The following is a 72,089-nucleotide window of genomic DNA, read 5'->3' as shown; positions in this document are numbered from 1 at the left end:
TCAAAGTCGACAAGGCCGATCCTACACTCTTTACTAAAACTCTTGAAACTGACTTGTTTGTATGCCAAATTTATGTTGATGATATTATATTTGGGTCTACTAACGAGTCTACATGTGAGGAGTTTAGTAGGATCATGACACAGAAATTCGAGATGTCGATGATGGGGGAGTTGAAGTATTTTCTAGGATTCCAAGTCAAGCAACTCCAAGAGGGCACCTTCATTAGCCAAACAAAGTATACTCAAGATATTCTAAGCAAGTTTGGAATGAAGGATGCCAAGCCCATCAAGACTCCCATGGGAACTAATGGGCATCTCGACCTCGACACGGAAGGTAAGTCCGTGGATCAAAAGGTATACCGGTCGATGATTGGTTCATTGCTTTATTTATGTGCATCTCGACCGGACATTATGCTTTCCGTTTGCATGTGTGCAAGATTCCAATCCGACCCTAAGGAATCCCACCTTACGGCCGTAAAACGAATCTTGAGATATTTGGCTTACACACCTAAGTTTGGGCTTTGGTACCCTCGGGGATCCACATTTGATTTAATTGGTTATTCGGATGCCGATTGGGCGGGGTGCAAAATTAATAGGAAGAGCACATCGGGGACTTGTCAGTTCTTGGGAAGATCCTTGGTGTCTTGGGCTTCAAAGAAGCAAAATTCGGTCGCTCTTTCCACCGCCGAAGCCGAGTACATTGCCGCAGGTCATTGTTGCGCGCAATTGCTTTGGATGAGGCAAACCCTGCGGGACTATGGTTACAAATTAACCAAAGTCCCTTTGCTATGTGATAATGAGAGTGCAATTAAAATGGCCGACAATCCCGTCGAGCATAGCCGCACTAAGCACATAGCCATTCGGTATCATTTTCTTAGGGATCACCAACAAAAGGGGGATATCGAGATTTCTTACATTAATACTAAAGATCAATTAGCCGATATCTTTACCAAGCCACTTGATGAACAATCTTTTACCAGACTTAGGCATGAGCTCAATATTCTTGATTCTAGAAATTTCTTTTGCTAGCTTGCACACATAGCTCACTTAAATACCTTTGATCATATTTCTTTTATATGCTATGACTAATGTGTTTTCAAGTCTATTTCAAACCAAGTCATAGGTATATTGAAAGGGAATTGGAGTCTTCGGCGAAGAAAAAGGCTTCCACTCCGTAACTCATGCTTCGCCATCACTCCGAGCAACTCTCTATTCCTTGGGGAGAAATGAGCATCAAAGAAAAGGACTTCATCCTTGGGGGAGAGAGTAAAAGCTCAAAAGCAAAAGGACCGGACTTCATCTTTGGTATAATCTTAACTCATTTACTTATGACCAAAGAAGAAGAAATTACTTCGAGGGCTCTAATGATTCCGTTTTTGGCGATTAATGCCAAAAAGGGGGAGAAATGAGCCCAAAGCAAAAGGACCGCACCACCACCACCAAATTCAAAAACTTAATGCTTTCCAAAAGTATTTATCATTTGGTATCCTATTGTGTTCAAAAGGGGGAGAAAGTTGTATTTCAAAAATGGTATATCAAAACCCTCTTGAACACTAAGAGGTGGATCTCTTTCAGGGGGAGTTTCGTTTAGTCAAAGGAAAAGCATTTGAAACAGGGGGAGAAAATTTCAAATCTTGAAAATGCTTTACAAACTCTTATTCATTTACCTTTGACTATTTGCAAAAGAACTGTGAAAAGGATTTACAAAAGAATTTGCAAAAACAAACTCGTGGTGCAATCGTGGTCCAAAATGTTATATAAGAAAGAAACATTCCATGCATATCTTGTAAGTAGTTACATTGGCTTAATTCCAAGCAACCTTTACACTTACATTATGCAAACTAGTTCAATTATGCACTTCTCTATTTGCTTTGGTTTGTGTTGGCATCAATCACCAAAAAGGGGGAGATTGAAAGGGAATTAGGCTTACACCTAGTTCCTAAATAATTTTGGTGGTTGAATTGCCCAACACAAATCTTTGGACTAACTAGTTTGCCCAAGTATATAGATTATACAGGTGTAAAAGGTTCACACTCAGCCGATAAAAAGACCAAGTTTTGGATTCAATAAAGGAGCAAAGGGGCAACCGAGGGCACCCCTGGTCTGGCGCACCGGACTGTCCGGTGTGCCACCGGACAGTGAACAGTACCTGTCCGGTGCACCAGGGGACTCAGACTCAAACTCTTCACTCTCGGGATTTCTCGGAAGCCGGCGCGCTATAATTCACCGGACTGTCCGGTGTGCACCGGACATGTCCGGTGCTCCAAGGAAGCGCGGTCTCCGGAACTCGTCAGCCTCGGGTTCGCGCGGCAGCCGCTCCGCTAAAATTCACCGGACTGTCCGGTGTGCACCGGACTGTCCGGTGTACCAGCGGAGCAACGGCTCTCTTCGGCGCCAACGGCTCCCTGCGGTGCATTTAATGCGCGCGCAGCGCGCGCAGACGTCAGACTTGCCCATGCCGGTGCACCGGACATCAAACAGTACATGTCCGGTGTGCACCGGACACCCAGGCGGGCCCACAAGTCAGAAGCTCCAACGGTCAGAATCCAACGGCAGTGATGACGTGGCAGGGGCACCGGACTGTCCGGTGTGCACCGGACTGTCCGGTGCGCCATCGAGCAGAAGCCTCCAGCCAACGGTCAAGTTTGGTGGTTGGGGCTATAAATACCCCAACCACCCCACCATTCATTGCATCCAAGTTTTCCACTTCTCAACTACTACAAGAGCTCTAGCATTCAATTCTAGACACACTAAAGAGATCAAATCCTCTCCAATTCCACACAAAGCCCTAGTGACTAGTGAGAGTGATTTGCCGTGTTCATTTGAGCTCTTGCGCTTGGATTGCTTCTTTTCTTTCTCACTTGTTCTTGAGATCACAACTCCATTGTAATCAAGGCAAGAGGCACCAATTGTGTGGTGGCCCTTGCGGGGAAGCTTTGTTCCCGGCTTTGATTTGAGAAGAGAAGCTCACTCGGTCCGAGGGACCGTTTGAGAGAGGGAAGGGTTGAAAGAGACCCGGCCTTTGTGGCCTCCTCAACGGGGAGTAGGTTTGCAAGAACCGAACCTCGGTAAAACAAATCTCCGTGTCTCACTTGCTTATTCGCTTGGGATTTGTTTTGCGCCCTCTCTCGCGGACTCGTTTATATTTCTAACGCTAACCCGGCTTGTAGTTGTGTTTATATTTGTAAATTTCAGTTTCGCCCTATTCACCCCCCCCTCTAGGCGACTATCAGAGATGCTTGATTGGAAGATGACGGTTGATCTTGTGCTTGTATAGGCTCTTCAGATTCCTTAGGACACACATCCCCAATGGACATGTTCCTTAGTGCAACGCATGGAGCCTCTTCATCATCTAGTTCATCAAGATCAACTTGCTCCACTTGGGAGCCATTAGTCTCATCAAACACAATGTCACAAGAAACCTCAACTAATCCAGTGGATTTGTTGAAGACTCTATATGCCCTTGTGTTTGAGTCATATCCTAGTAAAAAGCCTTCTACTGCCTTAGGAGCAAATTTAGATTTTCTACCTCTTTTAACAAGAATAAAACATTTGCTACCAAAGACTCTAAAATATGAAACATTGGGCTTTTTACCAGTGAGAAGTTCATAAGATGTCTTCTTGAGGATTCGATGAAGGTAGAGTCGGTTGATGGAGTAGCAGGCGGTGTTAATCGCCTCAGCCCAAAATCGGTCCGGAGTCTTGTACTCATCAAGCATGGTCCTTGCCATGTCTAGTAGAGTTCTATTCTTCCTCTCCACTACACCATTTTGTTGAGGTGTGTAGGGAGAAGAGAACTCATGCTTGATGCCCTCCTCCTCAAGAAAGCCTTCTATTTGTGAGTTCTTGAACTCCGTCCCATTATCGCTTCTTATTTTCTTGATCCTTAATCCAAACTCATTTTGAGTTCATCTCAAGAATCCCTTTAAAGTCTCTTGGGTTTGTGATTTTCCTGCAAAAAGAACACCCAAGTGAAGCGAGAATAATCATCCATAATAACTAGACAGTACTTACTCCCGCCGATGCTTATGTAAGCGATCGGGCCGAATAAATCCATGTGGAGTAACTCTAGTGGCATGTTCGTTGTCATGATGTTTTTGTGTGGATGATGGGTACCAACTTGCTTTCCTGCTTGACATGCGCTACAAACCCTGTATTTCTCAAAATGGACATTGGTTAGTCCCAAAATGTGTTCTCCCTTTAGAAGCTTGTGAAGATTCTTCATCCCAACGTGGGCTAGTCGGCGATGCTAGAGCCAACCCATATTAGTCTTAGCAATTAAGCAAGTATCGAGTTCAGCTCTATTGAAATCAACTAAGTATAGCTGACCCTCTAATACTCCCTTAAATGCTACTGAATCATCATTTCTTCTAAAGACAGTAACACCTGTATCCGTAAAAAGGAAGTTGTAACCCATTTTGCATAATTGAGAAACTGAAAGCAAGTTATAATCTAAAGAATCTACAAGAAAAACATTAGAAATGGAATGGTCAGGTGATATAGCAATTTTACCAAGTCCTTTGACCAAACCTTGATTTCCATCCCCGAATGTGATAGCTTTTTGGGGATCTTCGTTTTTCTCGTAGGAGGAGAACATCCTTTTCTCCCCTGTCATGTGGTTTGTGCATCCGCTATCAATAATCCAACTTGAGCCCCCGGATGCATAAACCTGCAAAACAATTTAGGCCTTGTTCTTAGGTACCCAAACGGTCTTGGGTCCTTTCACATTAGAAACAAGCACCTTGGGTACCCAAACACAAGTCTTGGAGCTCTTGTGTTTGCCCCCAACATATTTGGCAACTACTTTGCCTAATTTGTTAGTGAGCACATAAGAAGCATCATATGTTTTAAATGAAACATTAGGCTCATTTGATGCAGTAGGAGTTTTCTTTTTAGGCATTTTAACATGGGTAGAATGCCTAGAGCTAGATGCCTCATTCTTGTACATAAAAGCATGATGGGAAACAAAATAAGACTTCCTAGCTTGAATTCTCCTAATCTTGTGCTCAGGATAACCAGCAGGATATAAAATGTAACCCTCGTTATCCTAAGTCATGGGATCCTTGCCCTTTACAAAGCTAGACAATTTCTTAGGGGTATTAAGCTTGACATTGCTTCTTTGTTGGAAGTCAATGTCATCCTTGATGTCAGGGTGTCTCCCACTATAGAGCATGCTTCTAGCAAATTTAAATTTTTCTTTTTCAATTTCATGCTCATTAATTTTACTAGTTAGTTGTGCTATATGATCGTTTTGTTGTTTAATTAAAGCTAGGTGACTATGAATAGCATCAACATTAATGTCTCTACATCTAGTACAAATGGTGACATGATCAACACTAGATGTAGATGGTTTGCAAGCATTTAATTCCTCAATCTTAGCATGTAACATGGCATTCTCATCTCTAAGATTGGAAATAGAAATATTGCAAACATTCAATTCTTTAGCCTTTGAAATTAAACTAGCATTTTAAATTTTAAGGCTAGAAATTGATTCATTCAATTTATCAATCTTAGCAATCAAACTAGCATTTTCATTTCTAAGATTGACAATTGAATCATGAGAAGCATTTGATTTTTCAACCTTAGCAGTTAAATTAACATTCTCAGTTCTAAGGTTGAAAATGGTGTCATGGCAAATGCTAAGCTCTCTAGTCAAGTTTTCACATTTTTCTGTCTCCTGAGCAAAAGCATTCTTTACCTTAACATGCTTCTTATTTTCCTTAATAAGGAATTCCTCTTGGCTATTCAAGAGTTCATCCTTCTCATGAATAGCTCCTATCAATTCATTTAATTTTTCTTTTTGTTGCATGTTAAGGTTGGCAAAAAGACTAAGCAAGTTTTTGTCATCATCACTAGAACTACCCTCATCACTAGATGTAGTATACTTGGGGGTGGTTCTAGTTTGTACCTTCTTTTTCTTGTCGTCCTTTGCCATGAAGCATTTGTGGCCGACGTTGGGGAAGAGAAGTCTCTTATTGACGACGATGTTGGCGGCGTCCTCGTCGGAGGAGGAGTCGGTGGAGCTCTCATTGGAGTCCCATTCCCAACATACGTGGGCATCACCGCCCTTCTTCTTGTAGTACTTCTTTTTCTCCTTCTTCCTCCTCTTCTTGTCGTTGTCCCTGTCACTATCACTAGGCATAGGGCATTTAGCAATAAAATGACTAGGCTTATCACACTTGTAGCACACCCTTTTGGAGCGGGGTTTGTAGTCCTTCCCCCTCCTTTGCTTGAGGATTTGGCAAAAGCTCTTGATGATGAGCGTCATTTCCTCGTTGTCGAGCTTAGAGGCGTCGATGAGGAGCCTACTTGATGTAGACTCTTCTTTCTTTTCCTCCGTCGCTTTGAATGCGACGGGTTGCACCTCAGGTGTGGAGGTGCCGCCTTGCTCGACGATTTGTTTGGAGCCTTTGATCATCAACTCAAAGCTCACAAACTTTCCTATCACTTCCTCGAGAGACATTAGCTTATATCTAGGATCACCACGTATTAATTGAACTTGAGTAGGATTATGAAATACGAGTGATCTAAGAATAACCTTGACCATTTCATGGTCATCCCATTTTGTGCTCCCGAGGTTGCGCACTTGATTAACCAAGGTCTTGAGTCGGTTGTACATAGCTTGTGGCTCCTCTCCTTGGTTGAGGACGAATCGACCGAGCTCCCCCTTAATCGTCTCCTGCTTGGTGATCTTGGTCACCTCATCTCCCTCATGTGTGGTCTTGAGCACGTCCCAAATCTCCTTGGCACTCTTCAACCCTTGCACCTTATTATACTCCTCTCGACATAGAGAGGCGAGGAGTATAGTAGTGGCTTGGGAGTTGAAGTGCCAGATTTGAGCGACCTCGTCCGAATCATATCCTTCATCCCCCACGGATGGTACCTGCGCTCTAAACTCAACATATCCCATATGCTTGCGTGGAGTGAGGTTAGGTGATGCCTCATTTTATCACTCCACATACAATAATCTTCACCATCAAAAACCGGTGGTTTGCCTAATGGGACGGAAAGTAAAGGAGTGCGTTTGGAAATACGGGGATAGCGTAGGGGATCTCACTAAACTTCTTGCGCTCATGGCGCTTTGAAGTGACGGACGACGCATCAGAGCCGGAGGTGGAGGGCGACGAAGAATCGGTCTCGTAGTAGACCACTTTCTTCATCTTCTTCTTCTTGCCACCACTCCGATGCGACTCGATGCGGGGAGGTGATTCCTCCCTTCCTTTGGTGCCGGACTCCCTTGATGGAGCTTTCCCGTGGCTTGTGGCCGTTTCCATCTCCCTCTTGGCGGATCCTCCCAACATCACTTCAAGTGGTTAGACTCTAATGAAGTACCGGGCTCTGATACCAATTGAAAGTCGCCTAGAGGGGGGGTGGATAGGCGGAAACTGAAATTTACAACTTTAAACACACTACAAGCCAGGGTTAGCGTTAGAACAAAAACCAAGTCTAGGAGAGAGGGGGAAAACAAATCAACCAAGAAAGTAAAGCGGATGTCACGACGATTTGTTTTACCGAGGTTCGGTTCCAAAGAATCTAGTCCCCGTTGAGGTGGTCACAAAGACCGGGTCTCTTTCAACCATTTCCCTCTCTCAAACGGTCACTTAGACCGAGTGAGCTTTCTCCTTAATCAAACGGGTCACTTACACCCCACAAGGACCACCACACACTTGGTGTCTCTTGCTTTGATTACAAGTCACTTAGAGAGCAAGAATGAGGAAGAAGAAAGCCAACCAAGCAAACAAGAGCAGCAAAGAACACAAGACGATCTTCTCACAAGTCCTAAAATACTAGAGTTGAATTGTGGACTTTGATTCGATCAGAGGCTTTGATTTGTGTCTTGGAGTGTTGTATTTTGCTCTTGTATTGAATGAGGAGTAGTGAATGCTTAGATGGTTGGAGTGGAGGTGGTTGGGGGTATTTATAGTCCCCAACCACCAATTCAGCCGTTGGGGCAGGCTGCTGTCGATGGGCGCACCGGACAGTCCGGTGCGCCAGCCACGTCACCCAACCGTTAGGTGTTGGGGGCCTTCGTCTTCCGAAGGTCCTCAAAAACATGATTTAACAATGTCTTCCAAGTGTGACATATGAACAGGTACCTTCGGACTCGGGTTAAAAGCATATACAATGTGAAGAGCATGGTCGTGACGAAGGTTGGTGTTGCTCCGAAGCTACGCGCAAGGGAGCTTCGGCTCAATGGCGGAAAAAGGAACCGACTTAAAGGGGAAAAGGCTATCTAGTCCCCATTGGGTTGTCTATAAGTCAATAGTAAATATGAAGGGCATGAATGTAATTTCACACAGGTTGCGTCCTGTGCCTATAAATAGATGAACAGTACCCCCGTACTGTTCACGCTGATTTGTACTTGCTTGTGCGTCACACTTGTACTCTCACCTTCTGTCAAGCCAAAGGTACAAATGTAATTCAATATTGTTTTTGTCTTTCTATGATAATATAATGAAGATGAGTTAATAATGTTATGTGATAGTTCATGTTGTTTCTTATATGCTTCTTCTTTTATTAACATATACTGCGATGATGAATGTATGTCCTTCATGACCTTCATCTAAAGATCATTATATCCTAAGGGAAATAATGCTTCGAAGGACGAAGGATATTAACCTTTAACATTTTGTGTTGCCTTGTTCTTAACTCATAGCATTTGAGAACAAGTCCCCAACATTGGCGCCCACCTCCGGTGAACTCATTCGACCACCTTCAGCAAGCCCTGACCTTCGTCATGCCACCGAAGAAAGCTTCAGTGCCAAGGGCTGCTGCACTGCAGCCACTGGACACAAATTAGGAGACTCTCTCTCTCCGCAAGGCTCAAAGCCAGAAGAGAAAGGCCACCAGTCCAACACTCTAGGAGGAGGAGCTGGACCAAGAGATCAGGGACATGGAAATCATCCATCAATAGGTGCAAAGGAAGAAGGAGAAGATGGCTCGGCTGGCTGATCTTCAAAGGAAGATCGATGAAGCTACTGAAGAAGTGTGTCATCTTGCTCAAGATGAGCAAGACCGAAGGCCCCAACACAGGGAGCTTTGTCAGGAAGGTTTATTCAACGAAGATGGATGGTATGATGATTTTAATCATGATACCTTTACTTTTGATGATGCTTCTCCCTTGGCAGCAGAACTACAGGCTATCCCATGGCCGCAATCTTACAAGCCACCTCAGCTACCAATGTACGATGGGCACTCAGACCCAAAACAATTTCTGATGAGCTATGAGGCAACAATATCCTCATACAGAGGCAATGCAGCTGTCATGGCTAAGTCCTTCGTCATGGCAGTCCGAAACGTGGCATAGACATGGTATTCTTCCCTTCGGCCGGGGACAATCACGTCGTGGCAGAAGCTCAAGGACATGCTGGTGACCAGTTTCCAAGGCTTTCAGACGAAGCCAGTCACAGCTCAGGCCTTGTTCCAGTGCACGCAAGACCATGAGGAATACCTCCAGGCGTATGTCCGAAGATTCTTGCGACTGAGGGCACAAGCACCCACCGTGCCTAATGAAATTGTCATCGAGGCCATGATTAAGGGTCTTCGGCCAGGACCCATGGCTCAGTACTTCGCCAGAAAGCCCCCACAAACTCTGGAGAAGCTGCTTCAGAAGATGGATGAATACATTCGGGCTGACAACGACTTCCGCCAAAGAAGGGAGGAAGCTTACAGATTCTCGGAGATGACCAGGGGCTTCGGCGAAAGAATTCACCTGAGGCATGTCAGGTCAATCCACAATTCCAGCTAGAATGACGATAAAGGAAGCTAGCTTCAGAGGCCACAGTACACCTCACAATCTTCGGGGCAACAACAAAGCTCTTTCAGACCGCCAGCTCTAAGGGGCAGAGGCGCCAGGGGCTTCGGAGGAAGATATGGGGATCAACCCAGGAAGATTTATTACTTATTCTGTGGTGAGGACAAGGGTCATACTACAAGAATGTGCCAAATCACCATTCAGAAGCAGAAGGAGATCGCGGAAGCCGAAGCTCGGCAGAATCAGCCGAAGCAGGTCTTGCACACTGCTTCGTGCCACTCTCCCTACATACCAGAATATGTGGGCAATCATCCTGCAGCTTCTGCTGCTTCGGCTAGCCATTCACAGGCTTCCTGGCCACAACTCCCACCCCCACCACCACTACAACCAACCTATTCCCGAAGCCAGCAGCCAGAAGGGCGCCAGCACACCCAACAACAACGAGAGTTCAGGGAGGAGTCCGAAGCTCGCACAGTCAACAGTACTGTGCCAGAATCAAAGCACATTTACTGAGCGATATCCTACCCCCAAAATACTTTTATGTTCTATGTCATTTTGTTTTTCAATAAGGAACAATCAATGTAAATCTAGTTTTAATTCCTTGTAATAGTTTCGCTTCTATCAGAATGAAATATATCTTCTTCATAGACTTACGAAGCTCAAAAACTGCCGAAGCTCAAAAGTCGTTCCTAAGGGAATGTAGAGCTAAAAATCGCTGAAACTACAAAAAGTCGTTCCTAAAGGAGCGCAGTGTAAGTTTTGTCGAAGCTACAAAAAGTTGTTCCTTAGGGAGCGCAATGTAAGTTTTCTGCTCAAAAGTCGTTCCAAAGGGAATGCAGAGCCAACTACCGCCGAAATGTAAGGCGAAGAAGTTCAAAAGATGTTCCTAAGGGGATGCAGAACTTATACCGCCGAAATAGAAGGCGAAGAAGTTCAAAAGACGTTCCTAAGGGGATGTAGAACTTACACCAAAAAATAAGCGGTGATGCCAAAAAATAAACGACAAAGAGATTCCGATCGTTTCTAAGGGGACACAGAGATTGTGTGTTTCAGCGTGGGCGTGTGGGTGTGTGTCTTCGGCATTAGCATCATTCTTTGCATCATATCATCACATCATCCCGCATAGCATCACATCATACATCATATCGCACCAATGACACGAATTGAATACAAAGTTGATCTTCGGAGAATGCTTTATAAAAATGAAAATGTGCTAAGGCACAAAGTAAGCTGAGAAATACAGTCTCATCAGCTCTGTTGCAAAAGAAGTGATCCCTTGTTCACGAATCATGGATGTTTTTTGCGAAGCATGGACGTTTTTACGAAGCATGGACGTTTTTACGAAGCTTGGATGTTCTTACGAAGCATGGATCTTTTTCTTTACGAAGCATAAAAAGAAGGGAAGGTGATTTTTCACCGAAGGCTCAAAAACGGTATGTATATAAAAGTTTCATGCATCGCAAAGAAGTGAATTACAAATAATTTACATATTAGATTCAAAGATATACACATCGAATGTTACAGTACTGTTACAACAAAGCTACACTGACCATCTAAAAATGTTTTTACAATAAGTACTAGTCCTCTTTCAGGATCTTCTCCGCAACTTCATTTAGCAATTTGTTAACGAGTTCGTCAACAATAGATTTGGCCATATTAATGATCTCTAGTGCTTCCCTCATTTCTGGATCGGCCAGGGGATCGAACGGCTCCGGTGGTGGAGATAATTCAGCTACAGTGGAAAAAATTAATTAGTCTGAAGCCACAAAACAAATGCCGAAGCTAGATGTCGTGAAACAATACATATGCGTCTCTCGCGCTCTGCAGCTTCTTCAGCTTGTTTTGCTTGTACTCGGGCGTCATGGATGTCTTTCTCACTTTTCTTCATAATTTCGTGAGCCATCTCTCGGCCACCATTTACCCAGATGTCATTGTAAAATTTCCCGCACATTAAACTCGCTTCAGCTGAGGGATCCTTTGTATCATCCACGGAGAAGGCAGCTTCGACCTGGGCTAGGGTCTTGACATGGTCGCATCCCGCCTTCTCCAGGATGGCTGAAATTCCCCTTGCACCAGAGAACGCGCAGACATCCCCGCGATCACTTAATATTTCTTCGAAAGCTTCGGCCTCTCCACTTATCCATTCGATGACACCTTCAGGGTCACCTCGTATGAAATTATCTTCGTTAGAATATGCGCCCACGTTGACGAAGCTAGCCTTTATTTTCTCCACGCAGCCCAAGGATTTTTCAAAGCATCTTTCCTTGGATGCGCGAAGTTCTTCAACTGTTTTCTCTAAATGGTTTTTCCAATATTCACTGATCTCCCGGTTAGCTTCTGCGAGAGCGCATTTTTCTTTGGCTTCTGTCAACTGCTTCCGAAGGTCTTCAATTTCATTCTTTTGGATTTCGGCTTGAGCATTGAAACTAGCTTCATCTTCTTTCACTTTGTTTACCAATGAAATCAATATTTTGTCTTTTTCAAGACCTTCGTTTCTTAATTCAATTACCTATGAATGAAGGTTGTTCAGAGCCATCGTTATCCTTCATCTTCAATGTTTTTCTGAGCCCTAAGCGCATTGCTAAGAATTAAGCCCTGCAAGAGGAGGACATAATTAAGTATAAGCAAATAAAATATTTCATTTTCAAAATACAAAATTAGCTTTTATACCTTTATGCTATTATACGCCAAGCTATCAACAAGCTCATCCTTTGATAATATTGAAAGGCCATCTTCCAGCTTCAAGAATCCGATGCTTCTACCTATCTCCTGACAGACGGATATCTCTTTATTATCCGGGAGACAGTACAAAAAATCTTCTTCCCCACTGCCATTAAACACTAATGCCCCCTTCGGGTATTTTAATTTTTGGGCATAGTGCAGTGCTTCTAGCTTTTCCTCTTGAGAAAGTCTCTTCCCCGAAGCATGACGAATGATGTAATCAGTGCTTTCTTTTGAAGCTTCTGTAGCAGCAGCTTCAACCTTTTTAGACACAATTTGCTCTACCGCTTTTTCTTCAACTTCAGCAGGCTCTGTCTCAGTGGGCTCTGAAGGCCCAGCTTCGGTTTCAGCTTGAATTTTTGTAGCTCCGACTTCTGCCTGCTTCGTTTTAACTTCGGGTTGCGCTTTTGAAACTTCGGCAATTTTTTTTGAAGGAGCAGGATTCAAGGATTTTGCTGTCTCTAACACAACATCTAGCACATTTGCCATCTTTCTCCTCTTAGGAGTTGCGACAGAACCCTTTTGTGCCTTCGGCACTGTTACCTCTGTTGAAGGGCTCAAAATCTCTGGCATTTTCGTCATTTCTTTAATTTTTGGTCCTTCAACCTTATCAGCCTTTGTTTCAATTAGCTTAACTGTAAGCACCTTCGACATTACAACCGGCTCTTCAGTGCTCTGCGTAGTCGGAGCAGTTACTCTTGTTTCAACAGCTGAAGAGGCCCCCTCGCCAAACTCAGGCACCACGGCCGGTTCAATATAACGCGACCGATGGGTAAGAACCTTCATCTTTTTGCCCTTTGGCACAAGCTTAATTGGGGCGGTCGAAGCAACAATTTTTCTCTTTCTCCCCTGTCCCCGCAGCGAATAGCGGTAATCAGGGTAGACGAAGCCGATGGCGTCAAAAACTTTGTTCAGTCTCTTTTTCCCCGACCTCTGAAGGCTGCAGACAGCGCATTATCTTCCACCTTGGAGTATGCTCCAAGCAGCTCATCACTTGTAGCTTCGATACACTTCAACCAGTCGTCGTTCGGCTCATCAAACTTCTCCCTGAATCTGAAGGTATGCTTCAGCCGAACTAGACCACCTTCGCTAGAGTCGGTGGTGGTCTCCTTCGGCATTTCCCAGCTGTCTATAAGCGGCCATACCCTGAAGGCTATATGTTCTTGCATTAAACCCCTTGTCCCAATAAAGGAGCAAACAATGTTAAAGGCACTCTGACACGCTTCGACTGTCTCATCAATTTCTATTTTCGGCCGTCGAAGGCCGAAGCGGGACCAAATGGGACGCATAATGACTTCCTTAATGTCTTCCCTCACTGTCAAATCATTCTTTACATAAAACCATTCTTCCATCCAAGCCCCGGGCCACCTTTTCCGAAATGTTGGCACTGGGTGGCTTGCGTTAGGGCGGGCGATAAATTCATAACAACCGAAGTTGTTGTGGCACTGTTCTTTACCCATGGCCTTTGTCTCATATAGTAATTCGTGCATATTGCAGAAGCACTTCGCGCTTGGCTCTAACCCTTGGCTCCTTACTGCCCAGACAAAAATCCCCATCCTTATTATGGCTTCAGGGGTGATTTGATGGAGGAAGATTTGGTAGGTCTTCAGCACTTCAACTACAAATTTACTCAAAGGGAACCGAAGCCCAGCCTTGAAGAAGCTTCGGAAAATCACAACTTCGTTCTCCTTAGGGGCAGGGACGTTGTTGTCACCACCAGCCCTCATAATTGACAAATCCCGAAAGTGCCTTCCTCTCATATTTTCAAGATGACTCTGTTTGATGGTCGATTTTCCGAAGATTGAATGACTTGGCCTCCAGGGCCGATCCTCAGAATCTTCGTCCCCACTTTCCACATCATAGCTATCACTGTCACTAGTATCTTCAGACAAGCCCTCCAGTATTTCTTTAGTAATCTTCTCTGTATTTGTTTTTGCCATCGACTCGACAAATCTAGCAATATAAGAATCCACAGTCTTCTTCTCCTCAAAAAGCTTCTCCTCTTCAGTCAGCTTCGTCTCAGCAGCAATCTTCTTGTCTTGAGACATTTTTTCTTCAGAAATGGTGAAAACACGTCTTTTAAGCCGAAGCTCAGAAAGCTTGAAAAACTAGCAAGCACTAGTGAGCAAGAGCTATAAAATTGATAAAATAAAGCAAATGGCACAAGTAGTGTATCAAGTGCAGTCGGTGTAAGTTCCTATTTATACGCCCAGAGCGCTCCAAACTAGAGGGGCCCGTCTGTCATTGACTGTTGCTATTCTAGCAAAGGGAAGGTATTTTTTCGGACCTTCGGCTTAAGGCCTTCATCCATGTCACAGTCTGAATTCGTTATCTTAACAAATTAGTACTGCGAGGGGCTACTGTTGGGGGCCTTCGTCTTCCGAATGTCCTCAAAAACATGATTTAACAATGTCTTCCAAGTGTGACATATGAACAGGTACCTTCGGACTCAGGTTAAAAGCATATACAATGTAAAGAGCATGGTCGTGACGAAGGCTGGTGTTCCTCCGAAGCTACGCGCAAGGGAGCTTCGGCTCAATGGCGGAAAAAGGAACCATCTTAAAGGGGAAAAGACTATCTAGTCCCCATTAGGTTGTCTATAAGTCAATAGTAAATATGAAGGGCATGAATGTAATTTCACACAGGCTGCGTCCTATGCCTATAAATAGATGAATAGTACCCCCGTACTGTTCACGCTGATTTGTACTTGCTTGTGCGTCACACTTGTACTCTCACCTTCTGTCAAGCCGAAGGTACAAATGTAATTCAATATTGTTTCTGTCTTTCTTTGATAATATAATGAAGATGAGTTAATAATGTTATGTGATAGTTCATGTTGTTTCTTATATGCTTCTTCTTTTATTAACATATACTACAATGATGAAGGTATGTCCTTCATGACCTTCGTCTAAAGATCATTATATCCTAAGGGAAATAATGTTTCGAAGGACGAAGGATATTAACCTTTAACATTTTGTGTTGCCTTGTTCTTAACTCATAGCATTTGAGAATAAATCCCCAACATTAGGGTTCTGACGGTTTTGACCGGTGGAGCTTTGTCGTCTGGTAGCACCAGACAGTCCGGTGCCGCACCGGACATGTACTGTGCACTGTTCGGTGCGCCTCTGGCGGCTGCTCTGACTTCTGCGCACACTGTTCTTCACTGTTCACAATGCAGGCGACCATTGGAGTCGACCGTTGCGCTGCCTAGCCATTGCTCCGCTGGTGCACCGGACAGTCCGGTGAATTATAGCGGAGTGGCTCTTCTGAAACCCGAAGGTGGCAAGTTTGAAGTCGTACGGCCTTGGGCACCGGACACTGTCCGGTGGTGCACCGGACAATCCGGTGCGCCAGACCAGGGTTCTCTTCGGTTTCTTTTGCTCCTTTCCTTTGAACCCTAACTTTGATCTTTTTATTGGTTTGTGTTGAACCTTTAGCACCTGTAGAATATATAATCTAGAGCAAACTAGTTAGTTCAATTATTTGTGTTGGGCATTCAACCACCAAAAACATTTATAGGAAAAGGTTAAACCCTATTTCCCTTTCAAAACCCACCGACAAGATGCTGCTTGAACCTTTTGATTTCGGAGGAACAATCTTCGAACAGAAAATACACTGAACAAAATCCTTCTTTGTTGTGTCTGGCCACCACCCAAACTTCCATCCTGGGTCCTGTGACCTTGCCTTTCTTTTTGGGTCAGTTGCTTGTGCACTAAGCTCAGGAGGGAGTGCTGCAATAGCCTTTTCAGCAAGGCTTTTTGAGTCTGCACCAGCTGATAATGCCGAAGCAGGGCCTGTGCTATCAACATTTGAGGTCACGGGAGGAACAAAATCACTTGCAGTTGCACTGCCAATGCCAACCACATTGGACCCGGGGAATAAGACCTCAACGTCATCACCTCTTCGTCCACCGGCAGCATGAAACTCTGAACATGTCAACAGATAGAGGTCAAGTCAATACTAGGCACTAGATATGCTACTGCTGGGCTGATGGAAACTGGTTGGCGGAGATGAAGCTAAGAACTATTGAAGTAAGGCAGTAGAACATAGAAGTATAGAACACTAGATGAGCAGGGCCAGGGCAGACTGCGCAGAATGCAGATTCTTGGCAAAACTGCCATGCTGTCGTGCTGTGCAGGATGCAAAACTGCAGAGTGCAGACAAGGGGAAGGAGGGGAGCAGGGATGACCTTCGGATGACGAGCTCATCTTGTGCATTGTAGATGAGAAGGGGGCAGGGACGACCTTCTTCAAGGATGAGCTGCACGCCGACGATGGTGGACGGTGGAGAGACCTGGAGGCTAGAGCAGCAGCCGCCGGCAGAGGACAGAAACTTGAGAGGGGCGCAAGCACAAGAAGGATTTAGGGTTTAGGGGTGCCAACAGATGTATGCGGCTACTGGGCCCAAAAAACGGTGAAGCCCAATAGCACAACCACATTTAGCCCACGCGCACTAGTCGACCAGAACCTAGCTAATCGGACGACTAATCAGTCGCTTTGGATGCTTAATCGACGATTAGGACGACCAGGAAACCAGATCGCGTCGTCCCCCTAGTCGGCTGCTTACAGGCGACTAGCCCGACTAATCGCGATTAGTCAGACGATTTGTAAACAGAGGTTTGAATGCATTAGAGTTAATATTTAGTGGCTAAACATTCTATCTAATAGTTTAGATATTAGTTATTTTTAGTAAACTAGTTAAGAGCATCTTCAAGGAAATCTTCATTTTTTCTCTCTATTTGACTCTATATTTACTTTTCTATAAACATTACACTTTATACGTAACATCTCATTCCAATAGACTATCTAAAGAGTTTGGCTAGTTAGAGTGTCTAGACAAGTTTGGCTAGTGAGAGAGCTAATTTGGAAAGTCGGATAGCTTGGCGAGTTAGATGGCTAGTCTGTTGAAATGGCTAGTTTCTTGGAGATGCTCTTAGTTAGCTATTTGTTAGCTAGCTAATTCTACTAATAATTTTTTAAGCGACTAACTGTCGGGGACCATAATTAGGGGTACCCTCAAGGCTCCTAAATCTCAGCTGGTAACCCCCATCAGCACAAAGCTGCAAAGGCCTGATGGGTGCGACTAAGTCAAGGATCGGTCCATTCGAGGGACGCGATCACGCCTCGCCCGAGCCCAGCCTCGGGCAAGGGCAGCCGACCCCGGAGGATCTACATCTCGCCCGAGGCCCCCCATCCAGCAACGGACACACCTTCGGCTCGCCCAAGGCCCAGTCTTCACCAAGAAGCAACCTTGGCCAAATCGCCACGCCAACCGACCAAATCGCAGGGGCATTTAATGCAAAGGTGGCCTGACACCTTTATCCTGACGCGCGCCCTCCAGTCGACAGAGCCGAAGTGACCGCAGTCACTTCGCCGCTCCACTGACCGGTCTGACAAGAGGACAACGTCGCCTGCGCCGCTCCGACTGTTGTGCCACTCGACAGAGTGAGGCTGACAAGCAGCCAGGCCCGGCCTCAGGCGCCATAGGAAACTCCGCTCCGCCCGACCCAGGGCTCGGACTCGGACTCAGCCCCGGAAGACGATGAACTCCGCTCCGCCCGACCCAGCGCTCAGACTCGGGCTCAGCCTCGGACGACGACGAACTCCGCTCCGCTCGACCCCAGGGCTCGGACTCGGGCTCAGCCCCGGAAGACGACGAACTCCGCTTCGCCCGACCCCAGGGCTCGGACTCAGCCCTGGCCTCAGCCGACGGTCTCCGCCTCGCCTGACCTGGGGGCTCGGACTCGACCTCGGCCTCGGAAGACAGACTCGACCTCGACCTCGGAGGAGCCTCCACGTCGCCCAACCCAGGGCACAGACCGACCACGTCAACAGGAGGCGCCATCATTACCCTACCCCAAGCTGACTCAGGCTACGGGGAACAAGACCGGCGTCCCATCTGGCTCGCTCCGCCAGACAAGTAATGATGGCGCCCCGCACGCTCTATGACGACGACGGCTCTTAGCCCCCTTACGGAAGCAAGAGGACGTCAGCAAGGACTCGACAACCCCGACAGCTGTCCTTCCGTCAAGCTCCAGCGCTCCTCCGACGGCCACGACACCACACGAACCGGGTGCCAAAACCTCTCCGGCTGCCACGATGGCATGTACTTAGGACGCTAGCTCTCCTCCGCTAGACACGTTAGCACACTGCTACACCCCCATTGTACACCTGGATCCTCTCCTTGCGCCTATAAAAGGAATGACTAGGGCCCTCTTACAGAGGGTTGGCCGCGCGAGGAAGGACGGGACGGCGCTCGCGTGAGCCCGCTCGCTCCCTCCCGCGTGGACGCTTGTAACCCCCTACTGCAAGCGCACCCGACCTGGGCGCGGGACAAACACGAAGGCCGCGGGGTTTCCACCTCTCACGCCTGTCTCCCTCCGGCTGCCTTTCCCCCCTTCGCGCTTCGTCTCGCGCCGACCCATCTGGGCTGGGGCACGCGGCGACAATTTACTCGTCGGTCCAGAGACCCCCGGGTTTCGAAACGCCGACACTAACTATTAGCTCTAGTACATTCAAACATTCCCTAATTCACACTGAAAAAATATTATTTTCAAAACTTTCCATATAAGTTGTGCACTTTTTTTACTCTGCAATGTAGGTCCATAAATACACCGAGGCCATATTTGTTTAGCCTATAGATTATATAATCCACCTTAAATCTAGATTATGATAATCTATAAGTAGGTTATTAGATGCTTATATAATTTATAAATTAGATTATATAATCTTTGATGAAAACAAACAGTGTCTCATTCAAACATTAATTTGCATCAAACAATTCGACACAAAAACACTTTGCTTTGTTGTCTAATACACAACACACATGGTCTCACGTGACAACCCCTCCGTTGCCTAACACAAACTCATCAACTATCCATCCTCTCTCCCCCACCCCATCCTTTGGATTTTACTAGTGAAAGTAATGGCGGTCGCAAGGTGTAAGAAGTTGGTGTTGTCCATATTGAGATTTTCCCTTTATTTAAAATAAAAAGAGGAGGGGGCCAGCCGATGGGCCATTACAAGGCCCGGCTGGCAGTGCAGTTGGCTAGGGCAAGTGGAGATCGCGGCTTGCAAATCGCGCGAAGGAGCAAAGCAGCCGTAGCTCTGGCGGTGGCGCCCTTTGGCTCTGCAGGTGGTTCGACGCTTGCCAACTGCATGCCGAACCCTGCGCAACTTACTGGCGGCTGTCTCCTTAAGATGGGTGGGCTCTCCTCTGGCCTTTTCGCTGGTTCGCTCTGCTGTTCTTCCTCCTCTCTCTCCTGGATTGCTGATCCGGTGACGAATTCTATTGGTTCGCTCTGGTGTGTGTCTCACTGTTAAGCAAGTGGAAGAGGGAAGATTTGCCTCTGCGCTCGTCGAGTTTGGCATACATGTGCTCCGTTGCCGGAATCGTGCATCTGTGTGGTGCTGCGGTTCTTCTCTGGTCTCTGTCCACCGTGGCCTGGTGCTTGGGCTCCCTGTTGCGCGGTGTTCCTCTTCTCGGGCTGGTGCCGTGGACGTCTCCCTCGGCTCCGGCAACGACTCTAGTATCTCCGTCAACCTTCCGCCGTGCAGGTCCGGACGTGGGCGGCAGAATTGGTTTTCAGGGATAGAACCTCGTGTTCGCTGAGCTGGTCTTTCCCACGTAGACAATCTACGTGCTGTGAGTTACCTGTTGTCTCTCTATATTTATTGAGTAATTTTGTGTAATCTGCTAGTAATATTTACTTGGGTGTGATTGCACAATTTGTGGGCGGATTTGATTGCTCGATGATGAGAGCGGTGTAGTGAGACGACGTGACAGTCCGGGTTTTAGTGTGTTGTTATTTTCAGCAGTAATATTATTTATGCTTAGTAATTTATTTCACTATTGTGCAAGTGGATTATTTAAGTTCATTATTGTTCTTTATTTTTTGTGCACACAATTTTGATTTTGATATTCATGCTTGAATTCTAGTCTTATAATATTTGTTCTAAAACCCTGATTTGGTAAGGTAGGACTCTCACGTTAGTCGAGGATCTCTGGTCACCACTTAACGTTGGAAGGCTGACTAGTGCAGCAACCCGCTATTTTGAGAGCAATATCTTGATATAAACAATTATGTTTATGTGTTTAATCTGTCTTCTTCATCTATAAGCCATGTTTAATTTACAAATGGACCTGAGTAGCTATGTTTCATGTTTCCATTTAATGGAATTGCTACTGTCCGTTGCTGTTATAATTACATATGACATTTATCTGAGTTATATGCATGTTTTATTCAGAATTAAAATATTTAATATATTTAACTATGATGGAAGCATGTCACTTATTTCTCTAATATTACAACAATCCAGAAAACCATTCGTATAATAGCCTATAGTTCTGGTATCATTAAGCCTGAAGCGTTCGACGACGCAAGATTTAAGCGCTAGCAGATTAAGGCTCGCATGTGGTTTTCTGACCTAAAATTATTTTGGGTAGTGATGTCGTCTGTTCCCGAGGTTGCATCAGATAATGCTAATGATGCAGCGAAGGCCGCCGCACTAGCGGAAAAGGCCAAGTGGGATGAAGCCAATGAGGCATGCATGTCTCGTCTGTTGAACGTCTTGTCGAACCGCTTATTTGATGTGTACTCTGGTTTTACCTCCGCTAAAGGTGTCTATGGACTGAACTTGAGAACGAGTTCTCTGAAGTTGACAATGGCAATGAGTCATTCACAATAGAAAACTACCTCAACTATAAAATGGCTAAGGGAATGTCTGTTATGGAGCAGCTACAGGAGATTCAACTCCTTGTTAGGGACTTGGTCCAATATGACTGTGTCCTATCAGACAGTTTTCAGGTGAATGCAATACTCACAAAGCTCCCACCTTCTTAGCGAGACTTTGTGACTTCACACCGCCACATGAAGAAGCAAATGACTCTCACTGAGTTGTTAGCTGCGATAAATGTGGAAGAGCGTGCAAGGGCTAGTAACAAGCCATCCCAGCAACTCTACGCTCACGTTGTTGAGAAGGGTGGAGATAGAAAATCCCAGAAGAAGAAGAAGAACTCTCCACAGAAGAATCTGAACCAACCTAAGTCCAAAAAGATGAAGAAGAAAAAGGAGGACTTTATCTGCTACGTTTGTGGTGTCTCCGGGCATAGAGCTCGGAGGTGCAAACTTAGGGAGGGAAAAGGTCCTCCACCTCAGCGCAAACAAGGGAACGCGGTAGTTAACTCCACCCAGGGTTATGTACCTCATGCCTTTATGGCAAGTCCATCAGATGACTGGTGGATGGATTTCGGTGCTACTGTTCATATTTGTGCTGATCGATCCATGTTCTCTTCTTTCTAGGGATACAACAGCGCACCAGTATTGATGGGAAATGGTGTTCCGACAGCAGTTCTAGGTATTGGACAGGTCTACCTAAAGTTAACTTCAGGGAAGACGCTCGTGCTGAAGGACGTGCTCTATGTGCCCTCGATGAGCCGGAACCTCATATCAGTGTCGCTGCTATGTCGACAGGGTCTCAAATTAGTGTTTGAGTCTAATAAAGTAGTCCTGTCTAAGTTTGGTACTTTTGTTGGAAAGTCATATGAGTCTGGCGGTTTGTTCTGTCTTTATGTTTTGAACAATCATTCTTCTTACCATGTTAATGTGGTCTGTAATAACGATTACATTAATGATATTTGGCATTCTCGTTTGTGTCATGTCAATTTTGAGGCCATTAAGAGATTAAGTGACATGTCTTTAATTCCTAAATATAAACATGTTAAAGGTGTAAAATGTGGTATTTGTGTGCAAGCTAAGCAGCCTAGAAAACCGTTTCATACGGTTGAAGGCAGAAGTACCACTCCTTTAGAACTAATTCACTCAGATGTCTGTGAGATGAATGGTATAATCACAAAAGGCAGTAAAAGTTACTTTTTTACCTTGATAGATGATGCTACCAGATTCTGTTATAGTTAATTACTCAGAACCAAAGTTGAGGCACTAGAACACTTTAAGATCTATAAGACTGAAGTTGAAAACCAGTTAGACAAGAAAATTAAAAGGTTGTGGTCTGATAGTGTCGGGGACCATAATTAGGGGTACCCCCAAGGCTCCTAATCTCAGCTGGTAACCCCCATCAGCACAAAGCTGCAAAGGCCTGATGGGTGCGATTAAGTCAAGGCTCGGTCCACTCAAGGGACACGATCTCGCCTCGCCCGAGCCCAGCCTCGGGCAAGGGCAGCCGACCCCGGAGGATTTATGTCTCGCCCGAGGGCCCCCTCAAGCAACGGACACACCTTCGGCTCGCCCGAGGCCCAGCCTTCGCCAAGAAGCAACCTTGGCCAAATCGCCACGCCGACCGACCATATGACAGGAGTATTTAATGCAAGGATGACCTGGCACCTCATCCTGACGCGCGCCCTTCAGTCGACAGAGCCGAAGTGACCGCAGTCACTTCGCCGCTCCACTGACCGGCCTGACAAGAGGACAGCGCCGCCTGCGCCACTCCGACTGCTGTGCCACTCGACAGAGTGAGGCTGACAGCAGCCAAGTCCGGCCTCGGGCGCCATAGGAAGCTCCGCCTCGCCCGACCCCAGGGCTCGGACTCGGCCTCGGCCCCGGAAGACGACGAACTCCGCCTCGCCCGACCCCAGGGCTCGGACTCGGCCTCGGCCCCGGAAGACGACGAACTCCGCCTCACCCGACCCCAGGGCTCGGACTTGGCCTCGGCCCCGGAAGACGACGAACTCCGCCTCGCCCGACCCCAGAGCTCGGACTTGACCTCGACCTCGGAAGACAGACTCGACCTCGACCTCGGAGGAGCCTCCGCCTCGCCCGACCTAGGGCTCGGACCGACCACGTCGCAGGAGGGGCCATCATTGCCCTACCCCTAGCTAGCTCTGGCTACGGGGAACAAGACCGGCGTCCCATCTGGCTCGCCCCAGCAAAGCAAATAATGATGGCGCCCCGCGTGCTCCATGACGGCGGCGGCTCTCAGCCCCCTTACGGAAGCAAGGAGACGTCAACAAGGACTCGACAGCCCCGACAGCTGTCCTTCCGCCAGGCTTCAGCGCTCCTCCGACGGCCACGACATCTCATGAACAGGGTGCCAAAACCTCTCCGGCTGCCACGACGGCATGTACTTAGGGCACTAGCTCCTCTCTGCTAGACACGTTAGCACACTGCTACATCTCCCATTGTACACCTGGACCCTCTCCTTACGCCTATAAAAGGAACGTCCAGGGCCCTCTTACAGGTGGTTGGCCGCGCGGGGAGGACGGGACGGCGCGTGCAGGCCTCTCGCTCCCTCCCACGTGGACACTTGTAATCCCCTACTGCAAACGCACCCGACCTGGGCGCGGGACAAACACGAAGGCCGCGGGTTTCCCCTTTTACGCCTGTCTCCCTCCGGTTTTCCCCCCCTTCGCGCTCCGTCTCGCGCCGACCCATCTGGGCTGGGGCACGCGGCGACAATTTACTCGTCGGTCCAGGGACCCCCCGGGGTCGAAACGCTGACAGTTGACGCGCCAGGTAGGGGCCTGCTGCGTGTTGACGAACAGCTTCCCGTCAAGCTCCAGATGGGTAGTCTCCAGCAAACCTTTCCAGCCCGGAACGGTGCTCCGTTTCGGGAGTCTTGAGTTCATGTCCCTCGACGGCAGCTACGACATGATATTCCTTCCCCCGCCGCGCGACAACGACAATGGCGACCGACAACTGGCCCACCTGCGGCGGAATCGACGACGTCTTCCCCACGTGGCGGAGGAACAACATTTGGGCTTGTCCCATCGCCTCCCCCGCCGACGGAGGAGGAGGCGGGGCAACCAAGGCCAAGCAGGAGGCGACACCTCGTCGGCTGTCGAGCGAGTCGACGGCGCCGGCGCCCCAACGTGGGACACATCGAGCATCAACCTCACGTCTGAGACGAAGACGAGCACCGTTTCCCCGCAACACGCCAACTCCAAGCGGACGGACAACGCCAGCACACTCGCAAAGGACTTGATGGGCGTCACCCTCGTACCTGAGATGACGGTGCAGTCTGCTCCTGACGTGACTTCGTCACCGCCCGTCGACCAAGAGGTACCGACCGATTCCCATCTCGAGCCTTTTGGATTCAGCCTCGACCCACCAAGCGACTTCGCTTCGGTGGACGCTTTCATAGAGGCGAGTCCAAACCCTCCGGGGTACGGTATGCGGTCACCCTGGGACCGGCTGACAACCGTCTCGACCTACGGGCCCTCGGGTTCCGAGGAAGATGACGAGCCCGAATTTTGTTGGGATTTCTTCGGACTTGGTAACCCCAGTGCCATGCGGGACTTCATGACCGCATGCGACTACTGCCTTTCCGATTGTTCCGACGGTAGCCGCAGCTTCGGCGACGAGGACTGCGGCCCAAGTCGTGAATGTTTCCACGTCGATCTAGGGGGTCCCGGCGAAGGCAACCATCTTGGTATACCGGAAAATGGTGATCCCCCTAGGCCTGCGCCTCGCGTTGACATCCTTTGGGAGCTAGCTGTGGTCCCGGTCCCTGCGGGGGGTCAGGACTCACAGCTCGAGCAAATCCGCGAGATGCAGGCCAGACTCGACGAGGGAGTAGGAACACTTGAGCCGTTCCACCGAAACATCGGGCAGGAATGGGCAGGCCAACCTCCGGCCGGAGAAGCGCGTCATCTACCCCAGGGCATCCAGCACCGCATCGCCGACGATGTCAGGGCAAGGCCGCCACCGGCTTCCAGTGGGGTCGGCCAGAACCTGGCTGCAGCGGCAATACTTCTCCGCGCGATGCCGGAGCCATCAACCACCGAGGGGCGGCGTATCCAGGGAGAGCTCAAGAATCTCCTGGAGGATGCCGCGGTCCGACGGGCCGAAAGCTCTGCCTCCCGAAGGCAGGGGTACCCCTCGAAGCATCGCGCCGCGACTTCCCGATTCATGCGAGAAGCCTCGGTCCACACCGGGGGCACGCGCAACACAGCGCCTGCGGCCCCGGGTCGCCTCGGCAACAAGCACCATCACCGCAACTGTCGAGCCCACCTCGACGAGAAGGTGCGCTGAGGCTACCACCCCAGGCGTGGGGGACGCTACGACAGCGGGGAGGATCGGAGTCCCTCACCCGAACCACCCGGTCCACAGGCTTTCAGCCGGGCCATACGACGGGCGCCGTTCCCGACCCGGTTCCGAACCCCGACTACTATCACAAAGTACTCAGGGGAGACGAGGCCGGAACTGCGGCTCGCGGACTACCGGCTGGCCTGCCACCTAGGTGGAATGGACAATGACAACCTCATCATCCGCAACCTCCCCCTGTTCCTCTCCGACACCGCTCGAGCCTGGCTGGAGCATTTGCCTCCAGGGCAGATCTCCAACTGGGACGACCTGGTCCAAGCCTTCGCCGGCAACTTCCAGGGCACGTACGTGCGCCCTGGGAACTCCTGGGATCTCCGAAGCTACCGCCAGCAGCCGGGAGAGTCTCTCCGGGACTACATCCGTCGATTCTCGAAGCAGCGCACCGAGCTGCCCAACGTCACTGACTCGGATGTCATCGGCGCGTTCCTCGCTGGCACCACCTGCCGCGACCTGGTGAGCAAGCTGGGTCACAAGACCCCCACCAGGGCGAGCGAGCTGATGGACATCACCACCAAGTTCGCCTCTGGCCAGGAAGCGGTTGAGGCCATCTTCCGGAAGGACAAACAGCCCTAGGGCCACCAGCCGGAAGATATCCCCGAGGCGTCCACTCAGCGCGACACCGAGAAGAAAGGCAAGAAGAAGTCGCAAGCGAAACGCGACGCCGCCGACGGGGACCTTGTCGCCGCCGCTAAGTACAAGAACCCTCGGAAACCTCCCGGAGGCGCCAATCTCTTCGACAAGATGCTCAAGGAGCCGTGCCCCTATCATCAGGGGCCCATCAAGCACACCCTTGAGGAATGCGCCATGCTTCGGTGCCACTTTCACAAGGCTGGGCCACCTGCGGAAGGTGGCAGGGCCCACGACGACGATAAGAAGGAGGATCGCAAGGCAGGAGAGTTCTCCGAGGTCCACGACTGCTTCATGATCTACGGTGGGCAAGTGGCGAACGCCTCGGCTCGGCACCACAAGCAAGAGCATCGGGAGGTCTGCTCGGTAAAGGTGGCGACGCCAGTCTACCTAGACTGGTCCGACAAGCCCATCACCTTCGACCAGGGCAACCACCCCGACCGCGTGCCGAGTCCGGGGAAATACCCGCTCGTTGTCGACCCTGTCATCGGCAACGTCAGGCTCACCAAGGTCCTCATGGACGGAGGCAGCAGCCTCAACATCATCTACGCCGAGACCCTTGGGCTCCTGCGGATCGATCTGTCCTCGGTCCGGGCAGGCGCGGCGCCTTTCCACGGGATCATCCCCGGGGAACGCGTCTAGCCCCTCAGACAACTCGATCTACCCGTCTGCTTTGGGACTCCCTCCAACTTCCGAAGGGAAACCCTCACGTTCGAGGTGGTCGGGTTCCGAGGAACCTACCACGCAGTGTTGGGGAGGCCATGCTACGCCAAGTTCATGGTCGTCCCCAACTACACCTACCTCAAGCTCAATATGCCGGGCCCCAACAGGGTCATCACCATCGGCCCCACGTACCGACACGCGTACGAATGCGACGTGGAGTGCGTGGAGTACGCCGAGGCCCTCGCTGAATCCGAGGCCCTCATCGCCGACCTGGAGAGCCTCTCCAAGGAGGCGCCAGACGTGAAGCGCCATGCCGGCAACTTCGAGCCAGCGGAGACGGTTAAGGCCGTCCCTCTCGACCCCAGCAACGACGCCTCCAAGCAGATCCAGATCGGCTCCGAGCTCAATCCCAAATAGGAAGCAGTGCTCGTCAACTTTCTCCGCGCAAACGCCGACGTTTTCGCGTGGAGTCCCTGGAACATGCCCGGTATACCGAGGGATGTCGCCGAGCACTCGCTGGATATCTGAGCTAGAGCCCGACCCGTGAAGCAGCCTCTGCGCCGATTCGACGAAGAAAAGCGCAGAGCCATAAGCGAGGAGATCCACAAGCTAATGGCGACGGGGTTCATCAAAGAGGTATTCCATCCCGAATGGCTCGCCAACCCTGTGCTTGTGAGAAAGAAAGGAGGGAAATGGCGGATGTGTGTAGACTACACTGGTCTAAACAAAGCATGTCCTAAAGTTCCCTACCCTCTGCCTCGCATCGATCAAATTGTGGATTCCACTGCTGGGTGCGAAACCCTGTCTTTCCTCGATGCCTACTCAGGGTATCACCAAATCAGGATGAAAGAGTCCGACCAGCTCGCGACTTCTTTCATCACACCTTTCGGCATGTACTGCTATGTTACCATGCCGTTTGGTTTGGGGAATGCGGGTGCGACATACCAAAGGTGCATGAACCACGTGTTCGGCGAACACATTGGTCGAACGGTCGAGGCTTACGTCAATGACATCATAGTCAAGACGAGGAAAGCCTCTGACCCCCTTTCCGACCTTGAAGCGACATTCCGGTGTCTCAAGGCGAAAGGCGTAAAACTCAATCCTGAGAAGTGCGTCTTCGGAGTCCCCCGAGGCATGCTCTTGGGGTTCATCGTCTCCGAGCGGGGCATCGAGGCCAACCCGGAGAAAATCGCGTATGACACCCCAGGTGTCAATTTCACGTTATGTCGGGAGATTTGTCCCAATCATAGATGCTCAGTGAAAATTTTCTATTTCTCGATCGTGTCTATCTCTGTTTATCAGACTTTCTCTTGGAAGTTCACCGAATTTGGAGTTAATCGATCACGAGAAACAGCCAAATTTGGAGCATGTTAAAAACTTTTATTCTCAACGAATGCAAACTCGAAAATCATCCTTGAATTATAAATCTCATCTGAAGCTCATTAAATCAAACTCTCGACGACTGTTATCTGGTCTGAGCCCGAATCCAATTCCTCGAACTTCGATCGATGTTCGACTATTTTAATCCGAGTCCGTACTCTCAAACAGAATGCTCAATATGTCGTCCTCTAATTAATTCTTACTCGACTCGGCCAAATATCTCATGTCCAAACCAAACTCAAAACCCCGTATCGACTGCGATTTTAAAATATCACGATTCGCCTTCTCCGATTAAAAATCCAAAGCCGATCAAATCTCAGGACGATTTATTTTCAAATCACGCGTAGGGAATTATTTTTGAACGAAATCAAATTAGACTCTCAGCCGAGTTAATCGCTCAATCGTCCGTTCGTCCGAACTCTAGTTCACTCTATTTTGCGTACAGACGAAATCCGCATGAACATTTTTACTCTGGAAATAATTTAGCGCGACACGATTTAGCATTTTGGGCCAAGTCCATTCCGGCCCATTTGGCCCACTAAGGAAACTCTAACCCTAGGGCTTCTTCTATAAATAGGACCTCTCTCCCTTGCAAATTTGGAAATTTTCCATTCCCACCCCTCTAATTCCCCTAGCCGCCACCAGCCAACTCCACTTTTTCTCCACGCTATCTCTCCTCCTTGCTCCATGGCGCTCGACAGCAGGACTGCTCCATGGGCGTCACCTCCCTCCACTCTGGCAGACCAGTGGAGCACAGGATGCCGGCCAGGGGATCCAGCAGCTGAAGCCTCTCCCTGCTCTCTCATCTTCCTTGTCCGCCAAGCCCAGCCATGGCGCCCAACTCCCTCAACGCTGGTACAGGTTGTCTCCTCCTTGGCAGCGCCTCCCTAAGCTCCTTTCCCCAGCCATGGTGGGCGCACAGATGTTCCCTGGTTGCCCTTGTCTCCAGGGATGAGCCCATGTCGGCGCCCTCCTCTAGCTCGGCGCCCCTCCCTGCTCCATTTTTTTCCTTTTTCTCTCTGCTCTTGGCCGCTGGCAGCCATGGCGCTGGCCCCTGCTCCATGCCGACATCCCATGTCCCTCTTCTCTCTACCGCGAGCACCCCTCCTCCCTGCTCTCTGTTCGGCGCAGGAGCCCTCGTGGTGCCTTGAAACGGTTGACGTCTTCCACTTGGCCGGAAATCTCATGATCCAAACTCGCTGCCTGTCCTCGCTGGTCGCGTGCAGCGAGCATCCCTCGCCGACATCCTCCCTCGCCTCGCCAGCCGAGCTCCTTCTTGGCCGAGCTCTCCTCATGCCCGTCGCGCCTATTCCCATCTAGATCCCGTGCCCTTTCTCCAGTGCAGCCGCACTGCTGCGAGGTTTGCCTTGTCGCACTCGTCGTCGGGCTCTAATCGGGCGTGCGTAGCCCCATCCGCGACGCCGTAAGTCCCCGGTGAGACACCCCGCTGCCCTTGTTGCTATTATATATTTTTTTGTGTGCTCGGTAAAATGTTGAACTGTTGCGTGTGTCTAATCGCAGCTAGCGGTCGGCGCCACGCTTCGCGCTTTGCCCGTTCGACGAAACACCAAGCCATGTGGACAGTCCTTGCGGCTAAGTCCCGACTCGTTCAGGTTGAATCCATGTGATTGACTTACTTGCACATTTGTCATTGTCATGTATATACATATGTATGTGAATATGTTGTATGCGAATTAAAATTCATGGAGGAGAAAGTGGTACGCGTAGATGTGTTTGCGATTGGAATGCCAACAAGTGTTTGTGTGCCTGCAATAGTTCTTTTGTGCGTCGTAGAGGTTGGTCACGAATGTATTAATTGTTTGCTAAAGCACTTCGTCGTAAAGTAGTGTGTTAGTTGTGGTAAATTAAATAAAGCGTAAAACATGCTTAGTGATTTCCATAGTCGGCTAATGGGTTAGTCTATGTTAAATATATTTTATGTATTCATCGTTGATGTAGGTTAAAGTGGGTTAAAAATATAAATTATGCCACTTGTGATTGGTGTTTGACGACGAGATGTGTGAATAATCAGTTGGTGTTTCACTCGTCTAGTCGATAATTGTTAACATAAATAATTGTGCTAAAATTTGTCATGAGAATGCAGTGGGCACGTGGTGTGTTTGGATGCGACAAATAAATTGGAAGTGTGGGGTTTGTCGAAGCAATGTGATGTCGAATGTGTATATCGAAGTGCATTGTAGTGGTAATTGCGTTAAGTTAATCGGTAGTGTCTCGAGTGCACACCACAATATGGTTGTATGCGAGACATAGTAAAATAAGGTGTGCTCGATGGGGATGATCAGTCGTTGTAGGTGGAAATTGTCTTTGCTTAAATAGAGAGGTGGTGACATGCCGAAGTAGTCATCGCTTCCTCTATGTTTATATGTCGAGTCAAAATGCGGGGTACTAGTGGTACGCTAGGCGGTGCTCCAGATAAATTAACCAGTTAAGGCGAAATCTGTTGTGCGCGATTTATTGTTGGAGAGTAGTTTGAATTACGAGTTATATGAGGATTATGTTAGAAACTAGTATGCGGCGTGTAACTGTGCTCGAGATGTGAATAACATATCAGTAGGTATTGTTGGTGTCATTAGCAAGTGTGATGATTTTGGTTGTGCGATAAATTTTGAAGGGTGAAGAACATGTCTAGTGTGTCGATCAGGTTAACCGATAGGTTTCGTAAAAATGCTTGTGATGCTTTTATGTGCGGGATAAGCTTGATGCCTTGTCGTCGTAGTCTCAAGAAAATTTTCTGAAATATGCTAGTGCTCCACTGATGGGTTGAATGAACTTGAGATGTATTACAATAGCTGTGTGTCGTGCCGGTTATCCAAAAATGACGAAAGGTGGTGTGTGATGGTAATTGGGAAATAGTCACGTCATTAGCCAACTCATGTTAGGCAGGAGTTGATTTTGTTAAGTGATTGTTATATATGTTGTGTCTCGAATGGTGATAATAATAGGCAAGCCGACGTGTATGCTGTCTAGCGGGCTGTGTCGTTGCTCTAGCTAGCCGACCCGTTAGATGACTTTAGTTAAGCTTGTAGTCATGGTGAATTGCTTGTTGTGGTCTAAATGGGTATGGTTATGGGCACAGGTAAAAAGTAGTAGGGCTCATGTGGGGTCTAATTGAAAACGCAAATCGTTGGGTGATTATCGTGAAGAATGTTTTGTTAATTGGTTGTAGTAATTTTAGTGCACTAAATGATTTGGATAAAATTTGTAAGTCTACTTGTTAGTCCTCATTTAATTAATTCAACTCTAACGAATGGTAAAGTGTTACAATAATTCAAGTCTCTAGAACGCGGCAATTCTTGAATTGTATAGAAGCTGAAATGTATTGGTTGCTGTTTTGGGCTGCACGTACTGTTTTCGGTGTGCTGTATGTTTGATGAACTAAATTGTGTTTTCTCTAGATATGTGCTATAGAAAAGTTGTAGATAACATGATTATCTTGCTTGTACTAAAATTTGACAGCCATAAACCTGATCGTTTAGGAGTTGTGCTTTTCACAAGCCCAGCACCTGAATCTGTCGAATTTCTGAACAGATTTCAGAAATTGCAATGGTTGCTTAAGTTAATGTTGAAATCAGTGATTGGTGGTCACAAGAAAGCTGTGTACAACTTTATTATCTTGCTGGTGTTAAAATTTGACAGCCATAGGTCTGACAGTTTAGGGGTTATGATTTTTATAAATTCAGTAACTGAATCTGTCCAAATTCTGTACAAATTTTAGAAACTGCATTGTTTGCTCAATTTAATGTTGCAATCTGTTCATGGTCCTTATAAGAAAGTTGTAGATGCTTTTCTGATCTTGCTTGTGTTAAAATTTCATAACTAAAGGCCTGGCGGTTTAAGAGTTATAAAATTTACGAACTGGTTGTTGTGTTCTGTCCTCTGTCAGAACAGATTTCGAAAACTGTAATGTTTGATTTGATTAAAACTGGAATCACTTCTTGGTGATTATAAAAGTTATGTAGTGATTTTTCTAATCTTTCCAAAAAGTCTTGGATCACTATTTTTGGTGATCTGAAGATTAAGTTATGGATGTTTAAAGTCTGAAGACTGAATCTGTCCAATTCTGGACAGCAAAGCCTTCTAGTGTATTTTATCCTTAGTTAAAAATTGAATCACCTTAAGATGTTTATAAATGATATGTAGACAATTTTATTACCTTTCCAGAAAGTCTAGGATCACCTTGTTTGGATGCCTGAATATTCAGTTATGATTTTTTTAAAGTCATAAGTCGGAATCTGTCCAAATCTGGACAGCGCGGTTGTGTTAACACCTTTTGACCTTGCTAAGTGTTTAATCATGCTATGATGACAATACCAAAGTTGTAAAGCACTTTTCAAGCTTTCTAGAAAGTCCTAGTTTACTATTTTTGGTTAAATATCTTGTGAGTTATGACTGAAACAAGTGACTGCTGTATTGCTGTCCAAAAAATCTGCTAGTGCGCTTTTGATTGTTTAGTTCACCCTTGTCGCTAAAAATGTTTGGTTTGCTCTTAAGTAATGTAGACTTGCCATGGTTAAGCTAGAGATGATATGTGTGTCTTGTTTTATATGTTCCTTTCTCTAGTGATTGCGATATCGGAGTTCCGTAGTTATTGATGCCCTTGTCCTCTGTTAGACTTGTGTTTGGGATGCTTTTGTGTGATCACTAGAAGAACTAAGGAAAAGCCGTGACGAACTTATAGACTTAACTAATATAAGGTTAGGTAACTAATGGATAGTTAAGTGAACGTGGTAAATGTTTGTGCTCGTGATATCGTGTTTGTGTTGGGTAAATATAAGAAATATTTGTCGTCTTTTAAGGATGTTAGTATTGAACGCCGATAACGTGTAGATAACTAATGCTAGCGTATGGTTGTTTATGATGTCTTACAATTTACTGTTAGTTTGCTACCCTGTATTTGAATGTCTTGTGATACATTTCATCATATTCATACATATGCATCTTGCATCTCATTTAGGACCGAGAGATGATGATCGAGCAAGTGATGTGGTGCTAACCACAAGATGCAGTTGGTGGACGATCTGAAGAGATGATGGACTTATCCAGTGGATGCTCGCCAAGCGAGTACCCACCCCAGCAAACACTATCTAAGTGTTAAATTAAAGGTAAGCCCCGGTTTTATGCATAACCGTTATATATGCTATTTTACTACACTTAATGTTTGTAGGCATGTACTGTGCACTTAAGTGTAGGAGTTGAATGAAACCTTAGTTGCATGAACTCAGGATTCCTTTTGTGATGGATACTAGTATGCTAGGTCGAGTAGTTGCTTTATTAATTAGGGATCTCGGTAGAAGTCGAGTGATTTTTCTAGCACTCGCGCGAGGTCAGGAATTGGTTGTATCCATTTTGATATCATAATGATGGTGGTCTGTGGACAACGATCCATGGGGATGCGTTGTCTACGAGATGAAAATTGGAATATGGATTAAGGTGTGGTACCGTGAGTCAAGCGTTTGAACGTACTAAGCACATATCGAGAAATATGGTAAATCGGTAAGCCTAGTACCTGAGTGAACCTGGCAGTGGACATATCCCCTCACGCGACGTGAGACGTGGTCTCCCATTCTGGTTATGGTGGGTACAAGTGCGGTCACTGCACGACGGTAGTCGGGGTCAGTGAGGCATTGTACGCCAAGGCGGTGAGCCCTGATCTGCTGATGGGAAATCGATGGGGACGGTTGACGTATGTGGGGACGGAGTGCCCCTACATGTCGTGTGTTTAGGTTTACCTTGCAAGGTTTAAAAACTCGATTCGAATCGTCTGCTTCTCGCAGCTAATGAGACTGCTTGATCCATACTGCTACATTGAGTAACAAGTGGAAATGTGTTGACTTGGCAAAACATGTTGATTGTTAAAAATGTTTGATACCATGTATGAGTAGCTAGGTACTCATCTAGTTTAAAAAGGATCTTACTAAAACTTGAAAAGCTAAAACTTGATTTTAGACTCAGCTAGTGCTTTTGGCAAACCAAACCCCTCAGCCAAACAGCTGCATGTCTAGAGGTAGAGGAGTAGACTCCTCACACCGGGTAAGTCTAGCTGAGTATTAGTATACTCAGCCTTGCTTGTGGCATAATTTTTGCAGGTACTCTTTAGGATGATTGGTTGCTGGTGTGACTTGGCCTTCATCCCTGCCACCGGGATAGATGGTCGAGAGGGTTATTGCTTCCGCAGGAGAGGACCAGGAGGAGTAGCGTGGCCAGGCTTCGCCATGTTGCTCGGTTTTCTCCATTTAGTTATTTTCGCTGCACTAAAAATATTGTTACTGCTTTTGAAACTCCGATGATGTAATCAATATTGATACTTATTAAATTTGTGGTATTATGCTTTATTGTATTTCTCTATGCCTCACCTTCGAGTGAGCTAGTGGTATTCGATCCTGGTAAGTGGCTTTATCGGACTAGATCCGAGGGACTGACGGGTTATTCCTGTTTAAGTGTGTTGCTGCCCTTAAGGGTGCGACTTGGGCACTTAAGCTGGAATAATTCGGGTGGTTCCGCCACAGCTGGTATCGGAGCGAATACCATCACAGAGAAGTCAATAAGTCATGATTACCAACATTTTCTAAAGGTAAAACTTGCTAGAAACCAATGTTGGGTAGATCGTCAGGACGATAAGGATAGACCTAGGACGTGAAGCCCTAGGAATAGATGGGTAGCTAGGTGGCTAGTTATTTAGGCCATAAAGGCTACTACTACTATTAATAAGGATGCTGTAGCAAGCACCCGAAAAATTAGTTAGGTCTGAGAAGACGACTAGAATGAGCATGCATCATGGTTGCCGCATCATTGTCTCTTGTGCATCAACATGCTTCTCTCACCTTTATTCCAATAATAAGAACTTGTGAATAATGTGATGTGCTGCTATGTTAGAAATGCTTTACCTTGTGTCGGATTGGTAAGTCTTGACTAGGTCGTGATATGTGTTTCTCTTGCCTTGCTTTCTAGAAGGTACGATAGTTGTTCAGTCCATTTTGCCTCTAACCAAAAAAAATGTTGCCTGTTTGGCCCATAAAAGACCCCCCACCTTAACCAGCCTAGTGGTTAGCAAGTGAAACCTCTTAAAAAAATCCTGCTTGTGTTGGTATTTTCTAGCCCTTGAGTGTTTTACCCTTGAAGTTAAACCTGCACAACTTATAGACCCCATATCTTGACCCCTAAATAGACCAAAGCTTCCTTGTGCACTTGTGTATGTAAAAAAAAGGGTCTATTGTCTATTCACGCAAACCATGTGTAGCTTCAAATTCTTTTTGGAAACCTTGTCCAAAATCCTCATTAGATTCTCCTCTGGTCAACCCAGAAGCCATCTAGGTTGATGACCTCTCATTCACCCGGATCTAGTAATCCTTTTCCTTGTGAATCATGTTGGCCTTATCATCCGAATCTCTGGATCCCCTATTGACTCTGACCCGTTCTCTAGTTATCTGCTATAACCCGTTCTCAAGTATCGGATGTTGATCTGCCTAAATCTCTCATTTTTGGTCGATCTCATGCTCTTCCTCCAAGAATCATGACGCCATTTTATCGATTTTTTCTCTAAATGGTGTATCCATCGAGTTCAATGGAGTTGCTTTTGTCTTTAGTTCTCTCATGTCTCGGCAAGTTGCCAATCTTGATCTCATGGTTGCTTCCCCATCATATCCCATATCGAACAAGTCTCTGGCCTGGTAATCTCTGTGATGATCAAGAAATAGTTCTATGAGTTGAAGAAAATTCTCATGTGATGCGCTTTTTGCCAGCAATCTCTGCATCAATTCTGGTCACATTCTTATTTTTCTGAGCCATACTCTCGTAGGCTCCAACTATTAGTGCTATGTGAATTTCTTATTGGTTGCGTTTGGTAATGATGTCATGACTAATGACCGATGGTTCCGCGACGAAACCGAGAGCCTCCTGTGGGCGCGCACACATGGTTGAGCTGCTAGGCACGCGCTGGTATCGTGGTTAATAGTCGTAATCCATTACGAGACTATACTGATGTGCTATCCTTTATGAATATTCTCTCAAAGTGATCGCTGCATTTTGTCTCAATATGTCGCGATATTCTACCCAAATCTATCTTCAGTATCTTGCCAGATCCCATCTCATGAATTTGCATCTATCTTCATCTTGGGAGTTACATGCTTCTCCACCCTTGAAGATCCTCATTCGAATCTCGGGACGAGATTCTTTTTAAGGGGGGAAGGCTGTGACACCCCAGGTGTCAATTTCACGTTATGTCGGGAGATTTGTCCCAATCTCAGATGCTCAGTGAAAATTTCCTATTTCTCGATCGTGTTTATCTCTGTCTATCAGACTTTCTCTTGGAAGTTCACCAAATTCGGAGTTAATCGATCACGAGAAACAACCAATTTTGGAGCATGTTAAAAACTTTTATTCTCAACGAATGCAAACTCGAAAATCATCCTCAAATTATAAATCTCATCTGAAGCTCATTAAATCAAACTCTCGACGACTGTTATCTGATCTGAGCCCGAATCCAATTCCTCGAACTTCGATCGATGTTTGACTATTTTAATCTGAGTCCGTACTCTCAAACAGAATGCTCAATATGTCGTCCTTTAATTAATTCTTACTCGACTCGACCAAATATCTCATGTCCGAACCGAACTCAAAACCCCGTATCGACTGTGATTTTAAAATATCATAATTCGCCTTCTCCGATTAAAAATCCAAAGCCGATCAAATCTCAGGACGATTTATTTTCAAATCACGCGTAGGGAATTATTTTTGAACGAAATCAAATTAGACTCTCAGCCGAGTTAATCGCTCAATCGTCCGTTCGTCCGAACTCTAGTTCACTCTGTTTTGCGTACAGACGAAATCCGCAGGAACATTTTTACTCTGGAAATAATTTAGCACGGCACGATTTAGCGTTTTGGGCCAAGTCCGTTCCGGCCCATTTGGCCCACTAAGGAAACTCTAACCGTAGGGCTTCTTCTATAAATAGGACCTCTCTCCCTTGCAAATTTGGAAATTTTCCATTCCCACCCCTCTAATTCCCCTAGCCGCCACCAGCCAACTCCACTTTTTCTCCATGCCATCTCTCCTCCTTGCTCCATGGCGCTCGGCAGCAGGACCGCTCCATGGGCGTCACCTCCCTCCACTCCGGCAGACCCGTGGAGCACAGGATGCCGGCTAGGGGATCCAGCAGCTGAAGCCTCTCCCTGCTCTCTCATCTTCCTTGTCCGCCAAGCCCAGCCATGGTGCCCTACTCCCTCAACGCTGGTACAGGTTGTCTCCTCCCTGGCAGCGCCTCCCTAAGCTCCTTTCCCCAGCCATGGTGGGCGCACAGATGTTCCCTGGTTGCCCTCGTCTCCAGGGATGAGCCCATGTCGGCGCCCTCCTCTAGCTCGGCGCCCCTCCCTGCTCCATTTTCTTTTTCCTTTTTCTCTCTGCTCTTGGCCGCTGGCAGCCATGGCGCTGGCCCCTACTCCATGCCGACATCCCCTGTCCCTCTTCTCTCTAACGCGAGCACCCCTCCTCCCTGCTCTCTGTTCGGCGCAGGAGCCCCCACGGTGCCTTGAAACGGTTGGCGTCTTCCACTTGGCCGGAAATCTCATCATCCAAGCTCGCTGCCTGTCCTCGCTGGTCGCGTGCAACGAGCATCCCTCGCCGACATCCTCCCTCGCCTCGCCAACCGAGCTCCTTCTTGGCCGAGCTCTCCTCATGCCCATCGCGCCTATTCCCATCTGGATCCCGTGCCCTTTCTCCAGTGCAGCAGCACTGCTGCGAGGTTTGCCTTGTCGCACTCGTCCTCGGGCTCTAATCGGGTGTGCGCAGCCCCATCCGCGACGCCGTAAGTCCCCGGTGAGACACCCCGCTGCCCTTGTTGCTATTATATATTTTTTGTGTGCTCGGTAAAATGTTGAACTGTTGTGTGTGTCTAATCGCAGCTAGGAGTCGGCGCCACGCTTCGCGCTTTACCCGTTCGACGAAACACCAAGCCATGTGGACAGTCCATGCGGCTAAGTCCCGACTCGTTCAGGTTGAATCCATGTGATTGACTTACTTGCACATTTGTCATTGTCATGTATATATATGTATGTGAATATGTTGTATGCGAATTAAAATTCATGGAGGAGAAAGTGGTACGCGTAGATGTGTTTGCGATTGGAATGCCAACAAGTGTTTGTGTGCCTGCAATAGTTCTTTTGTGCGTCGTAGAGGTTGGTCACGGATGTATTAATTGTTTGCTAAAGCACTTCGTCGTAAAGTAGTGTGTTAGTTGTGGTAAATTAAATAAAGCGTAAAACATGCTTAGTGATTTCCATAGTCGGCTAATGGGTTAGTCTATGTTAAATATATTTTATGTATTCATCGTTGATGTAGGTTAAAGTGGGTTAAAAATATAAATTATGCCACTTGTGATTGGTGTTTGACGACGAGATGTGTGAATAATCAGTTGGTGTTTCACTCGTCTAGTCGATAATTGTTAACATAAATAATTGTGCTAAAATTTGTCATGAGAATGTAGTGGGCACGTGGTGTGTTTGGATGCGACAAGTAAATTGGAAGTGTGGGGTTTGTCGAAGCAATGTGATGTCGAATGTGTATATCGAAGTGCATTGTAGTGGTAATTGCGTTAAGTTAATCGGTAGTGTCTCGAGTGCACACCACAATATGGTTGTATGCGAGACATAGTAAAATAAGGTGTGCTCGATGGGGATGATCAGTCGTTGTAGGTGGAAATTATCTTTGTTTAAATAGAGAGGTGGTGACATGCCGAAGTAGTCATCGGTTCCTCTATGTTTATATGTCGAGTCAAAATGCGGGGTACTAGTGGTACGCTAGGCGGTGCTCCAGATAAATTAACCAGTTAAGGCGAAATCTGTCGTGCGCGATTTATTGTTGGAGAGTAGTTTGAATTACGAGTTATATGAGGATTATGTTAGAAACTAGTATGCGGCGTGTAACTGTGCTCGAGATGTGAATAATATATCAGTAGGTATTGTTGGTGTCATTAGCAAGTGTGATGATTTTGGTTGTGCGATAAATTTTGAAGGGTGAAGAACATGTCTAGTGTGTCGATCAGGTTAACCGATAGGTTCCGTAAAAATGCTTGTGATGCTTTTATGTGCGGGATAAGCTTGATGCCTTGTCGTCGTAGTCTCAAGAAATTTTTTTGAAATATGCTAGTGCTCCACTGATGGGTTGAATGAACTTGAGATGTATTACAATAGCTGTGTGTCGTGCCGGTTATCCAAAAATGACGAAAGGTGGTGTGTGATGGTAATTGGGAAATAGTCACGTCATTAGCCAACTCATGTTAGGCAGGAGTTGATTTTGTTAAGTGATTGTTATATATGTTGTGTCTCGAATGGTGATAATAATAGGCAAGCCGACGTGTATGCTGTCTAGCGGGCTGTGTCGTTGCTCTAGCTAGCCGACCCGTTAGATGACTTTAGTTAAGCTTGTAGTCATGGTGAATTGCTTGTTGTGGTCTAAATGGGTATGGTTATGGGCACGGGTAAAAAGTAGTAGGGCTCATGTGGGGTCTAATTGAAAACGCAAATCGTTGGGTGATTATCGTGAAGAATGCGTTGTTAATTGGTTGTAGTAATTTTAGTGCACTAAATGATTTGGATAAAATTTGTAAGTCTACTTGTTAGTCCTCATTTAATTAATTCAACTCTAACAAATGGTAAAGTGTTACAATAATTCAAGTCTCTAGAACACGGCAATTCTTGAATTGTATAGAAACTGAAATGTATTGGTTGCTGTTTTGGGCTGCACATACTGTTTTCGGTGTGCTGTATGTTTGATGAACTAAATTGTGTTTTCTCTAGATATGTGCTATAGAAAAGTTGTAGATAACATGATTATCTTGCTTGTACTAAAATTTGACAGCCATAAACTTGATCGTTTAGGAGTTGTGCTTTTCACAAGCCTAGCACCTGAATCTGTCGAATTTCTGAACAAATTTCAGAAATTGCAATGGTTGCTTAAGTTAATTTTGAAATCAGTGATTGGTGGTCACAAGAAAGTTGTGGACAACTTTATTATCTTGCTGGTGTTAAAATTTGACAGCCATAGGTCTGACAGTTTAGGGGTTATGATTTTTACAATTTCAGTAACTGAATCTGTCCAAATTCTGTACAGATTTCAGAAACTGCATTGTTTGCTCAACTTAATATGCAATCTGTTCATGGTCCTTATAAGAAAGTTGTAGATGGTTTTCTGATCTTGCTTGTGTTAAAATTTCATAACTAAAGGCCTCGCGGTTTAAGAGTTATAAAATTTACGAACTGGTTGCTGTGTTCTGTCCTCTGTCAGAACAGATTTCGAAAACTATAATGTTTGATTTGATTAAAACTGGAATCACTTCTTGGTGATTATAAAAGTTATGTAGTGATTTTTCGAAGCTTTCCAAAAAGTCTTGGATCACTATTTTTGGTGATCTGAAGATTAAGTTATGGATGTTTAAAGTCTGAAGACTGAATCTGTCCAATTCTGGACAGCAAAGCCTTCTAGTGTATTTTATCCTTAGTTAAAAATTGAATCACCTTAAGATGTTTATAAATGATATGTAGACAATTTTATTACCTTTCCAGAAAGTCTAGGATCACCTTGTTTGGATGCCTGAATCTTCAGTTATGATTTTTTTAAAGTCATAAGTCGGAATCTGTCCAAATCTGGACAGCGCGGTTGTGTTAACACCCTTTGACCTTGCTAAGTGTTTAATCATGCTGTGATACAATACCAAAGTTGTAAAGCACTTTTCAAGCTTTCTAGAAAGTCCTAGTTTACTATTTTTGGTTAAATATCTTGTGAGTTATGACTGAAACAAGTGACTGCTGTATTGCTGTCCAAAAAATCTGCTAGTGCGCTTTTGATTGTTTAGTTCACCCTTGTCGCTAAAAATATTTGGTTTGCTCTTAAGTAATGTAGACTTGCCATGGTTAAGCTAGAGATGATATGTGTGTCTTGTTTTATATGTTCCTTTCTCTAGTGATTGCGATATAGGAGTTCCGTAGATATTGATGCCCTTGTCCTCTGTTAGACTTGTGTTTGGGATGCTTTTGTGTGATCACTAGAAGAACTAAGGAAAAGCCGTGACGAACTTATAGACTTAACTAATATAAGGTTAGGTAACTAATGGATAGTTAAGTGAACGTGGTAAATGTTTGTGCTCGTGATATCGTATTTGTGTTGGGTAAATATAAGAAATATTTGTCGTCTTTTAAGGATGTTAGTATTGAACGCCGATAACGTGTAGATAACTAATGCTAGCGTATGGTTGTTTATGATGTCTTACAATTTCTGTTAGTTTGCTACCCTGTATTTGAATGTCTTGTGATACATTTCATCATATTCATACATATGCATCTTGCATCTCATTTAGGACCGAGAGATGATGATCGAGCAAGTGATGTGGTGCCAACCACAAGATGCAGTTGGTGGACGATCTAAAGAGATGATGGACTTATCCAGTGGATGCTCACCAAGCGAGTACCCACCCCAGCAAACACTATCTAAGTGTTAAATTAAAGGCAAGCCCCGGTTTTATGCATAACCGTTATATATGCTATTTTACTGCACTTAATGTTTGTAGGCATGTACTGTGCACTTAAGTGTAGGAGTTGAATGAAACCTTAGTTGCATGAACTCAGGATTCCTTTTGTGATGGATACTAGTATGCTAGGTCGAGTAACTGCTTTATTAATTAGGGATCTCGGTAGAAGTCGAGTGATTTTTCTAGCACTCGCGCGAGGTCAGGAATTGGTTGTATCCATTTTGATATCATAATGATGGTGGTCTGTGGACAACGGTCCATGGGGATGCGTTGTCTACGAGATGAAAATTGGAATAAGGATTAAGGTGTGGTACCGTGAGTCAAGCGTTTGAACGTACTAAGCACATGCCGAGAAATATGGTAAATCGGTAAGCCTAGTACCTGAGTGAACCTGGCAGTGGACATATCCCCTCACGCGACCTGAGACGTGGTCTCCCATTCCGGTTATGGTGGGTACAAGTGCGGTCACTGCACGACGGCAGTCGGGGTCAGTGAGGCATTGCACGCCAAGGCGGTGAGCCCTGATCTGCTGACGGGGAATCGATGGGGACGGTTGACGTATGTGGGGACGGAGTGCCCCTACATGTCGTGTGTTTAGGTTTACCTTGCAAGGTTTAAAAACTCGATTCGAATCGTCTGCTTCTCGCAGCTAATGATACTGCTTGATCCATGCTGCTACATTGAGTAACAAGTGGAAATGTGTTGACTTGGCAAAACATGTTGATTGTTAAAAATGTTTGATACCATGTATGAGTAGTTAGGTACTCATCTAGTTTAAAAAGGATCTTACTAAAACTTAAAAAGCTAAAACTTGATTTTAGACTCAGCTAGTGCTTTTGGCAAACCAAACCCCTCAGCCAAACAGCTGCATGTCTAGAGGTAGAGGAGTAGACTCCTCACACCGGGTAAGTCTAGCTGAGTATTAGTATACTCAGCCTTGTTTGTGGCATAATTTTTGCAGGTACTCTTTAGGATGATTGGTTGCTGGTGTGACTTGGCCTTCATCCCTACCACCGGGATAGATGGTCGAGAGGGTTATTGCTTCCGCAGGAGAGGACCAAGAGGAGTAGCGTGGCCAGGCTTTGCCATGTTGCTCGATTTTCTCCATTTAGTTATTTTCGCTGCACTAAAAATATTGTTACTGCTTTTGAAACTCCGATAATGTAATCAATATTGATACTTATTAAATTTGTGGTATTATGCTTTATTGTATTTCTCTGTGCCTCACCTTCGAGTGAGCTAGTGGTATTCGATCCTGGTAAGTGGCTTTATCGGACTAGATCCGAGGGACTGACGGGTTATTCCTGTTTAAGTGTGTTGCTGCCCTTAAGGGTGCGACTTGGGCACTTAAGCTGGAATAATTCGGGCGGTTCCGCCACATCGCGGCCATCACCAACATGGGGCCCATCAAGGACTTGAAAGGTGTATAGAGGGTCACGGGATGCCTTGCGGCTCTGAGCCGTTTCATCTCGCGCCTCGGCGAAAGAGGCCTGCCTCTGTACCGCCTCTTAAGAAAGGTCGAGTGCTTCACTTGGACCCCTGAGGCTGAGGAAGCCCTCGGGAACCTGAAGGCGCTCCTCACGAACACGCCCATCTTGGTGCCCCCCGCTGCCGGAGAAGCCCTCTTGATCTACGTCGCCGCTACCACTCAGGTGGTCAGCGCCGCGACCGTGGTTGAGAGACGAGAAGAGGGGCATGCATTGCCCGTCCAGAGGCCAGTCTACTTCATCAGTGAGGTACTGTCCGAAACCAAGATCCGCTACCCACAAATTCAGAAGCTGCTGTACGCGGTGATCCTGACGCGGCAGAAGTTGCGACACTACTTCGAGTCTCATCCGGTGACTGTGGTGTCATCCTTCCCCCTGGGGGAGATCATCCAGTGCCGAGAGGCCTCGGGTAGGATTGCAAAGTGGGCAGTGGAAATCATGGGCGAGACAATCTCGTTCGCCCCTCGGAAGGCCATCAAGTCCCAAGTCTTGGCGGACTTTGTGGCTGAATGGGTCGATACCCAGCTCTCGACAGCTCTGCTCCAACCGGAACTCTGGACCATGTTTTTCGACGGGTCGCTGATGAAGACAGGGGCAGGCGCGGGCCTGCTCTTTATCTCGCCCCTCGGGAAGCACCTACTCTACGTGCTACGCCTCCACTTCCCGGCGTCCAACAATGTGGCCGAGTACGAGGCTCTGGTCAACGGGTTGCGCATCGCCATCGAGCTAGGGGTCCAACGCCTCGACGCTCGCGGTGACTCGCAGCTCATCATTGACCAAGTCATGAAGAACTCACACTACCGCGACCCGAAGATGGAAGCCTTCTGTGATGAGGTTCGGCGCCTGGAGGACAAGTTCTACGGGCTCGAGCTCAACCACATCGCCCGACGATACAACGAGACTGCGGACGAGCTGGCTAAGATAGCCTCGGGGCGGACAACGGTTCCCCCGGACGTCTTCTCCCGAGACCTGCATCAACCCTCCGTCAAGACCGACGACGCGCCCGAGCCCGAGAAGGCCTCGGCCCAGCCCGAGGCATCCTCGGCCCCCGAGGGTGAGGCACTGCGCGTCGAGGAGGAGCGGAGCGGGGTCGCGCCTAATCGAAACTGGCAGACCCCGTACCTGCAATATCTCCACCGAGGAGAGCTACCCCTCGACCGAGCCGAAGCTCGGCGGTTGGCGCGGCGCGCCAATTCGTTCGTCTTGCTAGGGGACGGGAAGGAGCTCTACCACCGTAGCCCCTCAGGCATCCTCCAGCGATGCATATCCATCGCCGAAGGCCAAGAGCTCTTACAAGAAATACACTCGGGGGCTTGCGGTCATCACGCGGCGCCCCGAGCCCTTGTTGGAAACGCCTGCCGACAAGGTTTCTACTGGCCAACCACGGTGGCCGACGCCACTAGAATTGTCCGCACCTGCCAGGGGTGTCAATTCTACGCAAGGCAGACCCACCTGCCCGCTCAAGCTCTGCAGACAATACCCATCACCTGGTCGTTCGCTGTGTGGGGTCTGGACCTCGTCGGCCCCTTGCAGAAGGCACCCGAGGGCTACACGCACCTGCTGGTCGCCATCGACAAATTCTCCAAGTGGATCGAGGTCCGACCCCCTAAACAGCATCAGATCCGAGCAGGCGGTGGCGTTCTTCACCAACATCATCCATCGCTTTGGGGTCCCGAACTCCATCATCACCGACAATGGCACCTAGTTCACCGGCAGAAAGTTCCTGGACTTCTGCGAGGATCACCACATCCGGGTGGACTGGGCCGCCGTGGCTCACCCCATGACGAATGGGCAAGTAGAGCGTGCCAACGACATGATTCTGCAAGGACTCAAGCCGCGGATCTACAACGACCTCAACAAGTTTAGCAAGCGATGGATGAAGGAGCTCCCCTCGGTGGTCTGGAGTCTGAGGACAACGCCGAGCCGAGCCACGAGCTTCACACCGTTCTTTCTAGTCTATGGGGCCGAGGCCATCTTGCCCACAGACTTGGAATATGGTTCCCCGAGGACGAGGGCCTACGACGACCAAAGCAATCGAGCTAACCGAGAAGACTCACTGGACCGGCTGGAAGAGGCTCGGGACATGGCCTTACTACACTCGGCGCGGTATCAGCAGTCCCTGCGACGCTACCACGCTCGAGGGGTTCGGTCCCGAGACCTCCAGGTGGGCGACTTGGTGCTTCGGCTGCGACAAGACGCCCGAGGGCGGCACAAGCTCACGCCTCCCTGGGAAGGGCCATTCGTCATCGCCAAAGTTCTGAAGCCCGGAACGTACAAGCTGGCCAACAGTCAAGGCGAGGTCTACATCAACGCTTGGAACATCCGACAACTACGTCGCTTCTACCCTTAAGATGCTTTCAAGTCGTTCATACACCTCGTTCACACACAAAGTCTAACCATCAAGGAAGGGTCAGCCTTGCCTCGGCAAAGCCCGACCCTCCCTCGGGGGCTAGAAGGTTGAACCCCCTCCGCGTCAAAATTTTCCTCGGAAAAGATCTTTTCTGCCAAGACGTCTTTCGTGCTTTTCGACTACTTCGAAAGTGGGATCCTGAAAACGACGGAGTACACGTAAGCAGCCAAGGCTGACCGAGCCGAGGGACTCCTACGCCTCCGGGATACGGATACCTCACTCATCACCTTCTGCGATAAGTAACTCACGCTCGGATAAGTGATTCCGCGGACTGAACAAGTCTTCACGCTCGAAAACTCTTCTGCCGAAACGATTTTTTGGGCCTTCTCGACTATATCGATGGCAGAATCCTACGGACAAGTAAGAGTACACGTAAGCGGCAAGGCCGACCAAGCCGAGGGACTCCTACGCCTCCGGGATACGGATACCTCACTCATCACCTGAAAAGTAACTCTCGCTCGGACAAACAATTCTGTTACCGACAAATAAGTCCAGATACTCGAATCAAGAGGAAAAGAAACGCAGCTTTACAACACGACGACAGTACGTTTGGGCCTCGGTGGCCGCAGAAAACATACGCACACTACAAGATAAACTGATCCTGCAGGCTCGGACCTTGACGGAGGGGGAGCAGCAGCACCCTCGGCGTCAACCCCACCTTCGGCGAAGTCCGACCGAGCCTCGGACGACAGCGCGGTCGGAGGATCTCCACTCCGAAGGACGACATCAGCACCGCGCCCGGGCCATCGCCGCCAGGGTCTTCTCCAGGAATCCGGCCCGAGCAGACAGCTTGGCTGGCCACCCCGAAGCCTCAGCCAGCTGTCCTCCGAGGACACCAGCCCGGCTCATGGCCTCGGCAACTCGACTCCGGCGTCGGTCCCGCCAGTGGACGGCCCGGCCAGGCTCCGGCCGACGAAGTCTTCTTTTCGAGCCAACTTTGCCTCTGTCCATGCTGACACCGCTGCCTCCGGCTTCGGCTCATCGAAGAGCGGCCGAGAGTTCCTTTAACTAAGCAAGAGAAGCCTCGGGCGGCAAGGCCGACCGAGCCGAGGGACTCCTACGCCTCCGGGATACGGATACCTCACTCGTCACCTTCGCATGAGGCAACTCACACTTGGTTAAGCGGTTCAGTTAGCCGACAGGCGAGTCCTAGTGCTCGAAATGAGGAAAAAACACGGCTCCGTGCCGAAAATACATACATGTTCAGGCCCCGACAGCCACAATGAACAGACACCGGCACTCAAGGTGCCATTACAAACGGAACTCCGGTTCCGTCCCCGCGGGTATGGACAACCTCCACACCGGAGGGCCCGCGGGGCGACAAGCTCCGGGCGACTCGCCAGCGACCTCTGCAGTAGCAGCCATGGTCCCAGGATGGACGCAGCCACTGGAAGGCTCTCGTTCGCGTCCCCACTCAAGGGACGCGAACCAGATATTAAAGCCAAAGAGCCGGGGGTCGGTCCGTAGGCGGCGCTGACGGCCTCGACGGTGGGTATGCTTTCTCCAGCTGCCACCACGTCAGCACCGACGGCGGCGTCCGCCTGTCCACCAATGCTGCACCAGCGAGCGCGGGCACTCCAAAGCGCACCGGCAGGTCCTCGCTCCCGTCCTCGCCATGAAAGCGAGGATAGAGGACGGAATGTTGCATCCTAGCTGGGCAGCAACAGTTCGCCTTCCCTGGCATGGCTGGAGGACGCCTCCTCCTCAGAGCTGGAGGATGGTTTCCACCACCAGAAGCTGGAAGAAGAGGTGGCCAGCCGACCCGTGTGGGAGGTAGAGCCCCGGCTCACCTCGCTCTCCGCCCCAGCAAGGATGATGAAGATCCTTGAAGCTGAAGGCGGGGCAGAGATCGTAGCCCGACTTGCTTCTCCCCACCCAGGAGCTGGTGGTCACCGTCTTGGGTGACCACCGGCGAGGGGATGCGGCCGGGCTGCCTGATGAAAATCCTTGAAGCCGAACGATGGCTGAAAGGTACCAACTTCCGCGAAGTTGCGTTCCTCCGACGACAAGGCGGAAGGACTGCGAGTGTTCCCCATCCGGGGGCTCGAAAGGTGGAAAGACACGACGCATGAGGGGAGCGCAAGGACATGGTTGCCTTTCAAGGGGGTCACCCTCCTTTTAAAGGCAACTCTCCCCACTTGCGTCCTCAGCCATCGCGGGCTGAGTCTTCTCCAACACGCTCCAAGGTCCTCCCCCTACGACACGGGGGCTGGGTCCCACGCGTCATGCAAGCTGGCCAGGGGCAGAAGAAGCCAAACCACCACGCGCGGTGCGCGCAACTGCCCAGCGGTTACGAGCATTCCTCCACTTTCGCCCAGACCAGCGGGTGAAAGGGCGGACCGCCATGCAGGCGTCATGCGACCGCACCAAGGGGGCACACCCTTTCGACTTCGACGCGTCCAGCATGGAGGCCCAGGCCCACACGTCATGCAACCAGTTCGCCGGTTGCTACGTGCAAGAAACTGCACTGCCACTCGCGCCACTACCGTGCCTCCTCGACTGTGGAACCAGTACTACGACTCGAGGCAACCCTGCACATGACCCAACAGTGCCAACCAGGCACATCGGTCATGGGTCAGTCAGCCGCGGGAGAAGGCGCCACGGCCGATACGGCTAGAAATGGGCCGGCAGTAATGGCGGAAGCAGCGGTCAAGTCGTCAGCCAAGCTCACGTCCCCTCCTGGGACAACGAGAGAACCCTCTCCCATGGCGTGAAGACGATGCACCCGTGTTCCGTTCCTCGAACGGCTCGCGCACGCGCAACGGCTGCCCCGCGAACCACTCGTCCCGTCGTATTAACTCTGCGGCAGGACATGCGTCACCTTTGGCAGGAGAAGCAGACGACGCTTCGCTCCCGCCATAATGACCGCGTCAAAAAAGGTGCGCCACGTCATTCGATTTCGTATCCTTTTCCTCTTTCTCTTTATCTCTCTTACAACAGGGACCGGGAAAGGGGATACCCCGAAAGGGATCCTTCTCCGCGAAGGAAACGGGCCCCGAGCCCCCTACTGATCAGAGGTTCGAAGGCTGGCCCCTCGAAGGGGTTCAACAGCCGCCTCAGAGCGCTCGGGCTCCGCGCCCACTACTGGTCAGAGGTTCAAAGGTCGGCCCCTCGGAAGGGTTCAACGGCCGCCTTAGGCCACTCGGGCTCCGCGCCCACTACTGATCAGGGGTTTGTAGGCTGGCCCTCGAAGGGTTCACAGCCGCCTCAGACGCAGAGCAAGGGATGACCCTGGGTACGTTCGATACATAACCAAGGCTCGGGCTACGCTCCCGAGGTACCCTAGGACATATTCGAGACCAACGGGAACGATTTCGTAACGGAATCCCATCAGAGGGAGGCATCGAGCCCTCGGACCCCGTCAAAAGGGGACCGGGTCCGGCAAATCACCCGCAGGTACTTTTGGAGCGCGCTTCCGGGCCACTAGCGGACCCATAACAAATGGGGCACGGGCGTCCACTCGGATTACTCGTTATCAGCTCACTGGAGACACCATGTTCGACGCCCTCCAAGGGCAACATGGCGCTTTTCCCCCCTCCTCCTTGCGGAAAGGCGACGCATGGGCGTATGTAAAAAAGTCGAGTCTGTCCTTGACCATCCTCTGGCTCTATGCGGAGGCTCGGGGGCTGCTCTCGCAAACCCGGCTCCGGCCAAACCGTTGACAGCGTCAACATACCAGCCCGAGAACTTGGGACCCGACCGTACACCCGGGCTACGGCCAGCTCGCATGAGGGAACAACCAGACCGGCCGAGGCATCATGAAACGCATTAAGACCTCGAAGGAGTCAAACCACTCCTCCGAGGCCTCGGGGGCTACACCCGGCGGGTGCACTCGCGCGCACCCGCCGGAACAAAACGCAACCGAGAAAGGCCGGTCCCCTTGCAAAAAAGTGCGACAAAAGCCTCCAAGCGAGTATTAACACTCCCTTCGAGGCTCGGGGGCTACTGTCGAGGACCATAATTAGGGGTACCCCCAAGGCTCCTAATCTCAGCTGGTAACCCCCATCAGCACAAAGCTGCAAAGGCCTGATGGGTGCGATTAAGTCAAGGCTCGGTCCACTCAAGGGATACGATCTCGCCTCGCCCGAGCCCAGCCTCGGGCAAGGGCAGCCGACCCTGGAGGATTTACGTCTCGCCCGAGGGCCCCCTCAAGCAACGGACACACCTTCGGCTCGCCCGAGGCCCAACCTTCGCCAAGAAGCAACCTTGGCCAAATCGCCACGCCGACCGACCATATCGCATGAGCATTTAATGCAAGGATGACCTGACACCCCATCCTGACGCGCGCCCTTCAGTCGACAGAGCCGAAGTGACCGCAGTCACTTCGCCGCTCCACTGAGCGGCCTGACAAGAGGACAGCGCCGCCTGCGCCGCTCCGACTGCTGTGCCACTCGACAGAGTGAGGCTGACAGCAGCCAAGTCCGGCCTCGGGCGCCATAGGAAGCTCCGCCTCGCCCGACCCCAGGGCTCAGACTCGGCCTCGGCCCCGGAAGACGACAAACTCCGCCTCGCCCGACCCCAGGGCTCGGACTCGGCCTCGGCCCCGGAAGACGACAAACTCTGCCTCGCCCGATCCTAGGGCTCGGACTTGGCCTCGGCCCCCGAAGACGATGAACTCCGCCTCGCTCGACCCCGGAGCTCGGACTCGACCTCGACCTCGGAAGACAGACTCGACCTCGACCTCGGAGGAGCCTCCGCCTCGCCCGACCCAGGGCTCGAACCGACCACGTCGCAGGAGGGGCCATCATTGCCCTACCCCTAGCTAGCTCTAGCTATGGGGAACAAGACCGGCGTCCCATCTGGCTCGCCCTGACAAAGCAAATAATGATGGCGCCCCGCGTGCTCCATGACGACGGCGGCTCTCAGCCCCCTTACGGAAGCAAGGAGACGTCAGCAAGGACTCGACAGCCTCGACAGCTGTCCTTCCGCCAGGCTCCAGCGCTCCTCCGACGGCCACGACATCTCATGAACAGGGTGCCAAAACCTCTCCGGCTACCACGACGACATGTACTTAGGGCACTAGCTCCTCTCTGCTAGACACGTTAGCACACTGCTACATCTCCCATTGTACACCTGGACCCTCTCCTTACACCTATAAAAGGAAGGTCCAGGGCCCTCTTACAGGGGGTTGGCCGCGCGGGGAGGACGGGACGGCGCGTGCAGGCCTCTCGCTCCCTCCCACGTGGACACTTGTAATCCCCTACTGCAAGCGCACCCGACCTGGGCGCGGGACAAACACGAAGGCCGCGGGTTTCCCCTTTTACACATGTCTCCCTTCGGTTTTTCTCCCCTTCGCGCTCCGTCTCGCGCCGACCCATCTGGGCTGGGGCACGCGACGACAATTTACTCGTCGGTCTAGGGACCCCCCAGGGTTGAAACGCCGACAGATAGAGGAGGTGAATACCTTTCCAACCTTTTTGATGAGTACTGCAAAGAGTGTGGAATCATTCATGAAACCACAGCTCCATATATACCTCAGTCAAATGGGGTAGCTGAAAGGAAGAACCGAACGGTGTGTGACTTAGCTAATGCTTTGTTGCAAAGTTCGGGGATGCCTGACATCTGGTGGGGTGAGGCAGTACTCACGGAGTGCTATGTTCTGAACAGGTTGCCGCCTCGCAACCGTGATGCCACGCCCTATGAAGGATTTAAAGGAAGGAGCCAGATCTTTCACATCTTCGGACTTGGGGCTGCCTTGCAAAGGTGAATGTCCCGTTGCCGAAGAAGAGAAAGCTAGGCCCTAAGACCGTAGACTGTGTCTTCCTGGGTTATGCACATAATAGTGCAGCCTATAGATTTCTAGTGGTCCATTCCGAGACGAGCGAAGTCGCTGTAAATGTCATAATGGAATCTCGGGATGTGACATTCTTTGAGAGCATCTTCCCTATGCGGGATAAGGAAGTAGTAGCCCCATATGGTCCATCTCAGACATATTCTCTACCCTCGAGTGTCCATGGCCAAACTCCAGATTTGGAGTTAAGGAGGAGTAAGAGACAAAGGATTGAAAAGCCTCTGGGAGATGATTATATTATTTATCTAGTGGATGAAGAACCACGCTCCCTCACAAAGGCATATACATCTCCAGATGCAGAGTATTGCAGGGAGGCTGTCCGTAGCGAGATGGATTCAATCATCTCGAACGGAACTTAGGAGATAACTGATCTCCCAGCTGGTTGCAAGCCTGTGGGCTGCAAATGGATCTTTAGGAGGAAGAGGAGACCCGATGGTATTATTGAAAAGTACAAGACCCGTCTTGTGGCTAAGGGTTTTACTCAAAAGAAAGAGGAGGATTATTTTGATACTTATTCTCCGGTGGCTCGATTGCCCACAATCCGTGTGCTTTTAGTGCTGGCGACTGCTTATAAACTTCTTGTCCATCAAATGGACGTAAAGACAACATTCCTAAATGGAGAGCTGGAAGAGGAAATTTATATGCAGCAACTAGAAGGATTTGTGGTTAAAGGACAAGAGAGCAAAGTGTGTCGCTTGATTAAATCGTTATATGGTCTTAAGCAAGCTCCCAGACAATGGCATGAGAAGTTTAATAATACTCTGACCACTGCCGAGTTTTATGTAAACGAAGCCGACAAGCGTGTGTATTATCGCTTCTCTGGGGGCAAAGGTGCCATGATGTGTTTATACGTTGATGACATATTGATATTTGGGACCGATTTGGAGGCTATCATGGAGACAAAAGTATTCCTCTCCAAGAACTTTGATATGAAGGGCTTGGGTGAAGCTGATGTAATATTGAACATCAAGCTAATAAAGGATGAGGATGGGATTACTTTGTCAAATTCCCATTATGTGGAAAAGGTCCTGACTCGCTTTGGACATATGGACTGTAAACCAGTCACCATGCCCTATGATCCATCCTACACGCTCAGTAAACATGAAGGCGAGCCTGCGAACCGGTTACTATATTCGCAGATCATCGGATCTCTCATGTACCTGAGCAGTGCAACTAGACCAGATATCTCATATGCAGTATGCAAACTGGCTCGTTATTCGGTCAGTCTAGGAGATAGACACTGTGTAGCCTTGTATAGAGTCCTTCAGCATTTGAAGGGAGCGATGAATCTTGGTATTAAATATACCAGATTTCCGTCAGTACTTGAAGGATTCAGTGATGCAAACTGGATCTCTGATTCGGATCAAATGAAGTCTACAAGTGGCTATGTGTTCACTTTAGCTGGTGGGGCCGTGTCATGGAGATCGTCTAAACAAACAGTATCGACACGTTCCACCAAGGAGGCTGAATTAGTTGCACTTGATTCAGCAGCATTGGAGGCTGAATGGTTGAGAGAACTGTTGTCAGACCTTCCAATGCTAGCAAAGCCGATACTGGCTGTCCTAGTATACTGTGACAACACTTCTGTGTTGCTGAAAGTGAACAGTAGAAAGGACAACAAAAAATCCTCGAGGCATATCAGAAGACGACTTGATTCATGTCGGCATGCTAGAGAGACGGGTGTAATAACCGTAGATTACATCAAGTCTGAAAGGAACCTTGTTGATCCTTTCACCAAAGGACTGGCTCAAAAGCCAATCCAAGCAGCGTGCATGGGAATGGGACTCATACCCTATTAGCGTTTTCAACTGCGAATAACTGTCTTGTGTGACCGGAGGTCCCGAGATCCAGGCTCCAGGAAATGAAGCACTGTGGAACCAAGAGCACAAAAGATAAAGAGTCTCATGAGCTGCTGTGCTCTATCTGTATGGCAGGTTGAGCGATATGCTCTTAATGAAGTCAATGCTATAAGCAGGGGATTTGTCCTACAGAATTTCCTTAATGTTTTCACCTATATGAGTTGACTGTGAGGTCGCAGTCCGGGAGAGAATGGGGTTTTCTCTCTAGTGAGCTCATGAATAGATATTAAAGGGCATGACTGTAACGCCCTGCCCCGTAAGAGAAGTAGATAATCTACCTAGTACTATGTGCCTTTTGTGCGAAGATTCTCACACTAGGGTTTGTGGATCAAGGCGTAGTCCTCCGCTTACTCGTGTAGGGTTGGAGTACACTGGGATAGACTTTGGTTCAAACATAACAAGTACCTCTAACGAAAAGCAGTATATAAACAATACGGGGAGCTCAATGACATTGATCAGAAAATAAGAGTGAAAATGGTGGGGATTGTTGTCCATATTGAGATTTTCCCTTTATTTAAAAAAGAGAGGAGAGGGCCAGTCGGGTGGGCCACTACAAGGCCCGGCTGACCGAGCAGCCCACCGGCTGGTAGTTGGCTAGGGCAAGTGGAGGCCACAGCTTGCAAATCGGGCGAAGGAGCAGAGCAGCCGTAGCTCTGGCGGCGACGCTGTTTGGCTCTGCAGGTGGTTCGACACTTGCCGGACTCCATGTCGATCCCTGCGCAACTTCCTGGCGACCGTCTCCTTAAGATGGGCGGGCTCTCCCCTGGCCTTTTCGCTGGTTCGCTCTGCTGTTCTTCCTCCTCTCTCCTGGCTTGCTGATCCGGTGACGAATTCTATCGGTTCGCTCTGGTGTTTGTCTCACTGTTAAGCAAGTGGAAGAGGGAAGATTTGCCTCTGCGCTCGTCGAGTTTGGCATACCCATGCTCTGTTGCCGGAATCGTGCATATGTGTGGTGCTGCGGTTCTTCTCTGGTCTCTGTGCACCGTGGCCTGGTGCTTGGGCTCCCTGCTGGACGGTGTTCCTCTTCTCGGGCTAGTGCCGTGGACGTCTCCCTCGGCTCCGGCAGCGGCTCTAGTATCTTCGTCAACCTCCCGCCGTGCAGGTCCGGACGTGGGCGATGGAATTGATTTTCTAGGACAGAACCTTGTGTTCGCTGAGCTGGTCTTCCCACGTAGACAATCTACATGTTGTGAGTTACCCGTTGCCTCTCTATATCTATTGAGTAATTTTGTGCAATCTGCTTGTAATATTTACTTGGGTGTGATTGCATAATTGTGGGCGGATTTGATTGCTCGATGATGATAACAGTATAGTGAGACGACGTGACAGTCTGAGTTTTAGTGTGTTGATATTTTCAGCAGTAATATTATTTATGCTTAGTAATTCCTTTCACTATTGTGCAAGCCGAAGTTCATTATTGTTCTTTAGTTTTTGTGCATACTGTTTTGATTTTGATATTCATGCTTGAATTTTAGGCTTATAATATTTGTTCTAAAACCCTGATTTGGTAAGGTATGACTGTCACGTTAGTCGAGGATTTCTGATCACCATTTAGCGTTGGAAGACTGTCTAGTGCAGCAACCCACTATTTTGAAAGCAATATCTTAATATAAACAATTATGTTTATCTGTTTAATTTGCCTTCTTTATCTACAAACCATGTTTAATTTACAAATGGACCTGAGTAGATATGTTTTATGTTTCAATTTAATTGAATTGTTACCGTTCGTTGCTGTTATAATTACATATGACATTTATCTGAGTTATATGCATGTTTTATTCAGAATTAAAATATTTAATATATCTCTACTATCTATTAAGTAAGCAATAGTAGTCTGCCGTTCTGCCCTCCTCCGTTTCGCGCGCAGAAAAAAAAATTAAACCATGACTGCTCAGGAATTGAACCTTGGATCTATTGAGCAGAATACCTAGCCTTACACCCTCTAGCCAACATGACTCATATTGAATTATGTATAACTTCAACTAAGACGTCTTTTGTGTTTAACCCGCCGTCCACTTTGTATGCTCACTGAGTCTAGAAAAACATTTATAGCTTAGCCCCTGATCTTTCTGGAATTTGGGACGCAGTCCAGAAAATAAAGAAAATAGGGAAAAGGAATTTAGAAATTGATTTTTAGTTTAAAAATAATTGCAGATTGATTTTTAGTTTAAAAATAATTGCAGAAACCCATTTAATTCATGGAAATTTTATATTAAATCCAAATGAGTTCATTCCAATTTCTATAATTCTATAATATTATTTTTATCACATAATACCTCTGTTTTATCATGAAAACAACAATAAAATTGATTTCCTAATTAATCCTATATCAAATACATAGAAACTTTGGAAATTCGTAACTTCCCCATTTTAATTCCAAATTGAACCGTTTCAGTTGTGTTAGTCTCGTATAAATATTTACTACGCAGTAATAACATTGATTATATCATGTTTCATACTTTTATAATTAGATATTTATTTATCCTATGTTAATTGGGTTAATCTATGTCTATTGGATTAATTTATTTAATATATTAATATAGTATTCTAACTTTATGGTTATACGATGTTTGACCATTAGTCTTGCAAACACACACTTACCTTTTTGTTTAAGCAAAAGCGTATGGTGGTACATGTCCGATGACTAACGATGTACGAGGGAATTTCTTCCGGTATGTGTGAAACGTGCTCTCCAATAATGAGACCATGCAAATTGAGACATATATCGAAGTCTGCATGATACTGATGGTTGCAATGTAGTGATGAAATAGATAGATTATAAATAACAAAATTTATGTATGGCCAGAATCACAAATTGATTATGAAACATTTTCTCATAACGATATAACACATATTTTGTATATAAGTTATCGTAGTATACTGGTATTATATATTCCCGTTGCAACGCACGGGCATTCAACTATCATGTATAGAAGTCTGCACGGTACTGTTGGTTGCAATGTAATAATGAAATAGTTAGATTGAAATAACAAAATTTATGTATAGCTAGGATCACAAATTAATTACGAAACATTTTCACATAACAGTATAACACACATTTGTTCATAAGTTATCATGATATTAAATGTTTCTGTTGCAACGGACGGGCACCCACCTATATGTGTTTATGTCTACATCTATGACAGGAAACACATCTACTACATCTCTCTCCAAGCTCACTTGCTACCATTGCACAATGCGTAGTAGTAGATAAGTATCACCGAGATTCTTGAATTATATTTTTGGATGGAGGTAATATTATTTAAAGAAGAGTTTGCATGCTATTTCTTTTGTTTGAATAATGCATTATACTTAAATTCCCTTTTTTGCATGTGTGACATTTTTTCTTCGTAATATTTTTTTTCCATGGATCAGACTTGTGAGTCATTTTCATAAACCAACGCCAAGCATGAATCCATGTTTCCTACTTCAAACCCCGAACAAACTCCATGAGCAGGAGGCACTCGCGTTGTCATCGCTCATCGATGACAAGAAGAAGCTTGGCGACTGTCAGTTCGACCTCTAAAAGCAGTCTTACGTGGTCGCATGCGCTATTGTGTACGACAAGCTCCCGCGAAGCCGTCGCTTGGACGCGGTCCAGAGCAGCTGCACCGCGTTGTCCATCGTTAAGCAGGGGGGCCTCATGGTTGTCGCCAACGTCGATGACTCTCGGGTTGTTCTGGACACCGCATCCGACGACGACGCCATCACGCCGTCCAGCTCATCGTCCACCTGAAGCCCAACCTGCCACGTAAGTCGCTACTGACCGGACATGAATTCTTGTGCGCTGGGACGATGGACGTTGCTGACGTTGTGTGAGTGTCCTCGAACATGATGTATGTAGTGGAATAGCGCATCTGGTGGTGCAACGGCCAGGGGTACTACCTCGCTGATGAGCCCGGGGTGCACTTCGTTTGGCAGCCCAACCAAGAGTCATCGGTACTCGTCATGTCGCGTGCGTTCGATGACTACTATATCGAGGATTGTGGCGTCATCTTGGCGCCGGAGGTGACACAGAGGAGGATCGACAACAGTGACCAGTTCGTCATCCTCGCCACCGTCAGGGTAGCTTTTATGTCGGCCTGCCTTTAATTCTATTCGTAAACACATACACACTTACCTTTTTGTTTAAGCAAGAGCATATGGTGGTGCGTGTCTGATGACTAATGATGTACGAGAGAATTTTTCCGGCATGTGTGGAACGTGCTCTCCAATGATGAGACCATACAAATCGTGGCATATATCGAAGTCTGCATGATACTGATGGTTGCAATGTAGTGGTAAAATAACTAGATTAAAATAACCAAATTTATATATGGCTAGGATCACAAATTGATTATGAAATATTTTCTCATAACAATATAACACACATTTTGTATATAAGTTATCGTAATATACTGGTATTATATATTCCCGTTGCAACGCACGGGCATTCAGCTAGTTTAATTATGATGAAAGCATGTCACTTATTTCTCTAATATTACAACAGTTGGGACATTACTCAAAAACCGTGACGCATGTTGATCGATGGTCCACAATTGGTTGTTTGGGTGTGTGGTAGTCAAGCCATAAAGGTAATCTTAGGTGGCTCGGCGCACAATATGATGGATAAAATAAACCCTAAGATCAATGCCTCATCCAACGCACACCTGCCGATGACACAATTTTTCTCTACTGGTTTGATTCCTGCCACAGCCCTGCCATCCCTCTAATCGTCGATGAAATAATTTCACTACCGGTTATGTACCAGCGATGGTGATGGTGACCATGATAGCTCAATCTATAGTAGTGACAATGCACCCATTGTGTCCGGTACTAAGCCCTAGCAAACATGATAGCAAACAAAATGATGTCGTCTCAATACATTTTTCAACCTTTTTCAAACATGATGGCCTCATGTATTGTCAAACAAGGCAACCACCACCTTAAGTCTATGTTAGCATTTTCCAAATTATTTTCACAAAGATTTTCAAATTCTTTTAAACTAACACTTGACCTAACAATGCAAAGTTAGATAACTCAAGTGACACTAGATGATGAAGTATAGACAAGTTTGCCCTCTTAATAGTGCTACCATTTATCCTAAACCTAGTCAAGCACTTCCCTTCTCAACCTTAGACTAGTGAAATAAAATGCAACATAATTATACACTTGCCTTATGCATTCCATTTCATTTCCATTCTCGATGGTGCCACACAAACATCCAATCTCCATCAAGCCACTTGTAATCAACATAAGCCTTTCATGGCTTGATATTTTACATATGATATGACCACTTCATATTATTAAGTTGTCTTATTGGTTGATCAATTTTAATTTCACTTGCTCTCCAATGTTCATTCGGTTTGTCGATGTCAAGCCTTCACTCTACCTTCACTACCTAGATGGTTCATCACACCCAAGTCTCTCACTCGCCCTTCACAATAGCATCCTGATCCTTCATAGCCAAGCAATGTCTCTTGACCTTCTCCATATAGTTACATAGTGAAAGGGAAATTGGCCTAAAAACCATTCCCATGTTTATTTAGGTGATTGATGACCATCACAATTGTAAGGAAAATGAACCCCAGGCCATGTGGCTCAAAAAGTTTTGGTGTTTGATGATCAACATAACCTGTGGACTAATGTGTTTGCTAGTGTTTATAATTGTAGTTCACAGAATGCTAAAGTGACTTGGACTAAGGCATTGAGGGAAGCAACACCTCAAAAGAAGACATTATGAAGATCACAAGTGAAAATCAACGAGTATCAAGCAAAGTCCAAAAAACGAAGACAAGTGTTGCCACTGGCAGTCTGTCCGGCTAAGAGCACCGGACTGTCCGGTGCCACACGCCGGACTGTCCGGTGCACCAGGGAACTGTACTTCCTGGTAGCATTGGTGGAGAGAAGCCACCGGATTGTCCGGTGTGATATCCGGACTGTCCGGTGTAAAAGCCTGCAGCGCCAATGGCCACCTGCGTGTCAGATCCAACGGATTGGCGCATCGGATAGAGGCACTAGACTGTCCGGTATGCCACAAAGCAGCAACTTTTCTCCAACGTCTAGAATTGTGTTGGGACCTATAAATACCACCCCAACCAGCCATTTCAAGGTGTGGGAGCCCAAGCAACATACCAAGGCATAGTATATATATATATATTTTCAAGTACTCATACACTCAAGTGCTTAATAGAATCACTCGGTGATTAGCGTAGGTGCTTTGTGAAGTGCTTAGGTTAGTTAGACTGCTTTAGCGCTTGCTCTAGGTGAACCCTAGTTAGTTGAGTGAGTTTAGAAAAACTGCACGACCCCTCGGCTCTTGCGCGAGTTTGTGTCACGGCCGCCACCGTGACAACCGAGTGGGGCGAGAGTCTTGCGAGACCGTGACAACCGAGTTTGTGTCACGGCCGCCACCATGTACCGGAGGGAACGAGGCCCACGACGTTTTTGGCCGGAAGCTCGATAGTGCAGACGACGTGGAGCGTCCGAGAGGAGTCGGAAGAGGAGCACCACTTGCGCGTGGAGAAGGCTTGCGGCTCTGTATGGAGTTACTCGATCGTGGTGCTTGGTCCTCGCGTGGGCTTCCCTTTGCGTAGGGGCACCAACGAGGATTAGTCGGAACCTTGTGTGGTTCCGAGTACCTCAGTAAAAATACCGGCGTCATCCACGAGAGTTTGCATCTCTACCTTACTCTTTAACTTCCGCATTTATAATAAAAATTTAAGTTACAATCTTGTCTTTATAATTAGATTGTTTAGGATTGAAACTTAGCCATTGCGGTAGAGATAGCAACATTTAGACAAAACCCAGTTTGCACATTCTAGTTTGATTGTTTGCATAGGTTTTGCTCTAGGGATTTATTTGTGGCCTAGTTTAGAGAAAGTTTTATAAGTCCTAATTTACCTCCCCTTAGGTGTCACATGTTTCCTTAAATTGGTATCAGAGCCTAGTTTGGCTCATTTGATACGCTTTAGCTTCACTGCTAAAAGAGCCAACACTTTTTAGATGAAGGGGATGGATACCCATAGGCCACCACACTTCGACGACACTAACTTCCCATATTATAGTGCTAGAATGACTTGTTACCTAGAGGCCATTGATCTAGGTGTTTGGAGAGTCACTCGTGACGGGATGAAACCACCCAAGAATCCCGAGAAACCCACCACGAGTGAGGAAAAAGAAATTCATTTAAATGCTAGAGCCAAAAATTGCTTGTATGAATCTCTGAGCATGGATATTTTTAATCAAGTTTTTACTTTAAAAACTGCTAAAGAGATTTGGCTAAAATTGCATGAGCTCCATGACGGCACATCCAATGTCCATGAGCAAAACATTGTCTAGTCTTAAATGAGTATAATTCTTTTGCTATGAAGGATAATGAGCTTGTTAGAGATATGTATCCTATTTTGAATCTAATCATCAATGAGCTCAATTCTATTGGCATTAATAAGCTAGGTGATGTGGACATTGTGAGGAAGATTTTCTCCTTACTACCACAACAAAGATATGAGAGCATCCTCACTATTCTTCACAACATGGAGGACTTGAGTACAATGACCCCGAGCATTGTGATCAGAAAAATTGCAGCATTTGAAATGTCGAGAAAAATGTGTCGACAAGAGGAGCCAACTTCTTCAAGATCATATGCTTTTGCATGTGATGAAAGGAAGGGCAAAAAGAAGGCTTCCACTCCAAGTTCCTCAAGTGAAGAAGAGGAGGAAGAAGAAAGTGATGATGATGAAGACAATCAACCATCAGCATCACCCTCTAAGGACGAAGAAACAATCCAACACGTCGAAAAGGTAATGGGGTGATCCGCAAGATTAATCTAATGGATGTGCCTCTGCAGGTCGAGGATCTTCTCTTTAACATTGACAGGAAAAAGCAAAGAAAGAGAGGATGCTTCGCATGCGGGGAGAAGGGCCACTTCAGGGACAACTATCCAAATATGGCCCAATCCACAAAGGGGTGGAGCAAAGATAAGGCGCTTACAAGTGTCAAAACTTGGGATGACTCTTCAAGCGAAGATGAACCTCTAAGGACGCACAACCACTGATCCTCATCACATTCATCACGGTCATCACGCAAGTGCCTTATGGCAAGAGGTAAAATGAGTATTCCATCCTCTAGTGAAGATAGTAGTAGTGATGATGAAGGTGAGGGAAAGCCCTCCATAGATGAGCTTGCAGAAGACGTTAATTTTTTTCAGGATGTTTGCACTAAACAAAAGGGTCAACTTAAAACTTTGAAAAAATAAGTTGATTATCTCTCAAAATGACCATAATGGTTTGCTAGAAAAATTTGAAACATTTGCAAATTTGAATTGTGAGCTATCAACTAAAATTGAGCAACTAGAATCTAGTGCTCCATCCTCAGCTACTGATTATGGCCTAGTTAAAAAGAAAGAAAAACTTAAGGCTAAGTTAGCTAGCTCTTAAGAAGCTATTGAAAATTTGCTAGAAAAAATGGAAATTCTTAGCATACATAATAATGAGCTAACTACTAAGCTAGAAAACATTGGTAGCACCCCAGGAGTATCTTTGGTTGAAATATCTCAAATTATTAAGAAAGATGCTTCTACTTCTTGCTTTGATTTAATTATTGATTCTAACCCCTGCAATCAAGTTCTTGTTAAGAATGTTGTTATAAAAACATGTTCGAATGAGATTGCAATGGAGAATGAGCAATTAAAGCAAGAGGTGTCTCGCCTTGGCAAGGCTTTGTATGACAAGAAAGGCAAAGCCAAACAAATCCAACCTCCTCGGAATAACACCACTTTAGGAGTGAACAAGCCTGTGGAGGGAGAAACTGTGATTTATTGGCTATGCCACAAAGAAGGTCACAAGTCTTACCAATGCAAGGCGAAGGCCAGGGATAAACAAAAGCAAAAGTTCAAGCAAAACCCAACAAGCAAAATATCCAACACCTACATCAACAAGGTGTACAAAAAGGCTGCTACACCATACTCAATCAAAAAGAAAAAGAATGGAAAGGTGATAGCAATCAAGGCCAACAAGCAAGCCAATAAAGGAAATGGGCAAACGCATCTGGGTGCCAAAAGAAATTATCTGAACCATGAAAAGCACCAAGAAGGTTTGGATCCTGAGAGGGAAGTGAGAAGTCCGAAGGACTTCAGAGAATTTGGAGACTTAGCAAAATTGGAATGTATATCATGGGATACATCATAATGAATCAAGTCTATTGCCAAGTGGGTTAGTGCATACTTTGGACCCAAGTTTCCCCACCCATGACTAAGGTAACTAGATTTATTGTATTTCTTGTTTTTAGATATGCGTATCTATTTTCAATATCTAGTTTTTACCTTTCATACCTAGTGCTACAATTGGTATTTACTTTTGTTCAAAAATGCATGCATGCTAGGTAAATCATATGGTAGGATTGCTCACTTTCAATTCATATTCTTGAGTAAACCTACATGGTTTAAAATGTCTAATTAAGCACGGCACATAGCTTACTTAACATTCCTAAGAAAATGATACATCAATTGATATTTTCTATTTTATACAAGTGGTATAATACTTCAATTGTGTTTCAATTGGTATCATTTAACTTATATGTGCCAAAGCTCGGATTATTGATAATTTGCCCCTCTTGACATCTAATCAAAGTGCATGTCTCCTACAAGTGTTCAAAACTTGTATACATACTCTCAAGGGGAGGTTAGTATATAATCTAAGTCTTTGAGACTAATACCTGTTTTCAAGTCTATTATATGTAGTAGTCTCATTGAAGGAAAATAGAGTCACCGAAGAAAGACAATAAGCTTCCACTGCAAATCTACAAGTATTCCTATGTCTCACAAGTCTACAATTGGCCTTCAATTGGTATCTTTGAGACTACAATTGGTATCATTTACATGTCTTCTCCAATATTTGATTAGATAACATTTCATATCTTATACTTCCCATGTTGCTATACATGCATAAATTGTCAACTCATATCTGTTACATATGCATAAGGGAAGTCAGTCTAATCAAATCATGTCTTGCACCTATATGACTCACATGCTTTTTCCTAAGTAGAAAATCTCTGTCAGGGGGAATATTTCTTCGTCTCTAAAGGGGAGAAAATTCTTTCGAAAGGAGAACACTCATTTAGGGGGAGTAATGTTTAGTGCTTCAATTGATAAATCTTTTGAGAGGACAAGTCTTATTTGCTTCCTACATGCTTTTAATGTCTTCCTTTTCGGTGGTTGATGCAAAAGGAGAGAAGTTTTAGGGACCAAAGCAATGAAAATTATATCAAACACCAAACACCACCAAATTAAAATTTTGATCTTGCAAGTGGTTTTGGTTCTTTGGTCTAAAATAGGAAGTAAGTGAATTATGGAGTTAGGGGGAGGCTTAAGTCCATAATCTCACTTTGTGGGGACAATCATGCATCCTAATAAGTAGATTGCATATTTTCATTCAAATGTTTGTTATATTTGCTTGCTTTGGTTGTGTTGTCATCAATCACCAAAAAGGGGGAGATTGTAAGGAAAATGGACCCCGACCATTTGGCTCAAAAGGTTTTGTTGTTTGATGATTAACATAACCTATGGACTAATGTGTTTGCTAGTGTTTATGATTGTAGTTCACAGGATGCTAAAGTGACTTGTTCTAAGGCACTGAGGAAAGCAACACCTCAAAAGAAGACATTATGAAGATCACAAGTGAAGATCAACAAGTATCAAGCAAAGTCCAAGAAACGAAGAAAAGTGTTGCCACTAGCGGACTGTCCGGTGGCACACACCGGACTGTACGGTCCACCAGGGAACTATAGTTCCTGGTGGCACTAGTGGAGAGAAGCCACTAGACTGTCCAGTGTGGCGTCTGGACTGTCTGGTGTAAAAGCTTGCAGCGCCAACGGTCATCTGCATGTCAGATCCAATGGCTTGGTGCACCGGACAGGGGCACCAAACTATCTGGTGACCCCACCGGATTGTCCGGTGTGCCGCAGCATAGCAACTTTTCTCCAATGGCTAGAATTGTGTTGGGACCTATAAATACCACCCCTACCGGCCATTTCAAGGTGTGGGAGCTCAAGCAATATACCAAGGCATAGTATAGACATTTCCAAGTGCTCATACAACCCCTCGGCTCTTGTGTGAGCCGTTGTAATTATACCCAGTGGGACGAGAGTCTTGCGAGACCGTGACAACTGAGTTTGTGTCACGACCACCACCGTGTACTGGAGGGAACGAGGCCCGCGATGTTTTCGGTCGGAAGCTCGATAGTGGAGACAGCGGGGAGCGTACGAGAGGAGCCGAACGCGGATAGCCTCAAACATGTTCTTGCAGGTATCTGTTGTGGGAGGGATAGCTTCAAAAATCCAGTTATTTCCGCATCTCCAAATACACCAGGACATGACGATTATGGTTTTCCATCTTCCATGGTTTTGTCATTTGCCGCCTCATCCTTTGTATGGCCAGTGACGTTTGGGGCACGCAGGGGGTGTGATGCCCACAATCATCCAGCATCGGCGTGCGTAGTTACACCGCAGGCACAAGTGATTGACAATTTCCTCTCGTTGCAAGATATAATTCTCACAAGTGTATGATTCCAGATCCATATTCCTTCTTCTGAGCAGGGATCTTGTATTTAGTCTGTCATTCATAAGGTACCAGAAGAAGACCTTGTGCTTTGGTAGGCATTTTGATTTCCATAGCTAGTGATAGATCAGATGGACTGATTCATGGTCAATCATGTGCTTGTAAGCTTTCTACGATGAGTATGTTGCAATCCCCATGTGTACAACCATCTGTTTGGGCAACTTGTGGCCTGATATTTCTGCATAGCCTCTTCGAGCAAACGGAGCTGCTAAAACGCTTCCACAGACATGGGGACATGGAACATCCCCACAGGGTGCTCCAAAGATCATGCTTGGAACATGGTTATGTGCTTGTTTATTGCAATCAACACGAGTTCAGGATATGTTTGCGCATGCACCTAGCCATCCCATCTGTCAAGCCACAGACGGGTGGACCACCCGTCCTCCACATTGACCGAGTAATCTCCTTGAAAGTATCAAGCATCTTTAGAATACCTTTCCACCAAAAATATCCAACCTTTTTGGAAGACCACAACAACCCTTCCCTGTAATGATTGTCCTAGACAATGTTCACCCATGATAAGCATTTTGTGAAGGTTTTTCATGAGGAGCACTTCATTTTGCTTTTGCTGGCCGAGGACACCAAGCCCCCCCTGTTGTTTTCACCTACATGTAAGCGCCCAAGCCGCCTGTGGTGGCTTATTTGCGTTTATGTCTACCCCACTCTACAAACAGTGGCGTATATATTTGTCAATTTGCCTAATCACTACCAGGGAGAGTCTGAGGGTGCATATGTAGTAAGTAGCAACGATGAAAACACTGCATTCACCATCTGCAGTCTGCCAGCTTGGGACAAGAAATGAGACGTTGATGTCAGCCTTGTCTCTATTTTTTGGATCATGGGGAGAAAAAGCTTACACTTTGGGTTTTGCCAGCCCCATGGGGAGCCCCAGGTAGGTGAAAAGCATGTGTCGGAGAGGAAATCTCCGGCCGGGTGGCGGAGTGCACCCGCCCTAAATCCTAAGATGAGGAAGGGGCTTAAGCGTTTTGCCTGTCTTGCTAAGCGAACATCAAACACATGAACACGTGAGAGTTTAGAGTGGTTCAGGCCGCCGGAGCGTAACACCCTACTCCACTGTATGTTGGATTGTTGTGGAAGCTTGAGAATTGAGAGTCTAAGTTGAGTCTATCTTGTAATGTTGCATGCCTCCCCTTTTATAGCTAAAGAGGACATGTACAAGAGTACTGAGCCCCGACATGTGGGCCCAAGAACATTGCAGATGTAGCTACTAATATCTTCTACTGGAGCAATCTTCTTGCGCCCTGACACCCGAGATCTGCGTAGCCTCGGCGTGCAGGGGGAAGCTTCTCGCATAAGGGATGAGTACAGTGCACTGCGCAGCACGGGCATACTGTTTCGACAATGGACTGGACAAGTGCGCCGTCTGCAGGGTGGCCCTGGCGCCGCCTGCCAACGGAATGGACGGGACGCAATAAATGTCGTGGGGGCACATCACCTGTCAGAAGGGTGGACAGGCGGCGTGTCCTTTCCGCAATAAATGCAGAGACCGCACGACTCAGAGCTCTTATGTCATGCTCCGCCCATCGGCCTACGTCACGGATAATCGGCCGTATTAGACCCTCAGCCGAGCGGGGAGCGGAGGCGCTCCGGATAGAGCCTGGACATGTGTCAATACCGGACCCATGCCTAGGTTACGACACTTCCTCTCCCGGGACCTTGTTATGGGTGGTCCGAAGCCCACATGATGGGGTCTGAACCCTACCCAATGGCTCCGGGCTGCTTTACTTCGGGGGTCCGGGTTGTGCGCATAGGGGTCCGGCGCCTTCTGGGCCTGATGGCATAGTCTCTGAGAACGCCACCTTAACTGCTCACGAGATACCCCTGGGGTTGTTCTCCGCGCGGCTAAGGGTAGCCGCGCAGGCATCGTGCCTTTATACCATAGTAAGGGGTACCCCTAATCCAGGGTACCGACAGTGGCCCCTGGGCCCACCTCAGGGGAGGATGCGAGCCTGCAGGTAGGGCCAGAGTTTGACTGGCGATCGGCTCGCTGCTCCTGCGCACCCGTTGACGCAGTTTCTGCTGGCCCGCCTATGGTCACGCCGACTGCCACGCCTGCCCCCATGGCTAACTGGCCCGTGACCTCTATACTTAATGTCTTTGTTGGGCCATGCGCGGGGTGCCTCGAGTCGTTGCATCGGTTTTGAAAATGTATCTCCTTAGCCTTCTGCGACGGCCTCGAGAAGGCGCGGTATTGGCGCGAGTGGCGGTGCGACTTTCTTGCACCCAGGAACCGGTGCGCCGGATGTATGACATGTGGGCCTGGGCCCCCATGCTAGATGTTGGACCACCAGTTGCAGCGAAGCTGATGGGGCGTGCAACCGCGGGGCGGTTGCATGCTCCTTGTGCGTCGGTTCGCCTTCTTGACCGCTGGCTGCGGCGAAGGTGGAAGGGCGTGTAACTGTAGGGCGGTTGCACGCTCCCTGTGTGACGATTCACCTTCTTCGCCTTCTTCACGCTTCGGGCCAGCTTGTACGACATGTGAGGCCTGGCCCCCATGTCATAGAATGGGAACCCTGGCGCACGTCGGGGGAGACCTTGCCCGTGACGCTTTGGGGCACGAGCGGGGTAATCTGCCTTTAAAAAGGAGTTCATCCCTCGGGCAGTAGCCATGCCTCGCTTTTCTTGCATTCACCGCACCCTTCCGCTTTCTGTTCCTCTGGATGGGGCGCGCTGGTGTTCGCTGGAGGGATCCGCGTCAGGGCCACCCCCCAGCGGTCTCACCGCCGGGGAGCTCGCGCTTTTCGTTTCCTGCGCGGCGGTGCTGTCTATCTTGTCTTCTTCTTGCTGCTGTTGGAGGAGCGCAACCTCATGGGGGTTGGCGCTCTTCTGCCATCGCTCGGCTTCAAGGATTTTCATCATGCAGCCCGACTGCAATCTCCCGCCAGTGGTCATCTACAAGTTTGACCACCAGCCTCGTGGTGGAGAGAAGCGAGCTGGGTTGTGGCCTCCCCCTGCCCTCAGCTTCAAGGATGTTCATCATCCTCGCTGGGGTGGAAGGCGAGCCGAGTTGGGGTCCTGCCTTCCGTGTGGGCTGGTGACCCGCTTCTTCCTCCAGCATTAGGAGAAGGATGTTCACTAGCCTTGCGGAGGAGGCGAACTTCAGCTACGTGGGGCCGGCCGGCTGCGGGCGCCGCGAGCTGCCATGTGTCTGGCTCCTTGGCTTGGATGGCTTTGGCGCCGCCTCCAGCGCCGCCTGCCGCCGCCAAGCGGGGCGCGGCTGTTCATCCACCGCACGGGCGACGATCGCGCCGTGCGTAGGTCTGCCGCATCTGTGGCGCACTGCTCCGATGCCGCCCAGGGGGTCGTACAAGACGTCGTACACCGTGGAGGTGGCGGACGCGTTCTTAGATGGTCTTGTCCTCACCCCCGTAGGAGGACAGGGGTGAGGACCTTTCTGCATGCGGTGAGGCGACCGTCGTCGCCGGTAAGCCACCGGTGCAGAGGTGGCCGCTGTCGTCGGTGCTGAGGTGGTCGCCGCCGCTGGTGAGGCTACCCACTGCAGAGGTGGTTGCCTCCGCTAGCGAGACCACCAACGCCACCTGCCGCCGTGCCTCCCACACTTTGGCTTTAATGGCCTCGTTGTCACCCCCCGTAGGAGGACGGGGGCGAGGACCTCTTCAGAATGGCACACGCATTGAGGCGGCCATCACCGTTGTCACACTGTCCTGGGGGATTCCGCAAGGCCAGTGGTCGCGGGCTTTCCAGCGCGACTCCACTGGCGTCTGGTAGTCTATACCTGCAGAGTAGAGATGGAACTAGGATTCCGCTTGAAGGTGGATGTAATACTTTTGCTTTTTGTAAGGTACTTTTGAGTACTATTTATCAAGCAGTATTAGCACTTATCTGTGTACCCCTTGTCCCTGTTGTGTGTGATGTTGTTGACTCCTCCCTGGTACCTGGCCCCCCGCTTGGGATGCAGGCTTGATGTGTCGAGGTTCGATACCAGCGTATCTGAAAGGGTTGTCAACAACTCTCGGGAGGCAGCCTCGACCGGGATCTGTATATGTACACAGCTTCAGCTAGGGAGCGTTAGTGGTACACCCATAGGGTCCCCTGTCTAATATTAGCCATCCTTTGATACATGCTCGGGACTCGCAGGGTTTATCCCGGGTGGCCAAGTTGCGTATCCGGGCCCCCTTGGGTCGCGGCTCTAGATACTAGGACTCCTGTCACAGGGCGGTGAGTGTGTAGGCTTACAGTACGGGACTAGGCTAAGCGGCTACACGGCTCTGGACCACCCCAGGAGATAGGTGCCCATTTTCCTGAGCCGGACCCCAGGTTGTCGGACCCATAGAACTATAGTTCTAAATACTAAGGTACCCGTCACAAAATGGTGGGCTGTGCAGGCTTACGGTACGGGACCAGGCTAAGCGGCTACACTGCTCTAGACCATTCTATGGAACGAGCTCCCGTTTTTTGGAACCGGCCCCAAGCTGTCAGACCTCCCTGCTTTCGTAAGGGAGGTCCTAAAATGCAAGCCTGGCTGCTCAATTCGGATGTCGTCATGTCAGGACAGATTGGAACCGTGCGGGTGGGTTAGATAAAAGGTACTATCTGAAAACTGTAGACCAAATCCATGGAGCATGAAGATAAAGTTGACATAGAAACGTGTCCGAGGGGGTGAATTTCCTCTTTATAACTTGATATGCATGGGTGTAAACCATCGGGCCGGGTTTATATGGGCAGATCTTACCGGGCTGGTGTACACATATGCGAAATTTAATTATGAAAGGTGGAAAATTTAACCCCTCAGAGTTGCTTCTATGGACCGAACTTACAGAGATAGGAAGGGGTACTTCTTCAGTTATAGCAAAGTTGGCATCCCTCGGGTTGGCGTATTTCCATCGCCTTGAGGGGTTCCTCCCTGCTGGGGGAGAGGTTGTGGATCCCCTCTTGGTTCAGTACTTTACCGCAGGATTAGGTCCCAACCCTAGGTTCCCTACTATGCACGAACCGTCGGCCATAGTTCTTGGGTGCCTGGTTACGATGTGCATTTTGGGTTGCAACTTGACACCTGAGTCCGCCGCTTGATTCCACGTCCTCGCGTTGCAGTGGCCCCTACACAAACCCATCGAAAGGTTGGACACGTGGAGAGTCCAGAAGGGTTTCCGGGGGAAGGCAGGCTTCAGCCCCATAGGCCAGGTAGCACGGGCCCCCCCTGGTGGTCCGTCTAGTTGCCTTCACAGGAATTGGAGTCTCCAGTGAAGACATCCTTCAGGACCCCCTCGGGTGACTGATACCCGAGGTCCGGTTCGGCCGCGACCACCTCTTCATCGTCGGCCTTTTCCTTGCCGGGTCAGCGACGAGGTGGGGAGTCATCCCCGGAAGACTGCTCGTGCCGCGCGCTGACACGTTTCACGAGGTCGATGATCTCGCGACATTCTACGGCGTCGTGGTGACCGTTGGAGTGCACGGGGCATGTGTCGCCGTTACCCCTTGGTGGCCGTGAGCGTTTGCTGCGGTCACCCCGGCCCCCAGTCGCAGCTGCCACGACCAGAGCGGCGGAGTGCAGTTTCTCGTTGCCGCGGTTCTTTTTCTTCTTTTTCTTGCCGTCCTGAGCGACGGCACCTTAGCCGCCCGCTTGGGCAGCCTCGGTCTATGGCTGTCGGGGACCATAATTAGGGGTACCTCCAAGACTCCTAATCTCAGCTGGTAACCCCCATCAGCACAAAGCTGCAAAGGCCTGATGGGCGCAATTCAGGTCAAGGCTCCGTCCCCTCAAGGGACACGATCTCGCCTCGCCCGAGCCTAGCCTCGGGCAAAGACAGTCGACCCAGGAGGATTCACGTCTCGCCCGAGGTCCCCTCAAGCAACGGGCACACCTTCGACTCACCCGAGGCCCAGCTCGGGCAGGCTTCACGGAGAAGCAACCTTGGCCAGATCGCCTCGCCAGCCGACCAGATCGCAGGAGCATTCAATGCAAGGATCGCCTAACACCTTATCCTGACGCGCGCTCTTCAGTCGACAGAGCCGAAGTGACCGCAGTCACTTCGCCCCTCCACTGGCTGACCTGACAGGAAAACAGCGCCGCCTGCGCTGCTCCGACTGCTGTGCCACCCGTCAAGGTGAGGCTGACAGCCACCAAGTCCGGCCTTAGGCGCCATAGGAAGCTCTGCCTCGCCTGACCCCAGGGCTCGGACTCAACCTTGACCTCGGACGACAGTCTCCGCCTCGCCCGACCCCTGGGCTCGGACTCAACCTCGACCTCGAACGACGATCTCCGCCTCGCTCGACCCCAGGGCTCGGACTCAACCTCGACCTCGGACGACGGTCTCCGCCTCGCCCGACCCTAGGGCTCGGACTCAACCTCGACCTCGGAAGATGGACTCCGCCTCGCCCGACCCTAGGGCTCGGACTCAGCCTCGACCTCGGACGATGGTCTCCGCCTCGCCCGACCCCAGGGCTCGGACTTAGCCTCGACCTCAGAGGAGCCTCCGCCTCGCCCGACCTTGGGCTCGGACCGACCATGTCGCAGGAGGGCACATCATTACCCTACCCCTAGCTAGCTCAGGCTACGGGGAACAAGACCGGCGTCCCATCTGGCTCGCCCCGGTAAACAAGTAATGATGGCACCCCGCGTGCTCCATGACGACGGCGGTTCTCAGCCCCCTACAGAAGCAAGGAGACGTCAGCAAGGACCCGACAGCTCTGACAGCTGTGCTCCTACAGGGCTCAAGCGCTCCTCCGACGGCCACGACATCACATGAACAGGGCGCCAAAACCTCTCCGACAACCACGTCGGCATGTACATAGGACTCTGGCTTCCCTCCGCTAGACACATTAGCACATTGCTACACCCCCATTGTACACCTGGGCCTTCTCCTTACATCTATAAAAGGAAGGTCCAGAGCCCACGTACGAGAAGGTGGCCGCGCGGGAGGACGGGCTGACGCACAGGCTCTCTCTCTCTCTCCCTCGCGAACGCTTGTAACCCCCTACCGCAAGCGCATCCGCCCTGGGCGTAGGACAACACGAGGCCGTGATTCCTCTTATTGTTTCCCCCTTGTGTTCTGTCTCGCGCAGACCCATCTAGGCTGGGACACGCAGCGACAATTTACTCGTCGGTCCAGGGACCCCTCGAGGTCGAAACACCGACAGTTGGCGCGCCAGGTAGGGGCCTGCTGTGTGTTGACGAACAGCTTCCCGTCAAGCTCCAGATGGGTAGTCTCCAGCAACCTCTCCAGCCC

The 72,089-nt window shown here is 48.3% G+C and overlaps 1 pseudogene; it reads left to right on the top strand.

The window, feature by feature from the left end:
- Positions 1–33,188: 33,188 nt before the first annotated feature.
- Positions 33,189–41,771, top strand: LOC109942307 (uncharacterized; annotated as a pseudogene).
- Positions 41,772–72,089: the final 30,318 nt, after the last annotated feature.

Source organism: Zea mays, chromosome 9 (assembly GCF_902167145.1).
Source record: "Zea mays cultivar B73 chromosome 9, Zm-B73-REFERENCE-NAM-5.0, whole genome shotgun sequence".
Taxonomy (NCBI): Eukaryota; Viridiplantae; Streptophyta; class Magnoliopsida; order Poales; family Poaceae; genus Zea; species Zea mays.
Note: the sequence above shows the minus strand (reverse complement) of the source record. Positions and strands in the feature narration are given on the sequence as shown.